At 37.2% G+C, this 72,089-nt stretch overlaps 1 long non-coding RNA gene and 1 pseudogene across 1 annotated transcript; one reads left to right on the top strand and one right to left on the bottom strand.

The window, feature by feature from the left end:
- Positions 1-14,463: 14,463 nt before the first annotated feature.
- On the bottom strand, positions 14,464-24,074 carry LOC125619436. The gene is made up of 3 exons (XR_007351002.1): positions 23,828-24,074; positions 16,512-16,628; positions 14,464-16,060 (listed from the first exon to the last, which is right to left on the bottom strand). It is a non-coding gene; the product is annotated as an uncharacterized LOC125619436 (long non-coding RNA).
- On the top strand, positions 17,810-18,773 carry LOC107136656 (annotated as a pseudogene).
- Positions 24,075-72,089: the final 48,015 nt, after the last annotated feature.

Below are 72,089 nucleotides of genomic sequence, written 5' to 3'. Positions count from 1 at the left end.
CATGTCTTGGCTAATTTTGTAGCCCTAGTAAGGTCTAGCAAAGTCCTTTCACATGAAGGAGGGAGGAGCCAAAAGAATTGGTTTGTTGCTGTTACCATGATAGAAATATACTAGCATATTGTTACTTCTGAGACATTTTTATAAACACAAACCTGTCCTTCTACAAAAGAAATATGAGTATTAAAAGTCAATAAAAGCTATGTTCCTGAGAATGCATGCCCAGGATGGACATGTGTCCTGTTTTGTCACCTAGGACAGTCCCAATTTATTTCTGCTATTTTGGTATAATTATTAATTCTGTCCTCTCTAATGTTTACAAGTGTTCCACATTGGATGATGAATTTTATAGTTTCTCTACTCATCCAAACCAAACTATTAGCTAACATTGTGTTCTGCTTGTGTGTTTATAGGAAAATCACATAGTAAGAATTTCCAGAAGAGGGTGTGCCTTGCACATATTTTTACCTGCCTGCTCTCACTGGTCTCCTTCCGGTATGCATATTTAAGTTGAAGTTTGTACTCCAGAGTGGTGCACACAATGATTCCACACCAGGGGCTTGAAAGATACTCTCTAGCAGGTAGACACTGCAAGACACAAGTCAGATTCTCTGTTCAGGGTCCAGGGTCTCCTCTTCCTTTTGTGTCAATGGCCAAATGCTGAAGCCATTCAAGGGGTCCTACTGTCTCTCATTACATTTAGTCAAAGTTAAATTATTACTGCTTGAAGGCAAACACAACACCTCAAAGACTTTTCAACAAAATGAACCAGATTGACATGGGCTGAGAAGGGTGGGAGACTTTGACTGCTGCTTCTCTCTTCTCAAGATTTAGACAGCTCATGCCAACCCAAAATATCTCAACCTTACTGAAATGATGAGGAGGCACCTATATTCTTTGATTGAATCACTGTTATGGTTTAGATCTGAGGTGTCCCCTGAAAACTCATGTGTGAGACAATGCAATAAAAATTTGAGGTGAAATGATTGAATTATGATAGCCTTAACCTAACCAGTGCATTAATCCCCTTTTAGGGATTAACTGGGTGGTTACTGTAGTCAGGTAGGGCATGGATGAAGGATGTGGGTCGCTGAGGGTGTGCCTTTGGGGTATACATTTTGTCCAGGGTGAGGGGAAGTCTCTCTCTTTCTCTCTCTGCTTCCTGTGGCAATGTCCTGAGCTGCGTTCCTCTGCCACACTCTTCCACCATGACATTCTGCCTCACCTCTGGCTCAAAACAATGGAGTTGGCCATCCATAGAATAAGACCTCTGAAACCATGAGCCCCCAAATAAACTCTTTCTCCTCTAATTGTTCTTGTCAGGTCTTTTGGTCACAGCAGCAAAAAAGCTGACTAAAACAATCACCAAGTAAGTAAATATAACAATAAATAGCTTCTGAATTTCTTTTTTAAAAAAATTTAATCCTCACAATGGCCTTATTGGATGCTATTAGATGTAATTACTGAACATATCATGTTTATAGTTAATGTTAGTAATAGCATCCACTTCTTAGTATTTACCATTTACCAGGCACTGTATAAGCAATTTAAAGGCATCAGCTCATTTCATCTCACCACACTAGCTGAGCACAGGCTTAGTTATTGTTTATTTCCTGCCATACCCACTAACATATAAGTTTTGTAAGGGAGGTATGTTCATAGCTGTATACCCTGTATTCATCATTCTGTCTGGCACAGACGGAATAAGTGCTCACTAAATACTTTTGAATGAATTAATAAAGAAGGAATACCCAGTACCAAAACAAAAATGGAAGAGTAAGCAAGCCAATAAGCCCATGAGAAAAGTGTTCTTATCTGTGCTTTGTGCATGAGAAAACCAAGGTTAGAAAAGAATATGGTATTTGCTAAGATTTTATAGATCACAAACTAGGGCTGTCAGGTCCCAAGGTCTTAAGCCTGACCATACACTCATTCCACACATTTTACTGGAAAGAAAACTTAGGCTCAGAAAGTTAAGTAACTGCTCAGTCCAGGTAAGTATTAAGTTACTAGAACTTAGATCCAGGAATTCAGATTCTAACCAGCACTATTTTCTCTTTGTTATGGCAGAGTCAGCTCCTATATGCTCAGCATGAGCAACCAGGACAGATTTGTCTGAGAAAGGAGAAGGGAGGAAAGCTCCCCAGGTAACACAAATCCCCCAGTCGAGTCATAGTCCTCTGGCTTGGCCCTGGGCATTAATATTTAGTCCAATGAGACTAAATAGGAACTAGCTTATTATCTATGTTAGGGTAAGGCTTGCTTCTCTGTCAACCCATAGAGTTTCAGTGGTTTAACCTAAAAAGTGTTTATTTTTAATCATGCAACAGTACAAGATAAGCATCATGGAGTAGATGGCTCTTCTCTGTGTGGAAATGTGGAGACCCACTCTCCTCATACCTTGCAGCCCTGGCTTCCTTAGCCTCCTTAAGGGTCCTCTGTTGACAAGGGCAAAAGGGGAAAGAGAGAACACGAAGAAGACTTCTTGGCCAAGAATTGACACACTCCACTGTCCCGGAACATTGATCAGAACTAGTCTAAGTTTTACTCAGATAGAAGTGGGGCTGGGAAATAAAGTCCCCCAGGCAGGCATTTCCCAGGGCACTGGAAGGGGGACACACATTTTTTAAAAATCAGCTAACACCACAACCATTATGAGAACCTCATGGGTCAGAGAAGAGACGGAGGATAGAAATCTGGCCTGCCATTCAGCGAAGGATATTAAAAAGAGGCAGGAAGGAGAGAGTAGCAAATGCCAGCTTTGGCAGCCCGAGGGGTTCTGTAGATTTTCTCTCTTCAGTAGTAACGGAAGTGCGGCAAGCATGTCTTTGGGGCCAACTTGGTGCACACTTGGAGAAGAGCTAGGAACCTCTCATCCTAGTTACCATCAGGTCTACACTCAGCAGTACTACCCAACAGGTTAGTAATTTCCACTCCTGCCCACCCCTACCTTCTCCATTTGAGTAGTAAATTATGAATCTTGCAGAATTGGACAATATCATAAAAGCCACAAGATGTATTATGTGCCATAGCCTTCAGTTATCTTAGTTCATTAAACAGAAAAATAGGTGTACTTTTTTTTCTTTATAGGAAAACAGTATCAGGTAATGTCACATAATATTTCAAAATAGAATTTGTCTTTGTCAACCAGGTAGCAAATAACAAGGAAACACTGAATGTTCTTTTTAAGAAGTGATTTGAAATTAATTTCAATCCATTCTGATGGTTCAGTAAAAAGAGAAATATAGGCTTCGGTAGGTTTCTTAATGTAGATTGCTATAGTAATTTAAAAACAACAAATAATAATAAAGTAATGATTCTATCATGCTGCCAGTGTGCTCGACAGCAAATAGTATATTTTAAAAAAATAAATTTGCCACTGCAATAGATGCCAATGACTAGACACTAGGTATTACCTTCAGATTAGAAAGATTCATAGGATCATATTCATGTGTTTTAGAAAGTTATTTAATGTGACAGAGATAGAAATATTAAATGTGTAATTATTCACAGCCTTTCCCCTCTCCTTCCTCCCCAGGAGGATCCTTCCACACTGAGAGCAATGGGCAGGATGTGATAACAAGGAAGAAGCAGACTTGGAGAAACCTAGGGTACCCACTTGATCTACATATATGTGCATATAAAGCTGCCTGGAGAAAACCAACAGGTCTGGGAAGAAGGTGATGGGATCCTGGCCAGAGAGGGAAGGACTGAGAACATTTTGGAACTCAGCAGTTAGTATGTGGGCGGGATTGTGGGGAGAGAGTTCTGGTGGCCAGGAGCATCCAGCACATTCACATTGTGCTCTGTACAGTCAGCTGTCATGAGGATCACTGCTGGAGAGGACCTTTCCTGACCTCCCTCCATACCAGGCCTTTGCTGTGGAGAATAGTGCCTACATAATAATTATAACAGCTAGTGCTGCCAACATAAACCCACTTCCTCTGCTCCCAAGAGCAAGCTAAGTGTGTGACTTACATCAACTCTTTTAACCCTCACAACTCCAGGAGATAGTGTTAACTATCTTTCATAGATGAGAAGATTGAGCTGCATAACTTTCTAAGGATACCCCAGCTAGGAAGAGGTATAGAGGAAATTCAGGTGCAGGCAATCTGGCTCCTGGTCTATGCGCTGGACCACTATGGATTCTCACCTCTCAGGCTGTAGAAAAGTCACTCTAGTCAACATCTATACTCTATGCCATAAGGGAAATTGAAGGTCTGGACTAAACCTTGAATCAGTATGTCCCCTTTCACCCAGGACTTTACAGGTGAACCGCCTGTCCCCTTTAAGAGACTAGCAGGTAGATGCCAAAATGTTGAGTTGTTCATGTGCTCACAATACTACTTGTTCATTATTTGATAAATGTTAGTTAATAAACCTAAGGAAATTAAGATATAAAAAGTGTGTGTGTGTGTGTGTGTGTGTGTGTTACTACTAAGGATTGACCCCAAGGGTGCTGTATCACCCTTTTTTGTCTTTGATACAGGGTCTCACTAAGTTGCTGAGGCCGACCTCAATGTTCTGATCCTCCTGTCCCAGCCTTCTGAGACCTTTGGGCTACAGGTGTCAGCCACTTTACCCCAATAGGATTCATTCTTTTAGTAAATTTCATTAGCTTCGGGCCTATTTCCTATATGCATTGGGTAATAACTGAGTAATATTGCAAAAGACTCCAGCAGCATTCAGACTATCTTTTCTCTTTAAGGCCTCTATTTTGACAGATCTTGAATTAATTCAGAGCAAATCAGTTCTTGGTCCCGTCAGGTCATTTTTCTAAAGGATACCTTGACCCACCATCCCTGCTGGGTGTCACATCAAGACAAATATCAGGGAAAAGGTTACTTCTATAGATGGTCTGGGATAGTTACTAAAGTTAAAACCACAGACTCTTGTACTCAATCTGGAAACTGATTAATTCTTAAAACCCAAGCCATCCTCCCATAATTCACAATGAAGTAAGATAACACAGAGCACATAAAATGAGGATTTGGGGAGCTAAATGAGTTGCTCCAATCAAAAGATAGATTGAGGTACTTTGGGAAATACTGATCTTACTGATGATTAACTCTGGGAGGATAAAATGACTTCAGCATCAGAGTCGTTCTCTGCTCTGTTCAGGGTTAAGCGCATGACTGTAGACCAGCCTGTATGCCTTGAATCTACTTTTTTCCTTTCCTGTTATAGCCAACAAGAAGTAAACTACAGTTTGTTAGCTAAATGCATCCACAAGTGGGTCATGGCCTTCGGGATGTCCTTTCCTGGGTTTTGATAGGGGTGAGGACTATCTCCTTCCAGAAGTGAGAAAAGAACAAAATTTTACCTTTTATATTTTGAGAGACAGCAGTGCTTTGGTAAAATTAAGATTTCAAAATTGGGTTTTATTGAGGGGATCCATTCAGTTATCTTCTCAGGGGTGCCAGTCAATGTTGTGAACCAAATCAGACTGTGAGTGAATTTACCAGGGAGATGCTGGTGTAAGAACTGATCTCTTTGTCATAAAGCAAAGAGGCCTGGATGTCCAATAGCAGCAAATGAAAAGAACTCAACCTGGACACTCTGCTCTGGAGTCAGGGATGCCATCTCTACCTTATGATAAATTACATTGATCATATAGGTTACCGAGCCCCTATCAGCACCAAAGAAAAGACATTATGTTTTGACATTGTCAATTTCTGAAAGTGTCACACAGCACCACAGGGAATGGCTCATTTAATTCAAGTTTATGAATTAAACAAAGCAGAAGACCAAGATGATAAATCCAAAATGCTCCAAAGAGTTAAACTTGAAATTTATCAGTTTTATAGAATTGGAGTCAAATTTTACAGCACTCAGACCTCACCAAAACCACCTTCAGAAAAGAAGGTGAAAGCATGGATTCAGAAACTTAGATACTACAATGACAAAGGCAGGATTTGGGCTCCTTTCTTTGGTAGGAATACAATTACAATTATAACAGGTGATTTTTCATCATTTTAGCTTATTTTATTCCACAGAAGCTTTAACTTCATTTTTAGCTCTTCATTTTCTTATGCAATTAATGTCTTCTTTTCGAAAAACCAGAAATAACTTAAACCCTCTGAGACAAACACATTCTTCGGGCCTCCTGGGTGGGAAGTTGGGAGGAGACCTTAGAAACACTGCTCTGGGCATCTTTTTGGCTATTTTTACTGGGAGCACGGCATGTCTGTGTGCACACGGCCTTGGGTTTCACCTCTGGGCTCTCCTCACAGCAGCTTCCTGGAGCTTCATTTATCTTAGGAGGGGAAGTGGTGGAGTGCAGCCTGTCTGATTCTGGACCTGTGATTCCGAAGTGGACAGAGTCCAAGATTGTTGTTCAGTCCATTAAGCAATCCCTTTTAGCTAAAGGGGTTCATCTATCAATCTCGCATTTCAGCCAGTAATCTGCTTATTTACGGGTTTAATTACTTTTCAGGTCACCTGAACACTTTTCCTAGATATTTAATGAGTCCTTATTTTATGTATCACACTTTCTTTTTTAACCTAGGCTACTCAATACTGGGAATATCTATTTATAAAAAGATAAGTGAGATTTCTACCTTCCAAGTGTCCAGAGTTAACACAGGAATTATTTGGGTCTCAGGCACTGGGACGACAGCAGATTGATCTGATACTACACAGAGCCGCCACCATTCCTGAAACAGAAAGTCAAATATTGATTTCCCAGTGCTTTTATGACCCATTTAACAACAGGCATTTTGGATTGGTTATTTCTTAGGGCTAGAGAGAATTTTCCAGGCAGCCTCCTTCTGAGCTCCCCTTAATTATCTTCTCTGAGAGATGGGTAAAAATTGATGTTCAGCCTTGGCCTTGAACACACCCAAGCAACACAAAGGAGACTGATCCAACTTGTGGTACCTAACAGCAAGTCAGCTTGGATGGAGGGTATTTTCCATGACATCTACCCAGTTGGGTGAGGGGGAGGTCCATTAGATATGGCTGCTAACAAATTCTCACTAATTGACATCAAGCCAGTTAATTTCTATGTAATAAGTGTTGAGTGATTCAAGGTCCAACCCGACCAGCCAGGGCTGGGTCTACTCAAAGACCTCTACCTGTTTGGCTCTCAGAAAGGAACATTTACTGTTTTGCCAAATTTTCAAAAATGCTGGGAGTGAGAACAGCGGTCTTAATCTTTAGCTCTTTGGGCTACTAATTATGTAGCGAAGGGTATAAAGAAGGCTTTACAAATCATTATTTCCATTAGGAAGGTGTTAGAGCCCATTCCACCCAGGGCGCCCCTCCTGTTAGCGCAGCTGCTGTTCCCAGGGGAGGCGGCCAGGGTGGCGCGCTTGGAGCGGGGCTTCTGTTCTGTTTCCCCAGCACTTGGAAGAGAAACAAAACAGGCCTAATGAAAAACACACACGGGAAATGCTTTATTATTTCATCATCCTCACCTACTGCGCTCTGGCACCGCTGCGTGATTAGGAAGGACTTTTCCCTCCGTTAAGCGGCCAAGTGGGGTGGTATGAGGCTGATACTCTGTCATTTCCTGTCAGATCGTTTTTTGGAGGAATTTGCTCTTATTTCCTCCTTGCCACATCCCCCTGACGCCCATCCCTCGCTCCCCTGCCTCAGCACTGGCCACACGCCACACCTTTACCTTCAAAACACAATGTTTTAAAAGCTGAGGGGTGGGAACCCTGGAAATGCTGGGGCATCCAGCACAATCAACCTCTAACCTCCTAATGCTGAGAGATGGATCAGAACCACCCAGTGGTTCCTGACCCCTGGGAGGTGCTGAGAAGGGCTGTGCACTGGGAAAACAGTGGGCTGTCTTGTTGATTTTGAAGGGGGGGAAGGTGCTGAAGCAAGTTAGAATATTCATTCAGACTGTAATCTTCCCATGTGCATTTTCTTGACTTTTCACCAGAAAGGAGAGTCAGATAGCAGACATTCCCCAAATCTCATTGGACCATTAGCCAGTGAATAACTCCTTTCATAAAAAATGTCTCCATTTCTTTCCTTCACACAGGGTGAAACCTGCACATAATAGACAATGCATTTATTCACATGGTACTCAGCAACCCCAAATACCAAGTAACCCAGGCATGGTCAAGCAGGTATGGCTACCCAGGAAATTGGAATGCTTTAGCCCAGACCTAATAGGGCAACCAATGCCTGTCTGGAATAATGCATAGGTATCAGCTTTTTTGTTTTTATAGGTTGGTAACTTGGAAATACTATCATGGCATCTACATAAAAGATGCTTAATAAATATTTAGTAGATGTTCAATAAATATCTGATTGAATTGGGTCTATTTATCAGAAGGCAGAAGGCAAAGCCACTATGCTGTACTACTATATATTATCATTTTCTTGGGACCAGCACCACATACCACCAGCACTAAACAGTAAGAATCCTTGAACATGACTCTATGGCTGCTCTTTCTTGATGAAATTTTTACCAGACTGTCTTGTAATGGGTAGCTATTTTCTAATATCTGTTGAACTATTGTCAATAGCATCAGTGATACAGTGCTATTACTTAAATGTTTAATTGAATGTGTAGCATTTTCTCAATGAAAACCTGTTGAATAGATCAATGCATAAATGTAATATTGGTACAAGTAGCAAAGTGTTAGGGAGAAGGCTTATGGTGAGAAGTGGTTTATATGTTAGATCCACCTCTATGTATGTTAGCCCTGACTCAGTTTAATTCCCAAAAGAAATGTTGAAGTAAATCATGTAAAGTAGCTCATCTAATGGAAAGATTTTAAGGTGAGAGCAAAATGACCCTCTAAAGCAGAAGTGTGTGAATATACCTGCCACCACAGATGCATTAAAATTATGTTTCCTGTGTCTGTCATTTTGAGGCATTGACAGATACTGTTAATTTCATCATAGTTGATAACTGCAAAAGCAAGAGAACCCTGAAGATACTGAGTGTATGATTATGATGGAAACAATAAATAATTTTTAATGTAAAAGGGCTATAAAAATGAAAGTGCTGAGATAAAAGAAACCTCACTCATCAATATACAACAAAACATCTGACAGTAAGAATAATTCAGAAGGATGAAAATTAGCTATACAATTTGTGGAAAGGAATGTACTTAAATAATAGACAGTTGTTGCCAAGAAACTGATGAAACAAGAGTTGTTTTGGTTATTTGGTTTTGGGTCTGAATTATTAAAGTAGTTTTCAACCTTTACTACACATTCCAATCAATCAAGGATCTTTTTAAAAAATTCTGATTCTAGAGCCAAATCCCAAACCAATTAGATTAGAATTTCTAGTGCTGAAACACAGACATCAACAGTTTTTAAAGCTTTCCAATTGATTACAAGTGTGCAGTCAAGTTTGGGCCATTGAAATGGTTCTTAGATTTTAGCATCAGAATCACCAGGAAGCCTTATAATACTATATTTTAGGGGGCCCCGACTTGCAGTGTTCACTGAAGGTGGTCAGGGGGTGAAGGCCAAAATTTGCATTTCTAAATAGAAGAGAGACCAATAAGCCAGAGGAAAGGGATCAGAGGGGAGGGAAGAGAGAAGAGTACATGGAGAAGTACTGGAAAACGGAACTTATCAAATTATTCTATGTCCATGTATGAATACCCCCCCCCNAAAGATACCACAATCACAATATAGGTTATGGAAAAAATCCTTCTTTTACTGAACAAGATTGACTTACTGCTCTTATAAGAGAAACCCTTGGAAATTCAAAATGGAGAATGATTTCATGTGGACATGCCACATTGTTGGATTCTCCAAGGTGATGGGGGATATTGCCATGTGCATGCACTTCTTTATTGTTTCAGAATTTCCTTTAGAAAAAAATCTAATATGCTGTATGAAATTTATAAGATAAATTATATGTATGATTATGTAGTTAATTAGTACATTATGAATATGTTTCACATTGGTAGCAAATGAAGGAAGGAGAAAACTTTTAATATTCTTTAAGTAGTATATTTATTACTTGAAGTAATCTCTCTCTCTCTCTCTCTCTCTCTCTCTCTCTCTATATATATATATATATATATATATATATATATATACACACACACATATATAATGCATTAGTTAAAATAATAAAAGAGAGATCAATAGAATAGAGATCATTAGAGAGAGATGGAGAGGGAAAGAGAATGTATTGGAGAATAAGATTGATCAAATTATATTATGTGCATGCATGAATATGGCATAATGAATCCCACTATTATGTACAATTATAATGCTTGAATAATTTTTAAAAATTTTCTAATGAGTTTCCAGTTGATGTTGCTGCTCTTATTTTCGGAGGCATACTTGAGAAACAATGGACTAGAAACTCAGCCTCAAGGTTTGACTCCCATAAATCTGACAGTAATTCAGGAGAAACCTAAGGGTTTGTTCTTGAATTCACGGTGGCAGCACACCTGATAGAAGGTTGTTTTAGCTCCTATGGCTCATTCTTTAGTCTCAAGGGCCACACGAAGCTACACATGATGAAGGTAAGTGTGGAGCAGAATGGGAGATAGGGCAGTTGCTAAATCATTTCCTAAGACATTTGGATGATCATTAAGGAATGAGACCTGCCACAACAGACTTTCAACATAGATAAACTTGGTCTGTTTTAGAAGATACCAGATAGAACATATATCAACAAGAAGAGAATGGCTCGTTATAAAGCAAAGCAGAAATTCATCTTGGGATTGCAAGTTCACAGCCTCCATGTGGGAGCATGGACAGCACCTGGAACCTTCACACCGGCAGGCTCCCTCCCACACCAGCTGTGGTGGGTGTGTCCACTATCTCTTCTCCCCTAATCCATTCCATTCATTCACAGTTCAATAGCGGTTCTAACTGCATATTTAGCAGTTCTCCAACAGAATTACACACTCTACCATTTCTAAACCTTTATGTTAAGAAATGCAATTATGTCTTCTATCCCCTCTTTAAGGAAAAAAAATTTAACAAATAGTGGAAATAGTCTGAGTGGAGACTGAACAGAGATTATAACCCCCTTTGTGATTTACTGAAGTCCACTGAGTATCTATAGGCAGTGTTTCTAGTGTCACATCCAAAACAACTCCATTCTCCCAATGTTCCCTTTAATCATGTGATGCTCATTTTATTATTTTCAATGACCAGGGTGGTACCTACAGTCTTTGAATTCATCTTGTATTTTAGAAATTTTTGGCTTTCATGGGGAAAACTATTCAAGTAAGCCACAAAGCATTAAAATTCCAGTTATAGATAAAATGATAGGGTTGTGGCTACTTCCTAAAGGGAGGATTAGACCATATGTGTGAGTGAGGAACTCAAAGGAAAAATGTGCATTTTGATGGTCAAATATTATAGAACATGCTTTTAAAATATGTAATTTTTTAAAATAAATTTGATTTGATTAAATAAATCAGAATGCTTGCAAATAAGGAACTCCAAATAATAGTCCAATTATGTATTGATCAGAAATTCTGAAAGTGAAAGGATAAATCCTTATTAAAGAATTTTAAAAGAGGATAAATGCTTGCATCCATCCAATTTCTCATCTTAGGAAATGAATTCATAAAATAAAATGTATCCCTGCAAAACTTGTGCTTTTAATCAAGGTTTACTAAATGTGGTATTCAATTTAGTAATTTATTTAGTTTGCTTTTTAGAGTCAGAGTAACCTAATAATTACCAAGTAATGACTTCAATTTGAGGGAACAGAACAAAAATAAAAAGAAAAGAGCCCACCTTAATTATATGTAAAAGGTGCACATATCCTCCTTATTGTTTAAACATGTTAGACATTCAGAATGTAGAAATATCCTGTCAGATTTTGTTTGAACACATTTTTCTTTTAAAAGTTTTTTTTTTTTCTTTCCAGTAAATCTGTGGGAGATTTTTCTTTTCTGGTATTTAAAGTAAGATAAAGTTTAGCTGATTTCTTTCCCTGACGATCCCCTTCCCCCTCCAAAGGCTTAATAACCTCAACTCTAAGATTTATGGTGAGTGAAAAAGAAAAATAAGTAAATTATCTGACTGAGGAACCATTCTTCCTCTCTCTGGCCATACAGACTATTTTAAATGCTGCTAGCAGCAGTCTAATTAAAATAATTTCTGTCAGAAGTCTGTGAAATATGCAGCCACAGCCCAGCTCAATGTTCTCGAGCAGGAATGACAAATCTCTGCTTAATTGGTACTTAATATGGTAGTGCAGGATTAGTAATTCTCCAGGATAAAAGGAGATAACAAATAGAAATCTCTTGCTTGGGGCAAGGAGCCTTGGAAGATGAACAGACCAAGTGGTGCTTACCCCCAAACTGTTCCTATCAAAGGCTGTTATTTTGGCCATCATTTATGAAATAACAGACAATTAATGCACACTTTATGGCTAGCTTGAGTCCTAATTAAATACAACTATGTACAAGGAATGTGAAGGGCCCGACTTCCAGAGACCAAAATAAATACTGGCAGAGTTATGGTGGCCGCTGCAGCCTTAGCTCATCTTGTTATCCTATCTAGGAGATAAGCACCTTGGCAAAGGCGTAAGTTCCTCCTGAGGTATTGCTGCTAAGCTGAAACTCATAGTGCATTTTAGGAAATTTGGAAAATATAGAAAGTTGGAAGAAGGAAAACCATCCACAGTTCCATCAAACTAGCATGGCCACTCCTAATAAGTGGCAGTGTTTCCTTCCTTTGTTTCTTTTCTAGCACATAGGCTTTTTGTTTTACTTATTTTACAAAACATCAGTTCATTTTGTGCTTTGCTTTTTTCATTTAATATCAAACAGAAATATTTATATATGCTTTTATGAATGTATAGTCAAATTTTACTTTTAATGTATACACGGTACTCTACCCATGTCAACAGTGCCTCATGTCTAATCTATGCTAATGATGTGCCAGGTGCCATTCTAAGCACTTTGTGTGTATTAACTAATTAATTTGCACTATAGTCCTAAATTAGGGACTTTCATCATCTACATTTTGTAGATGAGGATATAAATACACAGAAAGTTTGTGTCAATTTCAAAGCTACACAAAACGGTAAGTAGAGTCAGGATATAAACAAGGGCTATCTGACATATAAATATTCTATGCTTTGAGGACCACAGACAATTGCTATGCTGTCTTTTTCTTCCTTCTCTTTACATTTAAAAAATGTGACAATCATTCTTAACTTACCGACCATACAAAAATGGGCCATGGGGTATATTTGGTCCCTAAGCCATAATTTGCCAAGGTCCACTCTAGATTAAAAGAAAGTTAAATCTAAATGTGTGAGAAGCAATTAAGATGATAGCAAGTTATAAAGTTTTTACACTGGAAAAACCACATAATTTATTTGATTGAATTATTCTAATTTCAACTTATAATAATAGTATGAATATACTACGTATGTGTTCATGTGTATAAACTGTATATGTGTGTATATGTATATATATTAGCAATTGAATGAAAAAATATTTGCTTTCAGAAGAACTTTAAAATAATTGTGATATGAAATCAATTCAAGGTCACATGAATTTGTCTTTTGATAAAATCTCATAAAGTTGGTAGAAAGTCATAAATTCCAATTTACTTTTCAGTTTATGCCATTTGATGAGTCACCAGTCAAATTCTGGGGTGTTCTGCCTATTCCCTATGGTAGTTATTCTCAAAATTTAGTTTGAAACCAGTAACAGTGACATTATCTGGTATCATCTTATTTGAAATGTAAAGTTTTGGACTCTATCCCAGAATTACTGAATCAACACCTCTGAAGGTTAGTTATATTAAAGTCTAAGAATCACTGTTTTAGGAAAATAAAATTCCAAACAGATCAGTTTTGGAAATAAGGTTATACATTGGGTGTAGGGGGCATTTGTGTATACATGTACATACAAATAGGAGAAACATTTGTGAACTTAAAAAATCCACATTATAGTATTATATAATAATCTGTTGTGGAACCACTGTGTAAAAAGGTCATAAGAATCAGAAGATCAAATTTTAGAGTTGTATGCATGTCTTTGGCAGGTATCTGTATAACTATACAGTCATGCCTATGTTGTTTTATGATGTTTGTTCATTATTTAAGCATGACATTCCTTTTAACATCAAGGGATTTAGGACTTAAATCTGAAAACTTCCTTTTAAAACCTAAGTTATTATGGAACTATGCCTCAAAATTTATAAGAGAAGAAAGAGTATGTTGCTAAAAGAAAAAAGAGAGAAAAAGAAGAAGGAAAGAAAGAAAAGAAAAGAATAAGGGAAGTGGCATAAAGGTTTTCAAGTGTTGAAAGAAAAGAACTATCAACACAGAATTCTCTATCTAGGAAAAATATCCTTCAGGAATGATGGTGAAACATTCTTAGATGAAGGAAAACTAAGACAATTCATTGCTGAAGAAGTTTAACATCAAGAACAAAGGGAATGCAACAGAAATAGCAATGCATGGTATTATGTACTCTCTTATTCCAAAAGAAGATGTCAAAAAATTGAAGAGGAAAGCAATATAACATTGTCTGGTAGGGCTTTAATGAATGTACATAACAACTCTAACATCATAGGAGGAGAGTAGAAATGGATCAATATGGTGATATGTTTTCTACATTCACTCAAAATGGTAAAACATTGATTCTAAGTAGATTATAAAAACTTAGATATATTATACAATTTGTAGAGAAATGATTAAAAAAAACGCTTGACTATATAAAGAGACACAGTCAAAAATCACAATAAACCAAAATAGAATTCTAAAAAATTGTTCATATAATCCAAAAGAAGGCAAGAAAATGTATAAATATGACTAGAAAAGAAGGAACAAACATAAAAGAAAAACAGACCTAAATCTAAATATTTCAATAATTATGTTAGATATAAATTGTCTATACACATCATTCAAAGCAAAGATTAGCAGAAAGGATTTTTTATCATGACCCTACCTGCCTCCCCAACTATGTACTTTCATTAAGAAACTGGCTTCACATATAATGATATAAGTAAGTTACAAGTAAAAATATAGAAAAAGATAAACCACAAAATACAAGTTAAAATATCACTTCCATCTGCTTTTCCTGGGTAAATGCCTGTCATTTAAGAACCCTGATACCACAATATAAACTAAATGCATTTGATTACTTAAGTGAAATCCTTAACTTAGTGTTTTGAGAGCTCAGCTCTGCTCAGGGTATTTCTTATTTTCAACTGGGCTAAATACAAGTTTAATTGGGAACTACTTCATCTTTCTTCTGTCATTTCAAAGGGGGCCTTACACTTTCATGAATGTTTTTGTGCAGTGACAAACACTACTAAGTAGAAAGATTGATTTTTAATTCTAAGACAAAATCAACCTGGATATTCACATATAATCCTTTAAACGAGAGAAACACAGTCCCCAAGCTCACATGTGGCTCTAAGTGTTTATTAAACATCATAAATACATCAGATTTGTCCATGGGCTCACAGGTAGACATGCATACACAGGCAGGTCACAGCTCCTTGGAAAACCACCCATGTTCTCTTCCTCAGCTATACTATAACACATATGGTTCCTGTCAGTAGCACTCATTTAGAGAGATAAAAATCCAGTAACAGCTCAGTTCAGCCTCTCTCCAGTGGCCCTTTCCTTTGATTTCCAAAATATCAAGTGACTATTCACTACACCCTATAATTGCCAACCTTAGCCAGTCCTACCTTTAAAAGAAGAGGAAAGAAATGTCCAAGTTCAAAAATTATTTTTCAATACCTTGCATAATTAACTCATCTTAATTCTTTCCAGTAGTAGCTTTCTTGGTTAATTTTTTTTTAAGAAATAAAACACTGTGAGAGACAGAGATACATGTGTTGATTAACTGTGTGTAAAACTTTGAAAAATAACTTCAGGGCATATAGCGGATTTTCATAGCTAATACACGGTGTTAAATACACTTGGTAGCAATAATAGTAAGTGATAGTCATGGATATGGGGAATTTTCTTGAGAACTTTTAGGATATGAAGCAAGAATTGTTTTCTTCAAACCTGGCTTGAATTCAACTTGAAACATTGTTTTCTTTCTTTTTGTTCTTCCTGTCCTTAACTTCTCTTCTGCAATGTGAAAATACAAGGCAGATGTCTTCATCTCACTGGAATGCTTTTAACCTTAATGAAGGGTTATAATAAATCAGTACTTTTCAACCTGCTTTCTATCATCAACACATACATACTTTTTAAAGATATTAGTCTCTCCAGAGATTATTAGAAATAATTAGGACAAGCTAGAACTTATAGTTATTAGTATGTTAATGGACATATAGTTGCTATTTGTTAACTTTCTTTGATACTGTAGGAAGTTATCTTGTCCATATGCATAGAAACTGCACTTACTGGCCCTTTTTTACAAAAAGAATCAGAATTGATCATTATGCTGGAATATGTGTGTGCATATGAATATTTTTATATACACATACACATATATAAGATTATGAAAACATAATAGGGTGATTCTGAAAGTTACAAGAATAGGTTACATTTGTTTATAAATAAACTAGAAAATAAAGAACATTTTACATGTTAAATTTCTCCTGATTAATATTGTAAAATTAGAAGTTACCTTTTCATGGCTAAAGTATTTCAATATTTCATATTCTATACTTTTGTTTACTCAGGATTTCCAGATGCCAATTTCTTCAATAAACAAAATTCAGTACTCTGATCTCCTCTCAGGAATCTAGAGAGAAAAAAATAATCTGTAAAACTGAAGTCCAAAAGCAAAAGGAGGTATAAATAACCTCATAAAATGTGACATCTCGGTGACCTGTTTTTCATGGATGAAATCTGGTGAGAGCAAAGCAAATCGCTACTTTCCAAGATCACATGAATTAAGATGCAGCAAGGATTAATGTGGAATCTCTCAACTAACAATGACTGAATCTGAAGATGTGATGGGTTTGAATAAGCTTTGCACTCTACTAAGGTAAGATAAATTTTTCTAATGGTGACATCCATAAGAAAATTTTACAAGGCAGACTAACTACCTACCCTGATTCCCAAATGTTTAAAAAGCTGTTTCTGACTTCCAGTGAATCAAATCTACTCATCCACCTTTCAAGAGGCAGTAAAGTTTCATGCATGAAACTCTGGATCGGAAATTATGAGACTTAGGTTATGGGGCTCCTTTTCAGGGAATGAGAACTGGGCCAAACCAACTCTGTGGAATCCTGTCACTTTGTCTTTCCCTATCTCCTCCCTATATATTTGAGTCCATGGGGTGATGGAGTCTCAAGACTCAGTTTCCAATCAGCTCTGCCTTTCGGTGGCATTCTGAAAATTATTTAACTTGCAGAACCTTAGTCTTGTCATTTATGAAGTGGCCTGAATGAGGTATTCTGAGGATGTATATGAAATTGCTAGTGAAGAGCAAAGTGATAAACAACTTTTAGGTCAATTGTGCTGGGTAATGTAGATGCTACTGGTAGCTCACTTTTTACTGACCTGTCTGACCTTCAGTATTCAAAACTTGCTACTTCCCTTTAAAATTCCTTCCAACACAGTATATTTTCCTGGTCATAACTCCTTGCAGAGGTGGATGAGATCTCAAAACTTATCTAGTTTAAACTCTTCATGCACAGTTTGAGAAACAAAAGCTCAGGAAAAAACAAAAAACAAAAAAACATACAAACCCAAATCCTGTGAAGAAATCAGGATTCGAATCTATATTTTAAACCAGTGGGCTAACAGTCATCTCTGTCTCTCCCATTCACTTATTCACTTGTTTCATGATTATTAAGCACCAAGTAGATTCTAGGCCCAGGACTTCTCTCATCTTGTTTTCTAAGAATAGAATATAGGGACTTTAAGCTCTCACCAGAGCTGGGCCTCTTCCTAAACCAGCACTTCGCAGAGAAGGCCATGTTCAGCTTGAGCACCAAGATTGTGAAGCCCAAAGATGAGAGATTGGATGAGTTCAAATGTGGCATCTCCCAGGCATTTCTGGAGTTGAACTTGGAGCTCAGGGCTCAGCCATGAAAGGTGAACATCACAAAAGCCAGGTAGATTGAAGTTGGTGGTGGTCCTAAGTTCCTCAGCTGTAATCTTTCCCAAATACCCAAGTCCAGCTAATACATGATTTGGGGAAAATTTCAGTGGGAAGCATGTGATCTTTATTGCTCAGAGAATCCTGCCTAAGCAAACTCAAAAAGTCATATAAAAAGAAAGTTTAAAAGGGTCCCAGGAGTGGCACTCTGACAGCCATTCACAATGTAATCCTTGAGGACTTGGTCTTCCCCAGGGAAATTGTGGGTAGAAGAAGCCACATGAAACAGGATGACGATTTGGCATGAAAGTTCATTTGGACACAGCACAGTGGTGCAATATGGGACTCAAGGTTGAAACTTTTTCTGGTGTCTCTATAGAAATTTATGGGCAAGAAAGCTAATTTTGAATTCCTAAAGTTTCAACTGTAAACAAAAATGACTCAGTGAAGTACCATTCACATTTTTTAAAAATAAAGAAATAAAAATAATCTGTAATAGAATTGGAACATCTTTCAATACCTAATATCTATGATTGAGTTAACATTCTCGTCAAATTTTAATCATTATTAGAACACATTTTTACCGTTATACTGGGATTTTTCTATTATTGCTAGCACTATGGTTATTGTTAAGAAGGTCTTCTTTTAAGTGAGCACTTAGAGGTTCAAGGCAAGGCTCTGATAAAAGCAAGGCTACTCTGGGTGTAGGAGGGGACTCTCCAACCCCCAGCACCTCCTGTAGCACCTCAACCAAACTCCAAACCCTTTAAGGGTATCAGAGTTTGAGAATCATTGTATTGCATGAATCTCTGTATTGGGCTTTTACACTTCTAGATAGAGTTCAGAAATGTTTTCCATCATTCCAGACATTCAGAGAAACTTTGTTTAGCCAAAACGAAACAAACAAACAAAAAACAAAAACAAAAACATTAAACTGCTTTTCTATCATTATATCTATCTCCAAGACTGGTAGAAGGAGGGCTTCACATTTCCTTATTGGAAAGCTGCTTCCTTTGTATCTCAATGTGTTGGCTGGCTGGCTGCCATCCTCAAAAACACAGGCCTGCTGAGAGAGGTTGTTTGTTGGCCTAGTCATGGTCTGAAGGTAACATACTAGTGATGTTATCGAATTCATGTTAGAGTGTTTTGCAGCTCCCAAGTCTTTTCTCCCAGAAGAGTGGATGGTGGCTTTGATGTCTTGATAAAGCTCTGCCACTGCTGAACTATGACATCCGTAAAGGCTCTTGTGTTGAGAACACACTGGGATGATGAGTCAGCAAGTTAAAATAAAGATACACTGATTATACATATTACTAAAGCTTGCCATGGAATCTGGGAGTTATATTGGTCTGGTTAAAAAGAGGTATATGACCTGCAATAAACTATTCTGAATTGAGGGATTTGGGAAAAGGTTGCATTTAGAATACAGTATAATTCAGCATCCCAATTTATTTTATAAAGAAATGATATAATACAAGCATTCCTTTGAATAATTCAGTTTGAAATGATGTTGAGCCAATCCACTTTTTGCACATTTACACTCAATCCACAGGCTAACTGGCCTCTAGTTGTCCTTAAGATTAATGCATGACAACTCTGGTACCTTGAACTAAGCCCATTTCTGTCAACTACTTTGGAGGAATATAGCCAATACTTGGGTTCATCTTTGGGTTATAAAATGTACTTTTTCTTTAACTACACTGTTTGCTAAGATGTTTTATTATCAGAGCTCAACTGTCTTCCTTGTAGTCAATGAAGCAAGGCAGCTCAACTGGTCTAATCCCCAGGACATTCCATACTAAATTACTTATTGTACTTGTTCACAAGAAGAAATGGAAACAGTATTTCTGTTCCATGCGACTCCACAAGTAAATTATGTAGAATTAAAGCAGTCTGGCCTGTAGTGTCATGATGTAGACACAATTGGATAATGAAGGGTTGGTACTATAAAATAACACTATGCTTATCCAAAACAGACTCCTCTTATTTGAATGAACACGGTATTTCTTCATTTTCTTATATTTGAGATTGCTCTTTCAGAGTCCACTTTTCCCTATTTTCTGAGTACATGATAAACAAGGGGTTGGGGAAATGTGATTGACCATTCCAAGTGTTTTCTGAAAAGGAAAAAATCAAGACTTCATTTTTTCCCCCAAAATCATCCTTTAAGAGGTAAGAGCAGATAGCCGCCCTCCAGGAGACCAGCTCCATTCCTAAATACAGTGACCAGAGTCACTCCCTTCCTTCAGCAAGCCACTCTTGACCACTGATGAGAACAGAATCTTGCAGAGGGGGATCTCCAGCTACCATGCAAAGGATGCGCTGAGCACCATAACCACCCAACAGGATCTGTTTGTTTCCTTTCATGCATCACAATCTAGTGTTCCAAATGCCGGCTACTACAGAAAATGAAAGGAAATAAGGAGCAGCTGTTTTCCCCTGCCACAAGGAAAGCACCAACCCCACAAGTCTGGTGTAGAACAATGTGTTCACTGGGCTCCTGCTCTGCTCCCCTACCATTTCTGTCTTTTACGCTAACCTTACCAAAATTCAACAGAGCAAGGCTTGCAGCAGAGATAGAGATGGCAATGAAAGGAAAGGGGACTGAAACTGTCTCGGTTTATTCAGGGTCCAATTGAACAGATAAAGAGGGGCCCTGCTTTACCGGTAGCGAAATCCAGCTCACCCAAAATCCTCAAAAGAAAGATCAAAAATGTCATGTCCTGTGAGTGTAAATTGACGTCATTCTGGAGGAGCCATTGGGCAGTGTATTTTTCAAACCCTGGGTGTCATCATTCCAGTTCTAAAAATTTATCCCAAGAAAAATAATCATGACTATATCATGTGATTTAGTTACAAAAGAATGTTCATTGCAGCATTGCTTGTAACAATGTAAAAGTTGGAAACAACCTCGATTTCCACCATACTAGTTTAAGATATGATAAAATCACACACAGAATACTGAACAATCATTAAAAGCAAGGCTGTCAAAGACTAATAATATGAAATGATTCTGTGATAAATTGATAAGTGAAAAGAATAGATTATATTAAAAAGTGTGTTGAGGGAGTTCTACTCAGCCATGAAACAGAATGAAATTGTGCTGTTAAATGGATGGAACTGGAGAACCTCATGCTAAGTGAAATAAGCAAAGTTTTATGTGGGGGAGGGGGGATTAAAATTTAAAAACCTCTTGCAGAAATAGTGGGGAGAGTAGAGGAAGGGTCCAAGGTAGAAGGGAGGGAAAAGGAAAGTACAAGGGAGCAAAAGTGACCAAATTATACTGTGTGCAGGTATGAATATATCATAATGAATCCCACATTTATGTATTATAATACATAATTATAATATACCAATATAAAAATTAAATGAAAGGGAGACCAGTAGAGGAAGGGAATCAGAGAAAGGGAGGAAAGGAAGGAAAAGAGAACTACTAGAACTAATGAAATGGAGCAAATTATGCTATATGCATATATAAATATGTCACAATAAACCTCACCATTCTTTGCAATTTTTATGCACTAATAAAACCACAATAATTAATTTAAAAGTTTGTGTGTAAAAGAAATATTGGAAATATATATACTAAAATGTTAATGGTATTTCTGTATCATGATATTTAGGGTTATTCATGTAATTCTTGATGTTCTTCATATACACATATGTGTATATGAGTGTGTGTGTGTGAGTGTGTGTGTGTGTGTGTGTGTGTGTGATGAAGAAATTGAAAGAGCTCTGAAAGAGATGAAATGTCTTTGAAAAAACTGACTGAAGGATTGTTTAGAAACCTGTTATACCTTCACATTTGAAGTGCAATTCAAAATAAAACAAGATTTCTTTATAGAAAGGTTTAATTGTTTCTTTAGGAAAACTGTCTTCACCCTGGCAATTTGCAGCCTATCCTGTCACATGTTTTACTTTTATTCTTTTTCCTCCCTCCAAACAAAGTTCAGATTTACAGCACCTGCCGTTGCTTTTAATGTAGTAGTTGCACCTAATTTCTACGGTGCAGTACAATTCCAGCACTCTCCATTTCACATTTTGCCTTTAGCAACAAGCAGTCTGGGAGACATAAAACCAAGATATTTTCTAAGGGCAGGTAGCAGACACTTTTACTAAATATGAAATACCAAAGCTACCCCAAGCCAGAAGGGCATTTACTAAAAAGGTTGTAAGTAAGCACCAGATAATTTCAAGCTACTCAGATGGGGCAACTTTCGAAGTTGGATATGAGTGCCTTAAGTCAAAGAGATCTTTGAAAAGAATCATGAGCCATCTTCCAGAAGGAACCACAAAATGTCTGTCTGGAAGAGATGTGAATCTGACCTTTGAATAAACAGCATGAGATAAAAAAGAATGATACAGAATTTCCTTTTCTTTTGTTAAAGTCTGAGAGGCATTGTAGAAAGATGGCTAAAGGTATAGGCTATGGAGTCTGACTACAAATACTGACTATGGGAGCTTAGACAAGTTTTTGATCTCTCCTTGCCTCAGTTTCCCTAGATGTTAAAAAGGTATTAAAATGTGTTAGTCTCAAAGTGTTAAAAAATTAACAAATAATGTTTGTACTTTGTATATGTTTGACAAATGAACAGAATTCTATGATGCTACTGTTTTATTATTTTTAATTATTTTATTTTACTATTTTCATTTCGTTGAATCCCATAACCAATAAAGGGACTCATCTTGCTATGAACTCCAAGAAATAAAAGAAAGTCTTTGGAACATCTCTATGGAATATAGAGATACATTCTGAAATCCACTTCAAGATTCATAAATATGAACTGAGCTAAATTTTAGCTACAATCCATAACTTATATTCACAATTGCAATTCATGACTTCTCAACTGTTCTTTGCTTCAGATCAAGTTCCTACATAGCTCTTTGCCATGGAATGCATATGTATGATAGGAACAACCTCTTTAGAGTGGCATAGTGTAGGGTAATCATAAGTAGTGCTTTGAAAAACTGCCATTTAAAACAGGAATGGGCTTGTGCATTCCTTATTTTTTGAAACTGGTCTATTAGCAAAGATTTCTCCATTTCCTGCTAATATCACCATGGCTACAGGGATGAACATATCATTAACAATTCTGAATAGCTTCTTTTGTAACAGAGAAATTCCACTTAATTTTGATCACTACACCACCTTCCCAATTCTTCAACAAAGCATCATTACTTAAAATAATAATTAACACTTTAGGATATTCTTACTTCTGCTTACCAATTTAGGTCTGAAACTAAACCACAAGCTTATTTATTAACCATCCTTGCTGAGAGTCAAAAACCTAGCTGTGAGCTTTATATTCATCATTCGCATATGAACATATAGGTCCCTACTGTGACATATTAAGTCTAAATATACTACTATTAGCATTTTCTACAATAGCAAAGAGAAACATCACTGGGTTGAATGGCAAAACAAATAAATTATATTTTGGAACATGAAAAAAGTAAAAGACAATTTACCAAGAACAAAACTAGCCTCTGTAAAACATTAATGAACCTATAAATCCATTAACTGATTGTTCAAATTCCACAGACATTAGGGCATATACGGTAAATTGAAATAATTCCAATTTTATTCATTCAAAAAAAGTTAATTACTATTACACACTTTATTAAGAAGATTCATCTTCTACGACAGCTCTAAAGAGAGAAATGATATCAGATTCTAAAAAATAATCAATATATATTTTAGCTACATTTTGAGGGTGAGACATGTATATAGCCTAAATATAATATAGCCTAAAACAAATAATGCTAAAACTAAAACCCATTCTGACCATAGGCATGCAGAGAGCTACCTGCTCCTATTGTCAAAAACCTTATGGTGGGAACTAAGGCAAAGAAGGAAAGGTCCAAGAGGCTCAAAGAAAAAAAAAAGACCTTACAGTTGAGCTCCATGATGGCAGGGTTGGTGGTCTTTGCTGTATCCCATAGTGGTACATAGCTGACATCAATAGTTGTTGAGTAGTTGGAGAAATAAAAAATTTGAAGATAGTACCAGAAAATTCAAAATGGGACTACCATGTGATCCTGCAATCCCATTTCTGGGTAGATGTTCAAAGGAAACAAATTGATGTGTCAAAGAAACATCTGCTCTCCCATGTTTATTTCAGCATTGTTCATAATAGCCAAGATGGGGATTGAACCTAGATGTCTATCAATGAACAAAAAAATGTGCTATATATACACATGGCATTTAAAAGAAGGAAATCCTGTCATTTGTGACAACATGGAAGAATCCAGAAGACATTATTTTAAGCAAAATAAGCCAGGCACATAAAAATAAAGTGATCTCACTTATACGTGGACTCAAAAAAAAAAAGTGCAACTCATGAAAACAGAAAGTAGAATAGTGGTTATTGGGGCCTGAGGGTGACAGAAAGGGACTGGGGAAATGTTAGCCAAAGGATATAGAATTTTAGTAAGGNTTTTTTTTTTTTTTTTTTTTTTTTTTTTTTTTTTTTTTTTTTTGAGTCTGGGGATTGAACCCAGGGACACTTCACCACTAAGCTATATTCCCAGCCCTTTTTTTGAAATTTCATTTTAAGACAGGCTCTTGCTAAGTTGCCCAGGCTGGCCTCAAATGTGTGTTCCTCCTTCCTCAGCCTCCCAAACAGCTGGGATTATGGGTGTGCACCTCCATGCCGGGCAAAGAATTCTACATTCTTAACTCTACCTGAGAAAGATCTTTTGTGACATGGATGCCAGGGAATCCTAAGACCAAAAAGAGAAGCTAAAATACAGTTTTAGCATAAAAGCCCAAGACTTAAGAATTCTTTCTTAAAAGCTTTTGACAAAGCAATCTCTATTTTCTAATGTGTGTGTATTTCTAATCTAACTATATATAAAATCAATACCATGAATGTAAATATTGTATTTTTATTAGTGAATTTTAATTCTACAAAAATAATGGGTTTTATTGTGGAAATGTATGTCTTGATGGCTCTGTTACTTGAAGATAATTTTCATAGTTTCTTCTTGGCTTTGGGTCCTTATCTGACACATAAATTCAAAGCAGGATTTTGGTCTTGATGCTACATTGCACGTACTCCAAGAAAACTGAAAGGAAACACCCGGTTTTCAGAATTAGGATCATAGTGAAAATCACAACTCCACTCCAGACAAGGATTTTTATTTTATTTTTTTTTTTGCTTCTTGTTTGTTTGTGAGGAGGGTGGGAGACAATTGTGCTCTTTGCTCTGTAAAATATACCTTAAAATATGATATTATAGAATATCACCATTGAAGTGGTTCACCAGCCATCATTCGGGTCAATGTTTAATATTTTGAAATTGCTCTCTTTTCATTCTTTTTTTTACAATGACTTTCAAACATTTGCTCCATGCCCCATTGCTATACTAGATTCTGTTAAAGATACAAAAGAAATCCTGTATGCAGTCCTTGCCTGCTGAGAGCTTACATCATATAAAATAATTGAAGGATATTATAAGACCAAAAGAATAGGTGCTAAAATGTGTGCTTGGAGCTATGCATGCAATGGAAAATCTGGCAGATGTGGGCTGAGTAGAGGACAATATGGTTCATGAGGGAGGGAGCTGGAGTTGAGAGCAGATTTAACAGAGGATATGACAGAAAGAGGAGGGCATTCCATTCAGTGAACTGTATACAAGGAAGTATAAGTAGAAACCCACAAAAAGATAGAGTATAATTTTCTTTTTTAAAATTCCAAAATGGAAAGCTGATTTATGTCAGATAATTTAAACGAAAAAAAAAAAAAAACACCCTAAGTGAGGTCATATTTTTATTCCCCACTTTCCAGATGAGGAACCTGACATTTGGAGTGCAAGAAAGTCAGCTACACAGAGCTGGTAAGTAGAGAAAGGAGATGTGAACACAGTCAATGCAGGTCCCAAGCCACATTTTGTCCCTTGTCCTGGTTCCTGGAGTTCTAGGTGCCTTATACACAGGTTGACCCTAAAGGGGCTGCACTGTGGGGAAATCAGAGATTGAGAACAGAATCCATGACTGGGCCCTATTTTGGGTCCCATAGAGAATCATTATCTGGACTCCCCATTCTGCAAAATGTGCACGTGCTCACAAACGATGCAGCAACAATCACCCTTTGATCATAAAACCTACCGATGTCATGGAGTTCAAGGAAGGCATCCAGATTCTACACAAGAAGTTGGCCAGAGAAGCCAAGCCCAGGCAAATCACTTAACCTTCCTTGATCTCGGTTTCCTCATCTTAAATGAAGAGGAAGGAGTTGGTGATCTCTAGGACCCATTTTGAAATTTAGCAAGCATTTTATAAACGCCACTAACAATTTCAGAAAATCCTTAGAATTCCAGAACGGAAATGTCAACTGAATAATGAGTAGCAGATGCATGTGGAAGTTCTTTCATGATAATTCTTGAAAAATAAGATTCCTTGTTTCATTGGTGACACAGGGCAGCAAGTACCCTACGAAGATCTCTTTTAAAAATTTACTTGAAAGTCTTCGGCATGAGACAAATGCAAAAAGACCGAAGTGTTTCATAGGAAAAATGGGAAATGTATACTTAATATCATTTTTTTTGTCATTAAAAACACCATAGTTTCTTACCTTAATTAATCTAAATATTCAAGAAGATGAAATATATTTTTGAAATAAGTATGGTGAAGGACAACAGTATCATTAACTAATTGATCTCGTTTAGACAAGTAATGAATCAACTGAAAATTTCTACTTCCTGTCTGTTTATATATAAATAACACCCTCTTCTAAGGAAAAATTGTAAATGAAGCATTTCCTAATTTAAGAGGAACATTCTGAAAATAAACCTATGAAGAATTCTCAGTGAATTCCTAAGAATATCCGGTAATGATTTCAGTTACCTGAATCCCAGCATTTTCATGTCTTGTGATAAAAGTGAGAAGAGGTGAAAGATTCATATTTTTTCATTTATCCATTTTCATTTACTCTTTAGAATATCTACATGATCTTTTCTTTGTCTGCTCATGATTGCTCATATAAAATGAATTTTCTCCATGTATTTTTTTCACATAGCTTTTTAAGCTTGTATTTATTGAGCTATAATTTACAAACAGTAAAATGCACAAATCTTAAGAGTACAGCCCAATGAATTTTTTACATATGTATAGACCATGTTAACCACTGCCCAGATTAGGATATAAAACATTTTCATCGCCCACAGTTCCCTTGTGTACCTTTCTAGTCAATAACCCTCTGTCCCATGGAAGTAGCTAGTATTCTGATTTGTTTTCATGGATTAGTTTTACCTGTCCTTGAAATTCATATAAATGGATTCCCACAGTATAGACTCTTTTGTGTCTGACTTCTTTCACTTAATGTAACATTTTTTAAGATTCATCTATGTTATGTGGGCATCAGTAGTTGATTTATCTTGCTGAATGCATAGATATATGACAGTTTATCAATTTGCCTGTTGATGGACAGCTGGGTTGTCTCCAGGATTGGGCTGTCATGAATAAAACCGTGATGAATGTCCTTGTACAAGTGCACTTGTAGACATATGCACTTGCTCCTTTTGGGTATATTTCCAAAAGTGGAAATTTTTGGCCATAGGGTGAATGTTTAATTTTCTATTCATCATTATTAACACTGTCCAATAACTGCCATATTAAATATCTATTGTCTTTTCTAGACATATATTGTGGAGATATATAAGCAGGAAAAAAAAGGTGGGATTTCTGGACATTCTTCTAGTAATCTTGCAAATCCAGTACTGAGGCAGTTAATAAATAGAAGAGCCAGCAATTTTTTCAGCAGTTTCATGAGCACATGTAGAGGGTGGGTACATTCTCCACAGATGCTGGAAAATCCTGCTCCCCTACTGTCAGGCAGGTTTGTTCTCCAGAGGCCCATTGATGTTTCAAAAATTCATATTTCCTAGTAGGAAATGCATCAAAATGCAAAGTGCTTGGCAAGGCCAAACTGACATCTCATTTGCTCACTTAAGGTGGCACAGAATTTGATAACGCATCAGTACAAACTGCCCTGTGTCCAGAATCAAGCAGTAGACTTTAGCCTTGACAATCCTCAGTCATTTTAAAACCCATCTCCCTCTGTTCAGATAATCCTCTTTGCCCTGATTGGCAGTGTCCGGCCGGCAAGTATTTAAAAAGTGCTCTTCATTTAGCCAGATAACAATAACCCTGGAAACCATATTTCCACTACTCTATCACCCTTCCCCCATCACCCACCACCACAGCCAGTCAGCTCCTTACTCCCTCCAGCTGTGAATCTGTAACGTGCCCTGGGTCATATTTGTGCCATTGAAAGCAAACCTTTATAATTCTACCCCCAAAATGGAAAGAGAGAAATACCCAGAGGGATCAAGGAGAGTGTCTCCTTACACAAATCTTTCTTTCTGATAAGAGGTGACCCATTGCCAGCACTGGAGATTTATATATGCATTTTGACATAAATCTGCATCTGTAATTATGAGTCATAATGATCTTTATAGGCTGCACTAAATTGGTGAAGAAGAGTTACTGTTATTGACAAAGCATTGACCTGAACATTAGTGGAGAAAGAGCTAATTATTTTTTTTTTCCTGAGGAGTGGGACTCCTTTTCTAGTTATGAATCACTTTGAACCCAGGCCTCTGTGAAATATCTTTTCTTGTCTGAAAACCAACATAACAGAGTCTCCCAAACACATCCTATATCTTCACATAATTGTAGATGTATAAAAATTTCAAAGCACATTCTAGAGGCTTTTTTGGATCATTTCAAAGATAGTGATCCGGGTTTGCAAGGTGCCTGAAGAGGCCAATCTATATTCTGTGAAAGCAGGTTGTCTGTGAGACACCCTCCCATGTCTGAAAGACCAAGGCCTATTTTTAGCTGGCCATTCTCAGATTCCAAGCCAAGCTGCCATTAGCCTTAATAGAGCTCTGTGCACTGACTACTATGTGCGGGCGGCCCAGAAAATGTGCTCTTTAGAGCTGTGGAAGGCTAACGGGAGCTTTAAATCACAGCCTTATCATACTTGCATGTTATTGGCAAGTCTGCCTAAAAATAGAATCTCATTACTTTAATTCTACAGTATTCTTAGGTTAGCCAAACTTTATTATTAATAACAGCATTGCACATTTATATAGCACTGTCTGCTCAAGAGAACTTCACAAATTATACACATAAAACTTCTCTACCTTAATGTAACAAGCCATGGGTTAAGAGGGCAGGAGGTAAGATGGTAGGCAGTAGCTCCCGCTTTCTATCCAGGGACTGAGAAAATGTCACCAGGTGGCTCTAAACAAAGCCACTCTTTGAACTTGATCCATTTGCCTAACAAGCATTTTAATTCTGTAAAAGTATGTTGCATTTTTCATTGATGATTTGTATGGCTCTGGGAATAGCCACAGCCATCCCCAAAATAATAGGCTGCATCTTTAATCTATTTTGGGTTTATCTCTTCAGGTCTTTACTGAGTTTGGGAACCAACTACAATAAAATCATATCCTTTTACCTACTTGCCAATCAACCGGGTGGTTCTAAGGAACCTCTCAGTGGGTTTATGTGCCCAAATTTAGCTACTTAGGATTCAAGGAGGATAGAACATTATTGGTTATTTTTGAGTTTATGCCAATTGCTTACCAAGGTTATGTTAGAAGTCATGCTTTCTGGATTAATGCAGAGTGGATGTGTAAAGAATACTTCTGAGGCTTGGGGTTGTAGCTCAGTGGTAGAGCACTTGCCTTGCACGTGTGAGGCACTGGGTTTGATCCTCAGCACCACATAAAAATAAATAAGTAAAATAAAGGTATTGTGTCCATGTACAACTAAAAACATTTTTTTTTTTAAAAAAAAAAAGAATACTTCTGAGCATAAGTAGTATTATAGGCAAGATTTTAGTTCAAAAATGTAGCTGAATAACCAAGTGTTTGTGTGTGTGTGTGTGTGTGTGTGTGTGAGAGAGAGAGAGAGAGAGAGAGAGAGCATACACTTAAAGAGAGAGGAGACAGAGAGACAGCACAAGTAGCAGGGTGGCACTGGTATTCAGGCAGCCTGCAATTTAGTGAAACAAATATATGGGATACTAATCTCTGTACATTTAGTGCATTCATTGTTAGTGCATTACATCTAAGGAAGCAGCCAGGGTCAGGACTTCCACAATAACAAACATTTATGAAGGACCTTCTCTGCGTCAAGCACTATTCTAAGAACTAGAGATGGAAAATGGAGTAGGACGCAGCCCTTACTCTCTAGCCAGCTTGTGCCTAGAGAGGAAACTAGTAAGGGAAAGAGAATTTCAATCCATGGGAGAAGTATTTTGATAAGAAAATGTACAAAGGCATTCAAAGGGGACCATAAAAGAGGAACATGACTGGGTATTTTGTGGTAGAGAATGTGTCCTGGAAGAGGTGGCATATTAGGAGCCAACCCAGGGTTGAAAAAGGAGAAAGTCCCTAAAAGCAGAGGAGTCCTCAGGTACAGAGCCCTCAAAGCAAGAGTTAAATAATCCTAGAGTGAAAATGGATCAGTAAGACCCAGTGTATTTAAGGAGGGTCAGGTAGTGCCCACCCAAGGAAGAGCAGAATTCTGAAGGCTTTGCACACAAATAAGAAGCTTGGGCTTTATCCTGAGAGCTTCAGGGACTTCCCAATAGAGTCTTTTAATAGGATAGCGCTAAGGTTCCATTTTGCAATACAGAGACTAAGAGCTCTGCTTACTCTACCTCATAGTTATACTCCTGAAACTGGCTTTCACTCTTTCCCCCTTAATTTCCCTTTTCTTCCCTTCTTCATACAGTCTCAGGATAACACCTCACCACTGAGTCAAAATAAGCACCCCAGCTCTTCCCAGGATCCCCAAAGGAAAATCAGTGGGAAGACTTCCAAGACGCTTGTTGTACTAAGACACATTTAATATTCCCAACTGCTGTTGTGACACCAGAGTCTCAAAGGTAAATCCTCTTATCATAACCATTCCTTCCCCTTGGAAAATTTGTTTTCATATGCACACGTCCAGATGCTGGTAAGTTTTCTCAGCTGTAAAATGAAAGCTTAGTAAACATTGATAAAAAAACAATCCAAGCACAGAACAAGCTACTACAGGAAGACCCCAGTAAGAAGTTCTTGTTTTCTTGTGGTTCCTATGGTTTGATATATATATATATATATATATTTCTTCACTCCAATCTATAGGTCCTGTGTCCAACATGGTAATTTTTTCTTGTCTATCAGCATCTAAGGATGGTTGGGATTTGGGGGACATATTTCATTATTTTATTTTCCAATAGATATTTACATCATTCAATGTAGTGCTATCTTTTAGCAAATATTTTGAGTTAAAGATTTTCTGTAAGAAAAAAAGAATTCATTCTTGGGCTAAAGTTTGATGAAACTGTGTTCATACAATGCATTGTAAATTGAAAAACAATCTGGCAATATATGATCAAGACCCATAAAAATACATTTTTCCAACTCAGTCATCTATCTCATTTCTGGAAATTGTCCTGAGGAAAACATTCAGAATGTAGGAAAAAGTGAATATAAATATATTAACCACAATACTATTTTAAGATACCCCAAAATTGGCAATATAAACATCTACCCATAGAGCTGTGGTTAGTTGGTATAGATATAGCCAATCAATGGAATATTAATAACTTAATACTGAGGATCTACTGAGAACTTTCTGAAGCATTCCACAGTAATTTTAAAAGGAAGAAAGATTTGAAAGAACAAACAAATGCAATAGCCTTTCTAATACAGCCTCCTTACAAAAGAGGATACATGCAAAATAACAAGTCAATTTGGCTTAGCCATGGGAAAAACAAATAAATGGCACTTTGACTATAGTATGCTACCAGGTAGCACAGGAAGGACAACCTCACACTTTCTGATAAATGAGTAGAATAAGCACTGTTTATTGAAGGCTGTTTGTTAATTTACATATATAATTTCATTTTATCCTCATAAGAAAGCCAAGAGGGATGATCACTTTGTTTTATAAGGAAACTAACTTCCAAAGCAATGCAACTGATCTGTTTGACTTCAAAACTGTCATAAGATTGTCCTGAGGATTAGATGATATCATGCGTGAAACCGTCATAACCTCCCAATATAACAATTTCTGCAGGTGTTATTTTTACAAACCACCATGCAACATTACCTCTAGCAATCTAAATAATCCATTTTTTTTAAAGTAAATTTTGGCCTGAAACAGAAACTATTGCTGCCATGAAGATAAGTTGCAGAAAAGTAATAAGACCAACACCTTTAGCCAGCATAGAGCATTTTAGTAACTAAGACCACTATTGTGTCACTTGGGTGCAGCAGTTCCTTGCTGAGCCAGAGATAAGGGCAAATAATGCTTCTGGTATAATGCTTCACCATTCCTCACAGGAAAGGCTTCTACAGTGACGGGCAATAAGAACAGCTTATCCTTGGAGAATCTTATAACACTGTTGAAAAGGGAAGCCTGAGAAAGAGAAGCTTTGAGAAAATGGAAGAACATGGGTAAATTTGCTATGAGAAAATACTCTTAACAAATGGACTCATTAGCACAGATATATGGACTGTCATTTGATGAAATTCAATGAAGCAAATATTTTATGCTGTTAGGTCATAGCAATCCAATTAAATAATCTGTTTCCTTAGAGTAAGAGCATTGCTTTTAAAAATGGAGTCGTCTCACATGATGTATGAAACTCTCCTTGAATGAACATAATGTTCACCTTTTATTAAATTCAAACTTATTTTTAAACAGCATGTTGAACCAATTCCCCCTTTTCTGTTTTACATCCAATTATTGTCCCATGTACCTTTCAAACAGGACCACCTGATGGGCCTGGATTCCCCCATGAGACATTCAAACAGCCCACTTCTTGTGTCAGAGTCTAGAGAGAGGAGAGAGGCTGGGCTGCCCCATGTTCTAGAAACAGCTTGGCTCACACAGTCTGTAGTAGCCAGCAAGCCAACACTCATTTTAGGAGGAAACCAAGTATAAGAAAGCCCTGGTTTTGTTTCTGACAATCATCAGCCTTTCCTCTATTAAATGGAGGTGTGTACTTAGGCCTTTAATGCCTTTCTGCACTATTTTTTCTGTTTGAAAAAGCTCCAGAACAGACACTCCTTTTTCGAATTTGAAATAAGCTTTATTTTGCCTCTTTTCTCCATTTCTGCTACTTTGGGTTTGTTTTACTGAAATGAGAATAATGATAAATAAGGATGCCATTTAACCTTTATTTTTTTTTAAATGCTAACTTATTGAAAAGAAGTGAAAAAAAATCTTTACAAACAGGTAAAGTTCAGTTCCTGGCCTCACTGGCTTAGAATGTGAAAATGTGGAAGAAGGTGTACAGTCCAACCAATGGCTGAGAAAAACTGCATCTCCACCTGTTTGCAAGAAAAGTCATTGGAGTGAGAGGCCCAAAATAATTGCATAACATCTCAGATACCTTGCTCTCAGCTGCTTGATAAGCTATTTGCATCTCTTCATGAATTTTTTTTTCTTAAGAAAAATGGGATGAGACACTTTTTATTTCCCCCTCTTTTGGAATCTTGGAGGGTTTTTAATCTCCAGTGAACTCAATTCACATTTTCCTGGCAGCATTAGCTATCAGCGCAAACCATTTTAGTCATTGCATCACACTGCCAGTCAGCAAGCAGGGACCTAATTAGCTCTTTGCTTTAATGGCAATAGTTAAATTTACATTATTAATTTAAATATTACAGACTCTGTGGACTTGGGCACATAGCTGACATAAAGATGTAAAATGAATAATAAGGTGCTGAGAAACACCAGAGTCATTATTCCCATCATGTTCAAACTTTTAGCTGTAATGATATCAATTAAAATTCTAATCCTAGCAAAAAAGCTTTGCTGGTTCTCTTTTGTTGTTAAAAGCTGCAGTTATACTTAAATGCAGGGCTGGGGTATTCAGGTTATACTTTGTAAAATACAGTGGTCATGCAGATCAAAGGACATAATTACATTTTTAATTATAGGTCTGCTTTTTAAAAATACCCACATGGTAAAAATGTAGCCAGTTATTTGGCATCCTGTCCTGTCTCTCTAGTTCCTCCCTGGGTCCTGAAGTGCTGCAATCATTCTGCAGTGTCAAAAGCTGTTTGGGTTGTAAGACAGATGGGACTTTCAAAATGAAATGTACCTATGCCTGTTTGCTACTATATATATAAAATGTCTCATTTAGTCTCATCTGTGATTTTCCAAGAGGAAAATGTTTCCAGGAGCAATTTATCTCAGTCCTACAGGTTTGTATCACTGAATGACCATCTGAGAAACAGGCCTGAAATCTTTTCTTAAAGGGAAACTGCTAAGTGCATTACTTGGAGCTGTTTTCAGTGCAGTCGTTGAAGAACGTGGAATGGCTTTAAAATGTAATGCTAAAGTGTAATGCTAAATATGAAAAATTTGAAAATAGGAATTTCAAATGTTTTCATTTAGTATGAAATTTTTAGAGTGAAATTTTTCATTTGAGTTCATGAAGTATTTCATAATGTATCCATGAAAACAAAACAACTGGTAGAAAAGTTAAAGTAGACAACAATGTTTTGTTTTATTACATTATATTTTAATGCCTCCCCAATAACCAGAAGAGTAAACCAGTTTTACATTTATTTGATATGATTTCTCTTCCTGCTAAGATAGTCACCTCCTTTGATAGAAGCTGCAAGTTACATAGACTCCCTCAATCTCCAAAATGCCAATCCTTCCTTCAGAGCCATTGTTATCATTATTAATATTATATTTATTTATTTAGCCTTTGGTTAATGCTAATTTCCCCTTTCAAATAAGTTTCTTGGGGTCAGGTACTGTGTTCTATTTGTTTTTGCCTCCTTGACAATGCTTAGCACTTGGGAGACCATCAGTGATGTTGACCAAATGAACTAAAAATGCTTAAATTGCAGAAAATGCATTTTCCCATTTTTAAAAGACTAATGATAATTTCATTATTTATTTGGACCAAAAGACCTGAATTCAAGCTATACATGATCCTGCCCATCAGTGGAGTGACACAATACAAGGCCCAACTTCCTTAGCAGGACATTGAGGATAGAAGTGACCTCCCTGCCTGGATTACACACTGAGAACCCTGCAATTCTTTCAGTAAAGCAAGATATCTAAATTTTATATATATACCACCTCTCTATAAATTAGAAACTGGTAATGAAAATTCAAAGACTTATGATGGCTAATAAATGTGGTTGCAAGAGTTTAATCAATACAGTAATGATGACAAAGAATAAGGTTAACAGTATGTAAGTTTCTCAAAAAACTAAAAATAGAAATTTCATATGATCCAACTATACCGATCCTCAGTGTTTATCTGAAAGAATTGAGGCCAGCATACTTTAGACATACACATGTGCCCATGTACAATTCACAATAGCCAAGTTCCAGAATTAGCTTAGGCATCTGTCAACAAATGAGTGGGCAAAGAAAATGTGGTGCATGTACACAATGGAATATTATTCTGCTATAGAGAAGAATGAAATTATATCATTTTTAGGAAAATGGTTAAAACTGAAGAGCATAATATTAAGCAAAATAAACCAAACTTGGAAAAACAAGTATCAGATATTTTCTCTCACATGTAGAAGCTAGAGAGAGAACAAAAAGAAGAATGTTGTCATGAAAAGTCAAAGGGAAACCATTAATATAGAGGAAGAGGAGGTTTTAGAAAGTGAAATTAATCATATTATTTTATATACATGTACAATGAAATCCACTATTCTGTATAACTAATATGCCCCATTTTTAAAAAAATTTTAAGAATCAAGTCTTCAAAGAGGACAGACTATACTGGAGAAGCAGAGCAGCTGGTATTTTTAAAACATGAGCTAGCAAACAACTTTATCTTAGTATGATACTTTAGGATAGTAGTGTAGGTACAGACCGTGAAGTTAGATTCCCATCCAAAATTTAGAATAATAACATCTGCCTTTTAGGATCTTTGTGCAGATTAAATGAGAGAATTTTTGCAACACTCTTAGCATAGTACCTGGCCTGTGCCAAGTCCCCAATAAGTGTAAGATGTTATCTAACAATCAAATTATAATCAATTCATTAACAGCTTATCTGTATGTACTAAGAAGAATTGTTTTAAGAAGAATTCCCTGTGTTTTCACCTTTCTAAAAGATAAGGACTGACTCTCCCTTCTGTTCTTCAAGGGCCTGGCACAGGAGCTGCCCACAAAGAGAGTACCTTAACTTGGTACTCTCTGAATGTATGGAAGAATGAGTCCAAGTTAGTATACAGAACAAGATTCAAAATTAATAGGCTGAATGTGTCAGCAGGATTCAACAAAACTGACTGAAGTTCACTGTCACGTAGTTGAACTTATATTTATTGGACTCTCCCAGACCACTTACACACCATTTCTAGCCAAGCAGAAACTTTGTTTCACACATGTGAAGAGTCCCATTCAGCCATGAAATCAAACACTTGGTGAGGGTTTACATGTGCTAGGAGCTAGGATATGCATCAACCTTTTGATCTTACCAAAACCCTCAGATGACCTACTCTTCTTATTCCCATTTTACAGAGTATGCCACAGAGGCTCGGAGAGGTGAAATTAGTTTGACCAGAGTCAAACTGAACAATAGCTATCTTATGGCTTGAAGCTAGATCATTGGGCTCTCACTTATCTAAACCTGAAATTATATAATATTGTGGAAATGCTTAGGAGTAAGAAAGTTAAGGTTTTGGAACTGTGAGAACACGATAAATCAACTAAAATTTTGAGATGATGTTTGGATCTGAATGTAAGTCTCAATTAAATGATTCTTCTAAGTTGTTAACTCTGGGCTACTCTTTTGAGCCAAAGTCAACCCCAAATCTTGTAAAACCACAAGCCTCCAGAGGACTAAGTGGAACAAAAGACCCTCCTTTTCCCCTAGTGTTTGTCCTCTACCACCTGTCATATATTCATTGTGTACACTTAGCAAATTAATAGAAGAAAAATAAACTGACTTTCTCAGCTCATAAAAGGTTAATCCAATTTCTTCAGAACTTCCCTAGCCAAGATCCTGAAAAGAATGGGATTTATACTACAACTTTCTTCCCAGATGGGAAAGTGCTTTACAAATAATGGAACTGATGCAATTCATTTGTGGTGAGTAAATTTGTCACCGTGGATGTTGTATTAACTCTCTGAGGCCAATTCAATTGGGGATTCGATAAATAAGCTCTTCCAGTGTGCTGTATGATACCTCACTGGTTAGAAAGAGTCCTAGATGAAAAGCAATTTGATCCTTTGCCACCTTGAATTCTTTAATCCTTGAGACATGCTTTTGAGCAATTCGGAAAGGATTAATTCTTCCGTATTGTTAACACAAGTTGAGGATCACATGCGATAAGAAATGAATCAGGCCATCTCCGTTCTTGTTCAATTCTATACCCATTTCAGCTTCTCATTTCATGAATATCTTATTCATGGATCATGATCAGCAAAATCGTGCTTGAAGTTTTCCCTGACTTACCATTGCTGCTGTCACTTTAGGTGAATCTGAAACTACCCTCTTTTCGTATCCTAATCTCAGGAGCTTCCCTTTCATTCTTGCCTGTAGCCATTCTGAGGAGTCTCATTCTTGGACGGGCACCACTCTGTGCATTATGTACTAAATGCTTCCTTCATACTAAGCTGAAGGTTATTGTTTATTGAGCCAAAGTTGGCACTGAGAATGGAAACAAATGGGAAAAGGATGTGTATTTGAATTCACATATTGTTATTTATGCCCATGGGTCCATGGCATGAAGCACGTATAAGGATTTCTTTCTTTCTTTTTTTTCTTGAAGTGAACTCAAGAAGTTCTTAAAGAAATGAGTAAATGAATGAAGAAGCAATGGAACTTTGAAAAATAAAGAAGCTTGTAATAAAGAGCCATGCATGTCACTTGGTGCAATGTAATTCTCTGAGCAGGATCCTTCAGTAAAGAAAAGACAACACATCAAGCCTCACTAAACTGTTGGAATAAGTTAAATACTGACTCCCGCAAGGACAAGGGACCAACTCTAGACAAGAGGAAATATATTTTCTATAATGCAATGGATAATAATTCTGTAGTTGTGCCATCCTAAAAGTCCATGTAATGCTCTTTAATTCTGGTATATCTTATGTAGGATTTAAATTGTCTAGAGGGATTTACTAGAAGTGTTGTTTTATTTTGTTTTAAATAAGGAAGATAGCTCAGAATTGATAGGTCTTTTTACCTTTGGCCTTAAACAGAAAGGTCTGTTTGTAATATGACCATTAACCTAGCAAGTGCATTTCCTTTATTAGTTATTAGTAGTCATATTTATATTATGCATTGCATATTTTACCCTTGTGATGCCATGGTATGTAGCTCAATATTTCTGTGCTTCTTTCCTGTGAGTAATTTGCCTTCTTTGGATGTCTGATGGATGACATTGTATGAAAGAAATATTAAAATATTCCAATGAACAATATACACATCTATTGTGAGTTCTGCATTAAAGGAGTCTAGAAGCTTGTTAAGAATACAGAGGTTTGGTTCATTTGTTTTCTCCAACTTGCCTTTCTCAGTATCACAACACTTGCTGAATGTACTGTTTGTTTTGATGTAGACTATGTTATTTATGAAAAGTCTGCACGGAGGAAGAAAACATAGGCAGTATTGTTCAAAGAATCATTAGGGAGGTATTATTTCAGATAATAATGTAATTAGACGCCTGCAGAAAGAAATGTAAGTATTCATATTTTTAGCTTTTCTATAGGAATGTAGCTGAGGCTAATTAAGGGAAATGTCAGCTAACCTATAACATTTAAATTTAGTGTTAAACCTGATAATATATCTGAAATTACAAAACCTAAACCAACTCTAGTTCTGGCTCAAAAGTACTTCTTTAATTCAGGGTCAGATAAATAGTGTTTATAGTAATTTACCAAGATTCCAATTTTGTGGAGCCTTCTAGATATTAAAAGGAGTCAAAGGCAAAAGAAAATTCCCCACAAATCTGCCACGTTCAAAGTATCCCCTTCAAAAGAGAACCTTTCCTTTTTTATAATCTCCAATTTATCCTGACAAAAATTCTCTTGGGCTTTTATTTCAAAAAATGGAAAATGAGCCTTGGCAGTCAATGGTGTATGGTGACTATTTATCTGTTTACACCTATCCATGTGATTGCTTAGAAAAACCAGATTAGACTTTGAATGTGATGTGAAGAATGTATGCTATTCACAAGCTCATGTGCCTTGGAGGAGACATGGGTTAAAAACTCAAAATGAAGTTTTAGAAACCATCCATTTTACTTTGTGTGAACCATAATTCCAGGCTTTTAAAAAAATTTAGATTAAAATATATACATCCAAATTTTAAATAAACCTTTTGTACAGCAAAACAACTTGCAGTTACAGTTTTTTCCCGACTAAAAAAAGGTCACAAAGCTAATAATTTAAGAGTGTCCATGTTTAAATTTATATAACAGGTGTCTGTCTGAAAAACACCTATGCATCTAATTTTAATTAATCGATGAATATCACAAATGCACTGAAGAAGTCTTTTATTTATAGAATTCTATGGCAAATACCTTTACAAAGCAAAGAGCTGCTATAAAATTAATAATAGCCTGGAATCATTCTCATTTTGTAGTTCCCGATTTCATAGATCAGCTTTCCTTTAAGTAGGTGTGCACCTGTAGGAAATTTTATATGGCAGCCGCTCTACCATAATCAGAAAGCAAATTCATTTTCGGAGGAAAGTAGGAAATACACAATGGCATTCATGCCTTTTTTACGGCCACATCTGCACAGCTCAGGGAAACGTTTGCAGGTATGTCTGCTGATCACATTACAAGACTGTTATGAGAGAATAAAGTTGCACCTTTGATGGGCTATTGCAGCTGAGTCCCCGGTCATTAGAAGTTTTGCATGTCACTGAGTGGAGCAGATCGGAGACCCAGAAATACTTTATGCAACTAGTTGAATTTTTGACATTTCCATTAAATATGGGTAGAACCATTAAATAAAGATGGAACACATTCACACACACAAACACACACACATAAACACATGCTCGCGCAGGCGCCAGTGATAAAGAGGAGTTTAGGTTATTTCTGACTTTGCAAGTCCACTGTGCTCATACAATACCTTCAGGACAGCGTGGAGAACAAAGCTGCTTTCAGAAGCAATAAGTGATTTCATTCTATTAACGTCCAGGTGATATGTGAAGCCCATTATCACATCACTAATGTGGCGGCAGACATTTCCTGGCCAACCCAAGGTAGCTCAATTGTTTGTGAGACGTGTGACTGGAAAAGGCAATCCTTAGAAACCCTGTTAATTTTCTACTAGTGTCACTGCATGCTAAAAACAACCAAAACTGATCTTTTAAATTTCCAAAGAATATGAAATTTGAATGCCACCAAAAGAATCACAGGAAATATGTTAACAGAGTTTGGGTGAATTGTTTGTGTTCCAGATGCCATGTGTCCCATGTCAGAGAAAACCAGGCATACGAGGGTAAAAAACTAATAATGTCACAAAGAAAATGGGTAATTCCAGCTCACTGTCACAACCCACTGGATGATCAGGAATCACCCCTGACTGTTCTCTCCTGTTCACTTGCTCTCTCTGGGAGGACATCTCATAACATATTGGGGCCACCTCTGAGGTCCCCAGTTGGGTAATGTGCCCTGAGAAATAAACATAAGGTCTGAGCAGGAGAATAAGCTCCTGCACACATCAAGTATATTAAAGAACAAAGATAAATAGGCCAAAACCAGAATCTGCAATATGATTAAAAATAGCCACTGCTACCGTATTTCAAGAAATTAATGTAAAATGATGCACACATTCTTGTTTAACATCTTGCCAACAATTTCAAACCTAAAGAACCCATATCACCCACAACTATAATTTCTCTTCTGAATAAAGAACCCAAATCAAATAAACGGAAATTAATCATTTTCTAGAAGGCAATTAAGATTTACCTAATTAGCCTGATATTTTTAATGAGATATGTTGCCTTAAAAACAGTTAAGATTTGAGTTCTAGGTAAAAAGTTTTTAATCTAAAATGAATACAGTAAAATCAATATTGATTATTAGGAGTAAAGGTGCTAATTGAGCCTGTAAAACCTTTTAAGAACTAAGATGAGAAAATTTCCAGTAAAATGACAATAAATTAAACTTAAATAACCAGAATATTTGTGTGGGATTTAATGTCAGTGCATCAGCTTCCCTTTAATTTAAAAAAAAATAGTATATTACTGATTCAGTCAGTAAGATGATTCCAGTAATATTGTAAGAACACTGTCACTTTGGAGAGTTACCTTTCAACTTATATTTCATTATGTTCTAAAGAAATCCACTTTTTAGGTTACTTACGCTTTTAAGAATTCATGTTTAATCACCACTTGTTTTAGCTCCGACGTCTTCTTTCAAAAGCCTGACATATACTCCTCTCACACTAAAGTGAAAGTAAAGCCATTTGACACAAGTTTCTGATAGCAAATATCTTGGAACCAAGTTTAAAAGAATAAAAAAAAAAAAACCTATTCTTTCTTGCATTAAATTATAAGAGCTGACCCAAATTTTTAGTACATTGCCTTGATCTTGAGTGGGCAAATTCTGGCAAGGTCAATCTCCTAGGAAAGCTTGCTTTAATCAGTATAGAAGCCAGTGCTGATTTGGGGTTGAAGACTCCCAAAATTAACTCTGTATGTTCGCATTCAGACCCTCCATTTATGAACTTTTCATTCCAGAACCCGACAAGAGTTGGACCCCACTGTCTGGAGCAATGTTTAGTGCTTCTCTGTCTTTCTCCCTCTCAAGGTCCTAATGTTACCACCTAATCTATCTACTTCTTAAGCTTCTACTCCTATAACTAAATTCAAATTTCTGGTCATGTTTGTGGGCTTTTTCCACCCACTCAGAAAATGGGCAACACTCTGTCTTTATAATCTTTATTGACCAAGTTAGCTCCCCCCATCTTGTGGTGACATGGAGTGACCATGTTGTTCAGGGTTCCTGAAGGTACCTGGAAATATTGTAAGAAGGGCCATGAGCTGACATGACATGGATCTCATTTTCCTGGTCTGCCCTCACTGGTGCTCAAAGAACCCACCAAAACTAGATTGTGCAAAGTTATACCCAGAATCTTCTTAAAGAATATCCAATTCAACCTAGTCATTTAGCTATAAGAAAGCTTAGGCCCAGAAGTATTAAGAGTTAACAGATGATTGGCACTGAAGCTCCATCCCCTGATTTCTATCCCAGAGGTCTCTTTCCGATAGGCAGGCTGACCCACAATTTTTACAGTATCTGCAGTTTTGCTGGTTGGTTACTTCTGAGGAGTCTTCGGGTGGAAAGTATTTTAGTGGCCCTAAGAGTTTAGGCATTATGGGCAGTCTGTGGTCACCCAGACCTCCCAAGCAGTGCCTGAGCAGGCATGGCTGCAAACCCCATAAATATAAGGCAGATGCTTTAGACTTAATAGGATCTGCAGTTGTATTGTCAGCACATTACAACTGAAATAATTGTAAAATTTCCTACAATGAGTAATTACTTTTATAATAAAAATACCAAGTATTATAAAAAATATTACCACTGGCAATAATGCCTACTTTGACATCCCTTCATAGCTTAAAAAGACTTTGCCCGCAGTCATTTTATCATATCCTTATAAAAATTGTGATGGAGTATTTTTTTTTTCGTGATGGAGTATTAGTATCCATATTTACACACAAGGTAACTGAAGCTGAGGGATTAAGTGATTTGCCTAAAGATACTTAGTTTCTAGGTAACAGAACAGGAATCCAAACCCTGAGTCCGCTGAATCCAAATGTTTCTTCTATGAAATCACAGTCCTCCATGATGTGAAATTTAAAATGTCTCTCTTTACCATTTTCATGATCATACTGATAAAGTTTTCTGGAAAATCCACATGGCTTTCTTTCCTCCAAATTCTAGATTCCTTTTTAATTTTTGTACCTTTAATTTTGAAACAATTCAAAAGAATTCCTAAAGAGCCTGATTGTGGCCTGGAGACAATTCAGGACTGTGAGCTAGAATCCTACACTCAGGGATTCCAGGACAGAATTTGAAACGTACATGTGCACTGACAGGAGCATACCTTTCAGGGATTTATGCATTATACATACACATTTTTTTAACCTCCCTGTGAATGCATTATAACTCCACTTTAGTGTGAGTACATTTAATTAAAAAAAAATCTATCCAAGAAGACAAATAAACAAGAACAATACCAGCAACAACAAAATTAAGGATTTCAGTAATTTACCACCAACCTAACATTCAACAAGTCTCATGTAACACCTATCAGCCTAGGGTGGCAGAAATGTTCTTTTCCATAAGACACCTTAGAATCCATTATAACTGATGATCAGGGATGATATCTGAGCTCTTGGAACAAAATTGAGAGCTGGGTATCTGGGAAGTTGTTATGAGTTGCCTTGTGTGTGTCTTATCTTTTATTTTTTCAAGGAAAACTTGCTGTCATCAACAGTTTAGCAAGGCATGGCAGGTCCAGTTTGGTGGTCTTTAGATAGATTATTTGGGAGAATTGCTACCACTACTTTCACTGACATTCAGCTGAGCCAAAGCCATGGCTTCCATCAGGGAAAAGACAAAAGACTACTGTCCAGCTGGGTGGTTGGCTGCCATCTTGGTTACTTGTCCTGAAGCTCTGATGTAACTCTCCAGATGTTTTGGCTACATTTCTGAGAAGAACAGAAATACTACAATATATGTGCCTCTGTGCACAACACATACACATAGGACAATAAACATTAATCAGAGGTGGAATTCTGCTTTAAGGGTGTCAACTCTGCCGCAGATTGTATAAAAATAATTATAGCATAATGTTTTAAACCATTATTTTGATCCTTCATTTATTTATTTATTTAGGTACTGGGGATTAAATCTAGGGGCACTTAACCACTGAGCCACATCCCCAGCCCTTTTTAATATTTTATTTAGAGACAGGGTTTTGCTGAGTTACATAGGGCCTTGCTAAGTTGCTGAGGCTGGCTTTGAACTTGCAATCCTCTTGCCTCAGTCTCCCAAGCAACTGGGATTATAGTTGTGTGCCTGGCTCTAATTTATTTTTACTTTAATCATAAAGATTTTTGTATGTATTTTATTTTTTCTGTTTTTCTAGTTATTCACACTTCCTAGCATATTTCTATTACAGTTTTCACTTTAGTTCAAGGACATAGATGGTGGTTTCATAGTTTTAAAGTAGGATCCAACATGCTAAGGTTAACTTCTTGAGTGTTACTGTGAGGATAAATGTGAACTCCCTTTACAAATTATAAAACAATATAAAACTCAAGATATAATCATTAATTTAATTCATTAATTGAACTCATATTAACTCATTAACCAAATATTTATTCAGTGTTCATCATCTAGCAGCACAATGTCAAGAATTTGATAATGTCAAAGGTGCCTGAAGACCCCTCTGATTTTGGCTTGGAATTGTGAGCAGGAATTTATCCAGTGAGCAACAGGCCTTTGAAATGGGCCTTAAATCAAAAAGATAACATACAAAGCCTTTCAATTTTAAATTCACAAACAATTGAACTTAACTGAGTAGGGCTTTGAATACATACCATTCTATTTAAAGCAAACAGATTGTAATTTCTTAGCCTCATCAACTGCAAGAATTCTTACCCAGTAATCAAAGACTGGGTCTATACAATACAAAATAAGGTAGCTATTTGGTAAATGTTTGCTTAGTTTCTTTAAAAAAAAAAAATATATATATATATATGTATATATATATATTATATACGTATATGTGTATATATACATATATGTATTTATATAGAGATAAATAGATAAAGGGGGTGGTGGGATTTCTGTTTTTAAATTATTTTTATTGTATTTATTTATTTTTATGCCATGATAAGGGTTGAACCCAGTGCCTCACACATGCTAGGCAAGTGCTCTGCCATTGAACAACAGCCCTAGCCTTGCTTAGTTTATTTATTGCTGGAAATAAATTAGAACAATCTATGTCCCTAATAAAGTTTTTCTTCTTTATTCCTTTCTTTTTTAATTGTTTGTGTTTCTATTAATATTTGGGGTATTTTAAATGACAAACATAAGGGCTGAACAAACTGTTTTGATGAACTGGGCTGGAGGTGCTGTAAATGTTTTTTGTTGTTGTTGTTTTGTTTGGGGGGAATTTTGATGCCCCTAAATCACTTTAGATTCTGCTATTTAAATTCATTGTCAGAATTTTATATAGTTCAATAATTTCTACCTTATCTTTATTTTATGGGGTTTAGTTGAACAGTACAAAGAGAAGAGAGAGACAGAAATGTTCTCCAATAAGTTTATATTCAGAATTTATTTTACTACTAACTTTATAATTTCTGCTTGTATTTTATAAACTCTGATGGCACAGAAAAGGGGATACTGTTTTTTGTATGTTTGTTTTAATTTTTCTTTTTTAAAAAGCAAACTCTTGAACAAGTAGCTATTTGAGAGTCACAAATTTCTCTCTCTAGCACATGAGCTGAGTCTACTTATGTTGGTTAAATAAGCAAATGAATAATAAAAGAATTGTGGTTATAGCAGCAGCATCCACCAAAACTACAGAACAAAGGTCCAGCCAGTACTAAGTGACATTCAACCAGAATTTTAAGAACATCAAGCCTGAGCTGACTGGCAACGGTCCTGAGCAGAGGGAGCTTTGTGATATTTCTTACCTTGGTCAAGTGATTTCCCAAAGGTAAAATTTCTACCAGTCTAGAGCAAAAGGAGAGGTTTTTTTGTTGTTGTTGTTTTGTTTGGGGGGAATTTTGATGCCCCTAAATCACTTTAGATTCTGCTATTTAAATTCATTGTCAGAATTTTATATAGTTCAATAATTTCTACCTTATCTTTATTTTATGGGGTTTAGTTGAACAGTACAAAGAGAAGAGAGAGACAGAAATGTTCTCCAATAAGTTTATATTCAGAATTTATTTTACTACTAACTTTATAATTTCTGCTTGTATTTTATAAACTCTGATGGCANGTTGGGGCTTGCCTGGCATGTGTGAGTCACTGGGTTCGATTCTCAGCACCACATATAAATAAATTAAATAAAGGTCTATCAACAACTAAAAAATATTTAAAATAAAATAAAATAAAAGAGAAGATAATGTAGGGGCTCTTTCCTAAAATTAAATGTATTGTATTTGAAGGACTTCATTCTTATATTATGGTCTTTTCATATTTTCAGTATGAAAACTCCCCTTCTTATAAGAAACTGGGCAAAAAAAGATCTGGGCGTGTTCACTGTACTTTGCTGGACTAAGGGCGGGAGGGAGTTGGCGATTCTGTCAGTTCTTAAATGATTCTTGGAAATGTTGCTAGTTTATGAAATGCCAAGGTCAGGTAACTAATCAGGCACAGAACTCAGCCTCACAGCCTGCTCTGGTGACTGTAAGTGGGACCTGGGAACGTGAGTCTCAGGGAGCTCCTATCTCTCATGACTGCCTGCAATAAGGGCAGTGACCCAGACCTCCTCTCCTCCTTCGTGTCTTTGACTTTCAGAGTGTATTACTGACCACAGGTGGGGTTTCATAGTCTGTCTCTAATTCATTTCTACACTGTTATGGTTGAACTGTTAACCAAGTTTTTGATACTCAATGATTCATTGGGTTCTCCTTTCTCAGAAAGACTTTGGAATCACTTGGTCCCCAAACTCAAACAGCATTCCAAGGTACTGGAGTTAGGGAAGCAAAAGCGTGTTTTAGATGACAGCAAAGGTCCCAGCCAACCTCCCGGTACACAGTCCTACTGCTCTTGATGGGGTGCTAATTTTCACTCAGAAAATCTATTTATTCCAAATATGGGAAATTCCCCAAGTGACACAGGGCTGGTTAAGATCACCCAGTCTACTCTGATCATACACATATGTTGTGTCGACATTGTTAAAGAAATCGCTCCGATGCTGGTGCACCAGCTGTCTGAGAGTTCAAAAGCTGATGTTGTCATGTGCTTTTTGCTATTACTGGTGCTGAGAAGATCTTTCATCTTTTTTCTTTTTTAAGTTGGTCAGAGAAAGTGAGATGGTGCTTTTCCTTAAAATAACTTGAACGAGAATTAGAAATGAGATAGCATCTGTCACAAATGAAAACTCTACATTGTCCTCATTCACTGAAAATTCTCCCAGCAGTGTCTAAAACTCAGTCAAACCCAGTAGGTGGCTTCCCTAACTGGGAAAATACCATGAGGCTGGACAAATGATGAGACTGAGTTTTGAACAAATAATTCAACATAAGACGTGGTAGAATAACAAATTCAATGAGATCTTTGGTTTAGCAGAGAAATTATGTGACATCAGAGAGCCCCAGACTTGCTTAGCTACATGTCTGAGAATGCTGAAAACAGTCCTTCCTCACTCGCTGATACACATGTACAGTTCACTGACCTGGTTTTCCCTATTTGGATCAGTAGTGAATGATGAAGATGTATTTCCCAAACCTTCCACCATGAGTAGTTTTTTAACACATGGAATTCAGAGGGGGGAAAACCCCCACATGTTCCAAAGAATGTATACTTTCTGGATGTTATAAATTAGTTTCTAGGGTCAGAGTATATCTATGGCATTATAAACTGCTACCAATCCATGAATGCACAAGAAAGAACATTGGGCTGGCACACCAGACCTTTAACAAGGATCTATTCATTCATTCATTCAGATTAATAAGCCTAAGGAGAGCAGACCTTTGAAGTCAGATCATAAAGGAGAGCATTTACACTGGTACTAAAATCTCAGAACACCCTGAAAAGATGTTTTAGACCCAGAATTCTGCTTCAAATTTTATCAACTACTAGTGTGTTTTAGGCAAGAGATTTTGCTCTCTGAGTTTTGTTTGGTTTCATTATCTGTAAAACATGGATAAGACTAGTTTACCTCCAAGCTCTTGATCATCTGTAATATTGTCCAACTCAAGTTATTGGTAAAATAGCAAAAGAAGATTGTTAGGGATTAGCAAAATTTCCAAGACAATTTTTTTAAAATTTATATATGACAGCAGAATGCATTACATATAGAGAGCACAATTTTTCCTATCTCTGGTTGTATACATAATATATTCACACCAATTCGTGTCTTCATACCTGTACTTTGGATAATAATGATCATCATATTTCCACCATCATTAGTTACCCCATGCCTCCTCCCTTCCTCTCCAACCCCTCTGCCCTATCTAGAATGCTTATCTTGTAATAGACAAACTCCAAGACAAATTTTTATCAGCCTTCTCAATGCATATTGAGCATCTTCTACAACAGAACACTGCCTTAGATGTGGGGGAAGTGGGTAAAAATGTCTAAATCCAGTCTGTGACTCAGAAAGGTCTGACACTCTTTGAGGAGATAGGATACATGCATGAAACTGCAATTCAGAGTAACCAAAGCTAGGTTTCAAAAACACAGCACAGAACTGAAAGAAAGCAAGCAGAAGGAATCACTCTTTTGGAGAAGGTAGAGCTTTAGCCTAATCATCTCTGAAGACAAGAAGCTAAATCAGAGAACTTTACAGAATCCTTGCAAATCTAAGATTATCCCGCAACAATAATTAATGTGAATGGTTAATAAAGGCTGCACCAATAGGTATACATATGGTTATTAATACTGCAAAAATTAGTTCAATTTATATAGGACTTGTTTTTCCAGTGCAGATTTTTCCATGATAATTAATTACAAATTCCCTTTGAGTAATCATATCATATGAGCCAACAACTTTACATGCGACATAATAACTAATTCTGGTTTAAATAATAGTTTCAAAATAAATTGAAGATGACTACTGAGAAGTATTACTGACAAACCACTATGATTCCTCCCCTGAGCTTCCAATAAGGATCTCATCATTGGAACTCAGGAAGAAAATAGGATGATAGAAATAATTAAAACAGCTATTTGGCAATTATGAAGAATTCTGCTCTTAAGTATCACTGATCTTTTCAGTTTTGAGTTGATGGACAGTTAAGAGAGCAGATTTATCAATTATGTCATTAGGAAATGGCTTTACTGTCTTGGGCAAGTTCACTCAAAACTGAACAAGGTTCAATAAGAACACAAACAAAAAGGGTTCATGGGACACATCTCTCTTTTTGTGTCCCCACAAGTTTTACAGTACCCATGAAAGAAGAGAACTTGAACTGGTAACATTTAGGAGGAAACTTAGATCAAACTCAGAAATACAAGCAAAAGGCTAATCAAGCCTTCCTGTGTTTGCAGCTCTGATAATGTTGAAAGGGGAAAGATATTTTAAAAAAAAATAAATAAAATTTAAAGGCAGAAATAAAATGGGGCACAGGGGTTGTAGCTCAGTGGCAGAGTGCTCACCTAACATGTGTGAGTCACTGGGTTGGATCCTTAGCACCACATAAAAATAGATAAACAAAATAAAGGTATTGTGTTCATTTACAACTAAAAAATATTTTTTTAAAAAAAGAAGTAAACTGGGAGAATACTTATTTAAAATTAATATCACACATCATTTTCAATTAGTCTCTTCTGAACCCTGCCTTGGTCTCACCCCCTTGCTTGTATATGCTTAAACATGTAGCCAAACATGAAATCTGTTTACATAAAAACACTAATTAACATATACCGCTTGAGGATAACAAACCAATCTTTTCATCTATTTTTAAATTCTTATTGTGAATCCTTAAAATATACTTCATTTTAAAGCATCACTGATTCAATTTTAAAACATTGCCAGAACCCTCTCTGCTAATCTGCAAACTCGATAATTCTCCCCCAAACCTCAGCACACTCAGCAACAATTTAATAGCAAATATCTCTAGTGGGACCTCATATTACTAAGATTCTATTACTTTTTATATTACCAAAAAAAGTGCTAGTACACTCTAAAGTATTATAAATAGTTCAGACCAGGCAATGCTTTTCAAAATATGTGAAAGTTTATTTTTTGCACTCAGTAACCTGGGATTTTTATCTTGGGTATTTATAACCTATAATATGCCCTCTCACAATTAGTACAAAATGTAGATTACTAATCAACTTCCTGAAGTTTCTGGCCATTTTATTTATATTAATAGGATTACTAGGGGTGCTAAGTTGTATGCTTAATAACCCAATCTTTCTACTAAATGCAAATTCTAAACATATCTTAAAATAATTGCATGTATGCCTAGAATGGGCTTCTTTAATTATATTCTTCTTAGATTGCTAAGCAGCCCTTTTTCTGATTGAAGGTATTTGTGTTTATGCTTCTTGAAGATTTTTAGTTTGAGGTTTAAGAAACAGATGTAAATCTGCATACTTAATAGTTGTAATACACTTGAAATGAACTTTAAGAAATATATATCCCCCTTACCCGGTTAACTACAGTGCTTTGTATCTTGACAGAGGTCTCTGTGAAATTACTCAACTTTTGAAATGTTCAAGGTTTTCCCATCATTAATACTATTCCAGCAAGAAGTATGTAAAAATATGTCGACTTATAAATACAGAGATATTTCCACATAGAAGAGACCTTCTAGTGCTCATTCAAGGAATCTCTTCAGTCATTTCATGCTAGCTCCAGTTTTAAATGGGTTCTTACTCATAGTTTGTGGCCACTATGCTGTTTGTTTATTTGCAATTAATATTATTCACAAAACAAGTCAGTTTTTAATAAATTATTCATATTCTTTATTTAAAATGGTGCCGCAGTCCGGCTGCAGCAGAATAATCAGGGGGGGTGACGAATAACTTGTGAACGTTGATACAGCAGGAGTAGGAGCCGTTTATTGCAGGACAGGAGCAGTATTTATACATTCCACACAGCTTATCTAATTAGCATAAACTAGATACATCAGTCAACCAATAAGGAATCTCCACACTTAATGGCTTGCTTTTGTTACTTCTCAAACCACTCCCTCTGACATTTTGCCAGGCACCATCCAGACTTGTTTACGAACTTTAACATTCCCCTGGCAAAATGCCAGGTGTTATTTTGACTTGTTTACAGACTCTAACAAAATGGATTGCAAAATGCCATCTTGATAAAGCAAATCCACTGCTGACATTTGCTCCAAGTATATATTGTCATGTCAGCGATACAGACATATCAATAACCTCCAACCTATATTCCCATGTCCTACAAAAGTCATCTAAGGGTCACAGATGATGCCCAATTCTCTATCCCTTTTCTACTCTTTACTGCTTCTCTTATACATGCTATCCCTTTAAATTCCCTCTCCACATTAATGCTGTCAAATTCTTCTTTTTAAAAAATTTATAAGGAGCTATAATTGTCACAGAAACCAAAATACTTCAATTTTTTCTCTCTCTGTAGACGGATCTAACCAGCAAGCTAAATAATAAGAAGGGGGCTCCTCTGTGTGCTCTAAGTCAAACAAAGGAAGATAATTGGAAATCTCACATTTAACACATAAAATGAGTCCTAAGCATTGGGATGGTCTTGCTCACCAAGATGGAATTTTCCACCTCCAGAAGAGGGAAGCATAAAATCTCTCTGGGTTCCCTTTGGAAAAAAAAAATGCAGTCCCACTCCCCTACAACTTCTGTGGTCTGTTCTGAACTGTGTCCAGAGTAGGACGGATTTCCTGGCCAAGCTGGGAGGGCATGCTTAGTCTCTGATGCACTAATCAGGTGCCTGGAAGTGACAAAGATCAACAGTCTTTCGTTGACATGCTGAAGTTGTCTTGTCAACCAATTTCCCATTCGATTTTTGACAAACTCAGCACCCACTACTGTTCCAAAACTGCATTTGTGCCACAGGTGTGGTGGTCAATAAGCTTAATGCCCAGTTGCTTAGAATCTTAGAAATATCAAGCTCTTTTACAGACACAGAAAACAAGACCCAGAGAGGCTATACAATTTCCCAAAAACCAGACAGCTGGCTGGAACACTCCCGTTTTTCTTTACAGAATTTTTTGTTTTCCATGAGATAGCGCTCAGGACAACCTTTACTGGGTTTATAGTTATTAGGGAACCTAGACCGCAAGTGGTGTTTGCAGGCCATGTGAACAAGCCAGCCTGGGCTGAGTGCAGAGCAGCGACATCCAACTTTGGTTTGCAATGTCCTTGGCTCAGTGCCTTTCTGTTCCTGTTAATGTAATAACTGCTCAACTTAAAGCTAGTCTCCTTCTAATGAGAGTCTCTGAAAGGACAATTCAGATTCCAAAAACAAGGAAAGGGCATGCAGATGTAGACTGTGACTCACGAGCAGCAGGGAAGAGGTCTGAGTGTGAAAGCAAATCCCTGCCGCTCCTCTCATTTGACATTGCCCCAGGCTCCCCCTAAGACAGTCTCCCCAAGTTCTCTCTTCTCCCTCTAAAACTCAGGCTGAATGTCTATCTGAACTCCCAAGTGGTTCTTCTCTTCTCCTTAATCCTCCTCACTCATTTCTTATCTAAAATAAGTAGTTCCTACCTGAGCTTCTCAAATTAGCATCTCTGCTTGTACTTGTGTGTGTATGTGTGTCCTATTTATAACATACAATATGGATGAATCACATAGAATATGTGTGTGTAAGATATGTGCACATGTGTAGATATAGGTATAGATATCCCTGCTAACTGTTCAGAGTTTGAGCAATAGCTGTGATATGTTTTCCAGCTTCTATAACTGGAGCTGACATCAATTATGAAAATAACTAGAATGAGTGGGATGGCTATGTCATAGACAAATTTGAGACACAAATAGAGAGTAATCTTTTGCTGTTCTGGTCCTCAGTGCCTATCTTATCACATCTCTGCCTTGACTGCTAAAAAGAGGGTTTATTCAAGTCATTTCCACATACAAGTGATATCAGGAGTTATGGTAGTAGAAGGTCATGCAACTCCTGGAATAAAAGACTAGAAAATACTCTATACATCGGAGAGTATTTATGAGCTTAGAGTCCTACCAATTAATTATACCACATATACAAATTGACATGAATGAACCAAGTTGTCCAAAACCCTAACTGACAACGTAACCAGACAGATGTTCATCTCTAGTGCCTCTTCTTTATCCTCCCCAACTCTCTTGTTCCCCATTCCCAAAGTCTTAGATTCCTGGTGTTTAAATGGGTCAAGCATTAAATCAAGACCAGCATGAGAAAAAGTTGCTGAGGATGGAAGAGTAGATGTTAGAAGCAGGAAAAAAAAAAGACATTTTTGTTGTAAAAAAGTACTTGGCATTTTCTGTTGGCCAGTTTGCTGATCCATTAGTGGCCTTTGGTCCTTCTTTGCTTCCCTTCCTGTTGATTTTCTGCTTTTTCAGAAATTATATAATTTCTGATAAAAGATATCCAAAAGCCAATGGTCTGAATCCTCTGTCAGGCACTGAGGCAGTTCCTGTTGATAAGTGACTCAGGCCCACCATGCTTTCCTGCACTACCCTGCCAAGGAGAGACCTAGTGCCTTCCACCTACACTACTTACAGTAGCAGGCAAAGGAAAGATTGTGGTAAAGTATCTAAATCTCAGCTCTTCAGAAAACCCAAATTGCAGAACTCCAAGTCCTTGGGTTTTTGAAAGAATCTTAGTAGTCTCTCTAGGGCTTGATTTTTCTTTCTTTCTTTCTTCTTTTTTAATCTGCAAATTAAAAGCTTAAAAGTTTTTAAAAAATCCCTTAATGTATCTTTATAGCTCTGAAATCCTTTATCCCTGGGGTGACTGTATGTGGGTCCAACCACTGCAACCAGCAAAGAGTAGAAGGCAAAAAATTTTAAGCATGTTGGAATAACTGCTGAACAAATGAGGACTTCAGCTCCTGTGTATTCCATATAGCCACTTTGTCAATGGGGTTGAGGAGTAGAGAAAAGAGTGTCTTCTTCCAGGAAAAATCCAGAGAAGTGTCATATTTAAGACTTCAAGAGTGGACAGAGGTGATGGGCAGATTGAGAACTGCATTGATATGACACAAGCACACACCTCAAGTGTGTAAATAGAAAGATCTGGTGAATAATGTGTCTCTGTCACCTATGACCAGCAGGTTTTGCAATTTTCAAATTTATTTTAGCTCTGGAACCTTCCTGAAGTGGACACTATTGGTTAAAGAATCAATAGTCATCCCCCCTGTCCCACTCCCCCCATCTGGCTCTCCTGCACCAAACCTCAAGCAACCATGAACACAAGGTAGACAGGGTTCTCCTTCTCACCCAAAGTTCACAGTTGAAAATCTGATGTGGTGTTAGTACAAAATGCCTGAACAAAGCCTGCATATTCAAGCTAGTGTCTTAACTAAACGTGCCACTGCTACCCTGATTTAGGTGCCAGGTTGCCAATTCTCCATCACCACGTTTCTTATAATTGCTTCAATATGTGTCAGAGAATGGGAACATGGGAGCCCGCTGCGGTGAGGAGAGAAGATGGAGATGCAGTTGATCTGTGTTCCTCCCCCATTCTTGAGAAGATGAGTCTCGAAGAGCAGATTCCTGCCAACAGGAAACCCAGCTGGACCTTGCAGTCAGGATGAGGTAGCACCAAAATTGTTTATGTGTTTTTGTTCGCTTGGTTACTTTTTAATGAGAAAAAGGGATTGTTTGTCTTGTGCTTTCTGTTTCTGATGTTTTTCAGCATTAAAAACTTATTACATTTTGTTACAAATATAAACCATAAATATTTTAATAATGGTGCAACTAAAAATTTGATAACTTTACTCCCAAGGATATATGAATTTCTTTTAAAACATGATATATAAAGAGATATGTAAATGTGTGAATATATATTTTAAAGGTACCAGCAGTTAGCATAGTACTTGAGAGATAAAAAATATTGATTTCCTGCCCCCCCCATGAGATATTGTGTGAGAATCACAGCCAAGGTAGGACTGTTTAATTTAGTCTATTCTATCATTAACCTTTCTCCACAGTGAAGTCATAGACTTCTAATTATAGAACATGTTTGCTGCATCTCTAAATATACCTCAAGTCTGGTACAAATCCTTATTTTGAAAATAAAATTGTTCTAACTATTTCTAAAGTACTTCAAAAGTTTTGGGGACCAGATGTTCCTAAGTCACACAGGTCATGAAGTCTTCCTGGGTCTTAAAAACAGACTCTTCCCTGTGTAATCTAAATCCATTTTCTTCTGCGTGATCCACTGAGATGGAGGAAGCCGGCCAGTGTTCTCCAAGTTTCCATCGCACTTCCCAGAGGTTAACTTTGTCTCCCTTCAGCCTTCTCTTCTCCAGGATAAATAACCCGCCCCCTTCCCTTGTGTAGATAGACTCCAACCCCTGTCATCATTTTCCTCTGCCTACCATGAATTCTGGGCAATTTTCACACACATGTTTTCAGTTATAGACCCAAAGTATAATATTCAAATAAGAACCCAACCGATGATAAGTTCTGCACATTTTCCCAACTGAAAATGATAATTGTCTTAACACAGCCAGGATCATCCTAATGCCAACATGAAGTTGAAGACTCGTAGACATTTAAATTCCAGATCTTCCCCAGCCAAATCTATGTCAAATTGTAACCTCTATCTAGCCTCTTCCCCTACCACCCACGACCCTCCACAGGATGTCTCTGCTAACAAATTTATATTTTAGTTCTTCCAGTGGTTTCTACTTTCACTCAAAATAAACAAAATGTCTGCACTGCTCTCTTGATTTTTCAACCTTAGCAGTTGGTGGCTATTGCCTTCCCTCCATGAAAGATGATAAATTTTACTCACTTATATGTCCTGCCTTCTCACCCCACCTCTTCCACCTATGGTTTGGGTTAACCCACAGATTCCTAGTTTTTAAGTTGGATAACTGTATACATTTAAGAGATTTAATTACACCTCCATTCTGGGACCTAGCAGTTTTCAAAATTGTTATTGCTCTTACTACTCTTAAGAAGAAAGTTAACACACCTCACCACCTCTGGACTTCTGTCTTTAGATAGCTTTTATGTCAATGTTTATAACATTTACTTTCTGTTTTACAAATATTATGACTTCTGATTATTAGAGAGATGTTATATATTGCAGATACAAGATGAAATTCTGTGCTAGCAAAGTCATGCTATTTAAAATAGAATATTCTGAGCATCGCCATCAGATAAATTATATATTCGTAAATTCCACTAGACCCTCAAAATCATGCCACAATGTAATTTACTTCTTATTTGAATCCTGAATTTTTAGGAAATGCTATAAATACTATAATTAGTTTTAAGCAATTGAAACTGATTAAGAAATTTCTTGCAAGGATATAGGTCAAGGTAATACAGGCAATTGGTAACATTAGGTAATGCAAGTAATATTCAAATAAGAGCACAAACTATGATATATTTTGTACAAGGATTATTTCCCAGCTACAAATAATAATTATCTTAACACAGCCAGGATTATTTTATATCTACCTATCTATCTATATATCTCCTATGTTTTTATACAGGATATAGGTAATTAAAAGAAAAAAAGAAAGAATCAATCAACAACAGAATTTCAAAATATTTAGTCTATGAAACCACAAGGAGAAAGGTCATATTGATTCCTGGAAAGGAGTGCTTTATTGGCCTTGATCACAAATTAGGGGTAGGGCACCTTGACTGATAGCACCATCAAGGTTTTACACAATGGTCAAAGGTGATTCTCAAAGACAAAAATCAAAAAGCTGTCACTAGAAGAAAGAATAGAAACATGGTAGACAAAACGATAGCTTTTATCACTTACAATAGCATTTGTCACATTTTAATGAATAATTTGAGTAATTATTCATTTGTTATAATCCTTTCCTACAATATTTTATGTTCTTCAAGGAGAGGTTTTATGCAATATATGTTCTTTTAATCCAAATGCCTAGGATAGTGTCTGGCACATTATAAGCACTTACCAAATGTTGTTGAATAAATAAAATGATAACGGTTTCTGGGATAGACCACATATACTATTTATATCAGTTTATTTTTTATAATAAGTGTTTTCAGATTGCTGAATTACATACCAAAGGAGGACTGCTTTTTCCAAGGCATGTCCCCATAGGGGACATACAGCCCAAGATATCTACTACAAATGTTGTGTTTAAAAGAAGGGCATCTCTCCAGACTTCTGGATCATGATAGGATCCCATGATCTTATCTACAGGCTGCCCAAACAATTATCTGACCCAAAGTACAGTACGGCCAGCAGTTTGAATTTTCATTATCCACTCAAGATGTCACAACTAAAAGTCTGGGACCTCTGCAACAGCAGTTATGTGCTCATACTAATATATAATACTAAATCTAACATCTCCCCGACAGAATCCATCCTTCTCACCCCTTTCCCTACCACTATGCCCACTTCTTAACAAACTGAAGTAGAGTCTTTGGTTGATGTATCTGCCTTTCCAATTAAACTATAGGCCCTATGACAGAAGAAAGTCTGTCTGATTCATCTTTGTATCCCTGGTGCCTGTCATGGGGCTAGGAAAAGGGGAAGGATTCATGAATGTTTATTGGACCTAAATAACCATCAGGAAAACAGGTCTTTGACAAAGAAATGTATATAAATATAACAAGTTTATAGAACATCAGTCCAGACTTTAAACTATTCTGGATAATAGATTTTTCATCTAGAATAACAACACCCCCACAAAAGAAAATGAAGGAAGGAGGGAAGGAAGAAAAGAGTTTAGTTCTCTAAGATGTAAAGAAATTTTAGGTTCTTTCTCAAATGAACCCTCTAATGAGCTAGTCAGCAGGATACAATCCTTCTAAATCAAGTTATGATAAAAGAAACACTAAAGAATGTGAAAATTATCCTCTTCAAGGGTCTCTTCCTTTTTATCAACCAAGAAGAATGTGAATGGGGTGATTCCACAGGAGTCACCAATTCCTCGCCCTTGTCAGAACTTCAGTTTCAATTTTCGAAGGCTGTTTGTGGCCTGTGCTCCTGAAATTTGGAATTCCTCTTTAGACAATAACTAATTATTACTGATTACTAAGAAAAAAGTCAACAAAGATATTTTCCTGTTTACATTCTTATCAGACTGTATCAGAACCATCTGTTTTCAAATTTGTTGTTGCTGGGTTGTTTTTTTTTCCCCCCCAATCCCAAGGGATAAATTCTCCACATTGCATGCAAAACTGCCTCTATACGCACATTTGCAGTTTTCACTGAAACCTTTGGACATGGAGGAAAAAACTACCGATTCTATGCAAAGAAGAAAAAAATTAGGTATCTCATGGAATTTACTCTCTTCAAACAAGATACATTAGGATCTGTCCCATCTATAATTGCTCTCTCTTCATCTGCATGGGTGACTACTGATTTTGCTAAGAGAATATATGTGGAGCTTTATGATACTAAAGTAATTACAACCTAGAAAATAGAGCGGAAGATTCTACTAACATAAAGAAGATTCTATAATTTTAAAACGAACAATATGTGGAATCTCTGCTCTCTTGTTCATCAACACCAATCTCCTGTGATACAAGCAATAAATAACTTCCCTTCTTGGAAAAGAGGAATAATTGTTGCATTGCCAAGGAAGCAAGCGTATGAGATTTAAATGGTGGTACTCACCAAGTTGCTACATGGCTTTGGGCAAGCAATTAACCTTTGGTGTCTCAGTTACTTCATCTGTAAAATAGGGATAAGGGTTTTGCACAGGTGTGATGCCTGGATTAATTAGTATAATTATCATTATTGATGGGAAAATAATGTTGGTCACTGATATCATATCTCGTGTTAGCACTGGGAATCATTTATATCTCTTCTACATTGGATCAGTTTTAGAGTAATCTGCAAAAACAAAAAAAGACAAAAGCCACAAACAGAGGTTGGGTCAACATCCATATGTGGTCCAGATCCACATAGGTTCATTTCTTTAATGGATTTTTTTAAATCATTTACATTTATCCCTTAGATTTTTTTTTCTAAACTTAGACTAACTATGTAAGCCACAAAAACACAGGGAAAATATTTCAAGGCCCGAAATGAACTGGTAAACTGTGCTGCTATATAATGCTTTCCCATTCATTAATAGGTGACATCATGATGTACTAGTAGAAGTGTAGGTCTGAGTCACTTAATTTAGGGTAATCAAAGTCAAATCAAAGTATACACTGAAGACACTGCTCAGAAAACATCCAACACCATCTAACTCGTGGGTGCATCTGCCCCACAAGAACACCAGCTTAAATAGGTAGAGACCATAATAGATGACTAAGGCACATGAGATGTCAATGTTGCAAAAATGAGAGGGTTCAAGCTGGGGACTGCAGGGAGTGCTTACATCAGAGCATAGGTCATGAATCACAAGTCAGTGAAAAAGGCAAATTGAGGAAAAAATAAATGGTATTTGTCTTGGTTCTCATCTCCCAGGTGTTGTTACTATGATATCTAAGTCAGGAACACCTGCTTTGAAAAAACCAAATCAAAATAAAACAAAAACTACCTTCACATGTTGACAAAAGTAATAGTGAGCCACAGAGGGAAATGTAAAAGACACTCAAAAGATCTGTGCTCTACATCATAACCCCAGCATCCGTTGGTGTAGAATGTTGTTTCCAGGTGGAAAACTTCTGTTTGCTTATGATAGTTAGAGAGTTCCTTTCAGCAAGAATTCTCTTTCGTTGACCTGAGAGGACATCAAGCCTCAAATTTCCAAGGTCTCTTTAGAAACAATCCTAAATACCCTCTGGTAAATCAGTCACCCTAACCCTTTAAAAGAGGAAAAGAGGTTAGTGTTCCTAACCCCTATCCCCCTATTTACCTCACAATTATAGGCAGCAACTTCCAAACAGAAACACAGAAGCTGCTACCATTGTCAAAGACCCTTACCTACCTCACACAACGTGACAATTAGCATTTTTAGCAGGATTGAAACTGCTAACACAACTTCTCTATGTCCTACACCATTAAACTTGATTAAAAATCCCTTTGTGATTAACATTCATCTCTCTGTATCGGGCTTGAAGGTTAATAATATCCGCCAGCTCCTGAGGGAGGGGGAGGGGAGCATATTTATGAAATGCAGAGCTGAGTGCATTTGGCATCCTGGAGAGGACACTTCCCCCTCAGTCCACTAGAGGGTGGCTTGCCTGAGCCAGGGAGGACACCAGGTGGGGAGGCACTCCTCCTCCACTCAGGCAGCACTTGAGTTGATATCCATGGCTCTCTATAGGTTCTCATTTCCAGTAAAGCCACTTAGCAAATACCCAAACTCAGTGTTGACTGGGCCATGGCATGGTGCTGGTGGGGTATGGAGGGAGAGGGAATCAACCTATTAGGTTGTCTAAAATAACATCCAGTCAAATTCTTCCAAATCAACACTGTGTGAAATAAACACATAACACGATCCTGAGTTTAAAACCTGTTCTGTAGCAGTATGTGCATGCTGCAGACATGGATACAGAATGAACGGTGTATATACGTACCAGGGAAACTGCCTGCATTGTATATAATGCGTAAAGAAATGTACCTAGCCCTTAGCACACCAGCTGTTTCTGCTTATAAGCCTGAGTTATCCAGGAAATGCAGTAGGACATTTTGTAGTACATATCATCCCACTTGATTGACGTTTTTTTAGGACTAACCACTTATGCTGATTTATATAATTTTGGAGGAAATGTAAATTTTAACAATGAAAAGCAAACCTTAACACATTTTCTTCTTCCTTATATGTTGTGTTCTTAAGGAAGAAGAGGTAGGGAATGAGCCTGTTCTGGTGAACTCTATATAGGTGGTAAAGTGAAATATAATCCGTTTTTCCTATCTGTAATATTGTTCAGTGTAGCAAACCCTTTTGCTTGTTACAGTACAGTAAATGGGGTGTTTAATTTGGGATTCAATGTAGTCTAGAGTCAAGGTGCAGCAGTTTTATTACAGAAATACAATTTTATTGGAGGCTGAAGATTTAATTTCCACCTTACGTAGAGAGCCATAAACGGCATGCCTATTTTACATTTTGCATAGCATTTGATATATGTAATTCCTGCCCTAATTTTAGAGTTTGAAAAGGTGGAAGAGACAATACATAGATTCAAATTCTTTAACATTTCAGTCACAGATGACATTTTAAAAATGAACAGATTTTTGTTTCTTAGTCAATAGATTCAAATCTATTCTCCCCTTCCCTGACTGAGCCCTGCCCCACATCCTTTCCACATCTTCCTGAGTAGGTGAACACAAAGCCATTCTGAAAATACCCTTGTGTTGGAGCAAATGCTGTCTTTGTTTAAATTTGCCTGCTAGATGGCATTCTTACGAAGACCAGATGATATGTGGAGTTTGCCTTCTATTGTTCTTAATATCTGTCAGGGTCATATGTTAATTCCTGCTCAGATATAAGTATTTGGAATAAAATAATGTGTAAATGCATTGAAAGAAATGAATTTGAAATAAATAATTAAATGACTCGAGCTGGAAAGCTATAACATTGGAATCCAAATTTGGGGAATGGTGTCATTCTCCATCCTTCAAACATATTCATTGCAAGACACAAATACACACACACACACACACACACACACACACACACACACACACGCTGCCCTTCCATCTGTTTGCCTTTGAAGCCTTAGTTCTCATCCACACTTCATACCTTCTTTTGACCACCAGGTGGAGCCCTTTGTTTATGGACATCTGTCCATTCGTTTTTTCAAAGATGCTACAGGATAAATAGCTCCCGAGCTAAAATACTGTTGCAAACACGAAAATTTAACACACACAGATAAAAAAAAGTAAGGCTTTTCAGGCATTGGTATAATAAACCTTGCTTTAAGAGTCCTATTGCTACTAGATTTAATAGCTTACACATTTCCCTATTTACAACTTGTGCACACCAAACAGCAGAAAATAATATTGTCGTGTGTGCCATAAACAGTGTTGCTGCAGGCCTATTTTATGTAGCACTTTCGTTTTTATAATCTCAAATGTTTGGCAACTGCAGTCAAAAAGAAAACAAAAAACCAAATAGTATATTCCATGAACCTCTTTTTTTTATCTTAAAAATATGTACCTCATTGAGAAGAAAATGTTTTTCTTTAGACAAAAGAGAGTGATAATTCATCTATAGGCAGTAGAAGTCAATGCCAAATTCTTCCCTTATTCCAATTCATCTTTCTTCATTTTGAGATCTAGTTAAATGTAAGTCAAAACATGTCTAGCTTTTGCTCTGTTTAAGAGCTAATCAAAACTGAACTCTATTAGCAAAGGTACGATGTTCAATTATTTTAATATTCTTATTTTAAGAAATTAACCAAAGCTCTTCTCATAAACAAAAGGCAGTAATTTTTTTAAAAAAAATTAAAACCCTGATTTGCATGTGCAAATAACTGTGGAATGAGCTCACCTACACTAGCTTGCCAATGACCTCAACCTTGATCTGGAAAGATCGTTTATTCACAAGTAAAATATTCACATTCTCTATGCTAACTCTGTCTTGGATCTTTTCTTCAGGTAGATTACTAACTGTGACGGTGGAAGGTCTATTAATAACACATGCATTTACCAACCCCATGGAGTTACATATTTAACTGAAATATCATCTCTGTTGCATTTTTAATTTTAACTAGGATTTGCTCTCTTTGTGCTTATACAATCTAAAATTTTGCTTAAGCATCTGAAAAGCAGTGAGTGGAAGATTTGTGTGTGTGCTTTATTTAATCAGCTCCCGAGCCTGAGAAATCTGGCTTTTCTATTGGTATAGAAACTGGTTTTGTGACAGGAGGCTGAACATGAAGGAGCCCCTCATGCAACAAAAACGCTGCCACCACCATCTTGCTGGCCGCGCGCACACAATGAAATGGTGGCACAGAACACAGTTAGCACGTCGTGCCCACAGGAGTTGTCCTTGAGAGCATTCTATTCTCTGATCCTAATATCAAGCTTTAAAAATACTGTTGCCGAATGGCTGGAGGTATTTGTTTTCTTTAAATAAATATATATATATGTATACATTGTGTGTGTGTGTGTGTAAAATGCTGAAAGAATCCGCCGTGTACACTAGGCAAAAGGCTAGAAAGGACGAGTCAAAAATTAACACTCTGGCCGAGAGTGAAAGCAAACTAAGTAAAAGGCACAGTTCCTGAAACAGCTTCTAACAGTTCACAAAGCTGTACAATGCATTTGGCCTTGATGGTTCCTTTCATTTTAGCATTCACTGCTTGCAACGTTGAGTTGGAAAATTTAAGACAGTCTGTATTGTTTTCTTTTTCTTTTTCCCTAATGTTCTGTGAAAATTAAAAGCAAGCCCACATTTGACTCTCACCCCACAACGTACGTACCCCACACTGTCATTTTTTACAGGGAGGAAGAAAATACGACCACTCTTTCCCTCCTTGTCCACTTCTCTTATTTTCAATCATTACAAATGCTGCCTTAGCTCTTTTTAAGTGTGGAAATTCTCATTTTTTCTGCAGTATTTCAGACTCACATATTCCTTGGGGATATACTGAAAAGCTAACCAACTGCACATGGGAAATGAGAATGTTTGTGGCTAGAAAAACTGCAGTCTTCGGTAATTTTCCACTTGGAGTAGAAGTCATGAGCGACTTTTGGTTTTGTTTTGTTTTGTTTTAAACATGATGACTTGAGGTTGGTATAGAGTGGTAGGCTCACATCTGAACGTGCAAACACACTAAAGCGTCTTATAAAATTTAAATTGACTTCTTTCTACAAACATTTTTGCTATTTTTTGAGTGCATAATAAATAGGCTAAGACAGGACACCTTTCCTCCACTTCCAGACAGAATTGCAAAAGGCTACTGTCTATAAATGAGAAATAGCCCTGGAGGACCCACCAGCAGGTTATGTAATATGTGACATAGACCACCAGGGGCTGAACTGAAACCGCTAATACTTTTTTCATAGGATCATTAGCTAGAGCTAAACAAGGTGTCAAAGTGAAAAGATGGGAAGGTTGACCTGGCTCATTATATTCACGTGCCTTCATTTTAATTATTCTTTGCATTAAAATTAAATGTTAATATTTAATTTTATAATTTAAATGTTACCCCAATACATTACCTTTCATCTTTTTAAACGATCCATGTATTATTTTGTGACTACTAACAAAACTTGATTTTCCATGAATATTAAAACTGTCCTGAGAAAATGCAATTAAAAGTTAAGGCTAACAAGAGGTTATTTGTAAAAATTTTCCCTATTGCACATTTTGAGATAAAATTAATTGATTTGTTTTGAAATTTCATTCTTAAATCAAAGTCAGTCTCCAGTCCAGATGAGTGGGCCTGGGGCTCATGAGTGAGTGTGCATGTGTTCTTGGCCTGGTGCTGACAGTCATCCGGTAAAAATATGTTCCTTTATAATAGCTGCTTTACAATTTTGAGACATTACTAGGCTTTTACGTGCACTAATATTAGTTGCCCTGTGTACCTTAAATAAAGCCAACCCAATAAATTTAGGATTGTGGCTGAGAAATAAATGTCATGTCAGAAGCCCTCAACCAGATACCAGAAGAAGGATTACGTGACTGTTTAGTCCAAAAATTAAGTTTCATGTTTTTAATTAGTGTGATATCCTGTCCTTAGTCGATAGTGCTTAAATCAAAGGCAACCACAATAACCTGGAAGGGGACATAATAACAACTCCTTTCATCCCCTGGCTCAAATGTTTTTATGCTCAACCCTAATTTTTGTTAAAACACTTTCAGGCAAAGACAACAGGAAACAGTAAACATGGCAACGCCATGAAAATAATTTTCGGATGCACTATTTCTCTCTGTGTTCAAAGAGTTGAGTTGTGCAGGCGGCAGAGGAAAGTGCTGTATCATTAAACCTAACGCAGACGAAAACAGCCACCATTCCAACAAAATGGATACCCCCCTCCATTTCATAAATCTTGTGTCCAGCTAGACCAAAGCGCCCGGAATCGACTCAGTCCCTCACAGCAATGGCCTCAGGCCAAGCTGCATCACAGTAGCACCTTCAAAGGGAACCAGGAGTATCCTAGAACAACTTTGGGAGCAGGGATGCAATTGTAACTGACAGCCAGATGTCCAGCCTGGGCTGCTATAACTACCCAGTGAGACTGCAGATGGTCCTGAGACCTTTGCATCTAAACAGCCAAGTGAATGATACACAGATAAACAACAATACCATGAATCATCAACAGGAACTGAAAAAGTTGCTAAGTGGCTGTGACTGATAAAGATTTCAAATGTCAAGAGTTGGTCAACTCAATCCCTTTTCCCCCTTCCCTCCCCTTTCCTCTCCCCCTTTCCTCCCAAACAAAAACCTGTTAGTGGCTAAAGAACCAGCAGGAAATGTTTTGACACCCAGTGCCAAATGCTGATCTGCTAATCTGTCCCTGAAGCCTTTAATATATTTAAATGTTTAGATTATGGAAGCAAACAGGACTCCAGTAGAAACTACCTTACTGTGGAATAGGAGACTTAATAATTTGGCTAACTCCATGTTACCTTATTATACTTCCTCCTTAATTAAAGATTACCTCAGAGGAGTATATTAAAATTCAAAGATAAAAGAAATTTGTTTTAATGATCATTAAAGCAATAACCATCTTGAAGCTTTTTGTTCCTTAAATATGTGATCTGGAAAACAATGTGTAAGTTCTTCTAGTAGGTTATATAACATTTCTTATTCTATCTAGATATATTTCTTCATTTTTCTCATTTTCAAAGATTCCATATTGTCTTGAAGTACTTTTCTCTTGCATAACCAGATTTGACGTGCATTTGTGATAAATAAGCTAAAACAAATATCAAGCCATTCTAATCAAAATATCAATGAAGAATTTCAGGAAAACATGGTAAAAATGTTGTATTTTGTAAAACATTTGAAATTTTAATTTTATGGTATTAAATAATTACAAAATAATAGCACCACCTTCAACATATTTGTTCTTTCAGTGAGTATTGGTCAAATTGAACTATTTTGCAATTTTCATACCGTCTCTGAGAGTAACTGAATATTATGCCCTTTCAGGTGAACTCCTTTTTATGGAGTTTCCACAAAGATGCTTAGACTTAATATTTCAAATTCATTCCTTCTGGTGACATTCTTCTCTGGGGCTCTAGTGTCCCATAGACATCAATTCCAAACCCACTTCGAGGTCTCAGCTTTTTCCAAACAATGTCCAAGCATTTTCTCAGAACAGTTTTAATATTCACGGAAACTAGGAGCCTCTCAAAGAAACTGCTGTGAACACTGAGCCCTTTCTGCACAGCTGGTCTGACAGTCTGGTCTCTTCAGTTGCCACCAAGACTTTGCTTCTGCAGACACACATAGCAACTCGCCAAACAGAAGCATCTGATGCCCTTTCCCGGACACAATTCCAGAAAATATGCTGACCAGGAAGAAACAGCAGGGGTGAGAGAAGCGGCCAGCGTGCTCAAAACATCTTAACAAGCACTAATTGAATGTTGTGCTTGAAAAATATGGCTTAAGAAAGCCAGATACAATAACTTCTTACAGATGGTTTTAAGAACTAACAAGACCTGTAGGAAACAGCGCATTAAGATCGGTGTCCCCAAAGTCTCTTAGAACCATTAGCGGCTGGAGGTGGTGAGCACTTCAGGAAGAAATTATCAGAATCGGTCTGATGAGAAGCTGGGGAGTTTTTTTGTTTATGTTTTTTTTCCTTGTTTCTTTCAGAAGTGGGCATCTGTTTTAGTGCATGTCACTGTCAATTACTGAAACAGCCTGTCAATTGAATATAAAAAGGACATTAACAGCCTTGAAATCTAATTTTTTTTTCTAATGGGTACAGAACCATCCTGGAAAACAGCTATGAACATCAAGGCTGCTAGAGCTGTGCTCTGTCTTTTCAATGTCCCCTGTTCCCATGCACAGTAGGCATTTCATAAATGTTCATTCATTTATTGAATGAATTCCTTCAATGGTTACTCTATGCCAGGCCTGGATAAAGTTTTCCAAATCAAGTAGTTAGGAAGACAGGTAGGATACCCACCTTTCAGAATGTGCAACCTGTGTGAGGGTATTTGTTGAAGTGATGTGTATATGGATGGAAGGATGGAGGGACGGAAAATGTGTACTGGGGAAAAAAGGTGTTTCTCAGACATAGATCTGGTGGTCTAGTCTGATAGTCATTTGGGATTAGCCCATTTGGCTGATCTGAAGTATAGAACCTGATTCTGAGAAGAGATGTTTGGGACAAACTTGGTGGTGATAACCAGATTCAACATGGGCCTGAAAATAGGTGCTGGCCTGGTGATCTGAACCTCAGATAAAGAAGCTCTGATGCTAAGTGACATTTTCCAGGATGTGGGTCTGTTCAAAATTACTGTTAATACCAGTACTTGGCAGAATCTGAAAGATGATTCTCTGTAATAAAGGAAAACATAGGTCTAAAATGTTAAAAAAAAAAACCCTATATTATACTAAACTTCAAACTATACTAAAAGATTAAAGGCAATGTATATAAATATATATAATTCAACATATATATATTTTCCCCCCTAAAGAAGAGATCATATTTCCAGTTTTTTATAGAATGCCTCTTGGGAAGATATCTTGCTGGCCCAAACTGTCTTTCCCTCTGACAGGCTGCTTGACCTCCTTGCTGTTTGTTTGCTTTAATTCTAGTCCCATTTGGCATTAATTCAGCTACTTAATATCAATGTTCTACAGCTTCTCAATACCCATGATGCAAAACAGTGAAACAACTGTTAGAACCAGTCAAAATGAATGGAGTAGGGACAAGAGATTGTCAATCTGCTCTCTCCAGAGCAGCTGGCAGAGTCTTTGGGGGACAAAAAGGGGTATTTGAGCAGGGACTCTGTTATCAAAATTCTGCCAGGTAGAGCTGGTCAGTTGGGAATGAGTTAAATCTAGCCAGGCTACTGAGAAGGCGAGGGGAGGGATTAAGTGAAAAACTCCTGCCAAACTAGATGTTTTCATAAAAGAAGTGGTTAACTAGATTTTCCTTCTCCAGCATGTGGCTTTGCAGTATAATGAAAAAAAATTTCCAAATATAATCAATGATGGGATAGTAGTCTCTAACCCCACAGAACCACTGTGCCATGTCCCTCCTACTTACCACACCACATGCCAACCCACATGGAACAAGGACTCTTCCCTGGAATCAGTGGAGGGAGACATACTCTGGATGTAGTGGAAGTTCACTTAAAAACATTTCCAGAAATCCTTCTGTGTCATTCTCTGAATAGCTTTATATGTACTCATTGATAGGGGAAAAAGTTGGCCAGTTGGGCAGGGTGTATGTGTGGGGGGGTGTCTGTTGATAGAATTGTTATGGGAGAAAAAAACAATTATTTTTGAAGTTGAAGCATTATTAATATAAGCTTCAGCCTTGGGGAAGTCCAATAGTTAAAGAAAGCAAGCTGTTCTTACTGTCACAAAATAGGACAGAGTAGTTCAGGTATGCTGGTAGCCACCATTCACACGTGAGAGCTCAAGGATGCTTAGAACTGACTCAATGCCTTACATTCAATTGTCTATTTAATTGTTACAACAAACCTGTTAAAGGACTCATCCTCATTTGGCAGATGAGGAAACTGAGGATCAAAGAGGTTAAGTAATGCCTAGTACTAGTTACATCTAATAAGTGGTGGAATATGGATTTCATTTTTACAGCCATCTGCCTCCAAAGCCCACAGCATTATACTGGCTCTGAGGTCATTTAATATTAAAGTCAAAAATTTAAAGTGATTATTTTATTCACATACATGAGAGTCGGGTGAGTGTGTTTGAAACCAGGTCTGGAAGACCATTCGGGTAGCTTTTAAATACATATTTAAATGCAACATTTCCATGTATTATCCAAATCTTTGTAATATTTTATGGGCCACCAATCTCATTCTTTGTGTTCTCCTTCCATACTAGAGTTTTTCAAAGAAGAGCCACAGATGTTTCAGATCCAGAAGGTGCTGCCTTTCCTCTCCTAATAGGAAGCAGTGCCCCAAAGCTGGCCCTAGAGGAGCTGGGGAAGCCAAGGAGCCTGCACACACATGCTTAGCAGGAATGACACTCAGAAGTCTGAGACACTGACAGGGGAAAAGAAAGAATGAAGAGCACAGTAAGCAAGGGAGAAGAAGGGAAGACTTCTTTCTCGTCTTCCTTGTCCATCCCCACAGACAGCACTGTGGTCACCTCAGAGACATAAGCTGTGGCTTCCCAGATGCCCTCCCCAATCAAAGGCTGGAAGTGTCTCAAGTCCCTCTAGAGGGTTGCTCCCAGGAAGGAGAAAATGAGGTTTGTGGAAGCAGACAACCTGGAAGTCTTGGCTTGTCACCTGAAACATGTGAACTCAGGCAAGCCATGAACCTCTTTGGGTCTCAGTTTCCTCATCTGTAAAAATGAAATAATGACAAGGTCCATTTCACCAAATATTGAACATCTAATGGGATCATGTATTTTCAACAGTTTTATGGAGTTATAATTGACACATAATAAACTGCACCTATTAAGAGATGACGCATTTGAAAGAGCATTTGTCAACCATAAAACTTTAATCTCTCCCAGGCAGAAATCTTGCGGTAGCTCCCTCATTTTTAAAGCCATTTTCTGTTTGGTTTTTGAAAGTCTCTATCACTGGGCTATACCTTGCCTGGCCCATCTCATTTCTCACCATTTTCTGATATAGACACTCTGATGTGATGAGGCCAGGCTTCACTTCACTTTTTTAAATGGCAACAAGGGCTACCCCAACCCCTGACAATCATCTCCCAGCTCCTTCCAACCCCTTCATTCCTCCAGCCCTTGCACACAGAGCATGTATTCTTAGCCAGGCACTATCCTAAGTGCTGGGAGGCTTTGCAAGCAAGAAAGTTGAGTTCACTTCTCCAGGGCCCTCTGAGAAAGTCCCCTCAGCAGAGGTGCTATTCCCCTGCCAGTCACCCTTTCCCAGGTGAATCCAACATCTCCAGCATCCTCTTCCCTAGGAAATCTCTTCTTATTGCCTTAGCTAATTATCTTATTCCCTTTTTTTTTTTTAAAAAAAGTCTCCTATAGCCTTTGTAGCCTCTTTCATATAATTTAGTGTGTGATTTTATTTTGTAACATTTTTACAAGTGTAAGCACCATACAGGAAGCTATTTTTCCATATTCTCATAACTCAGAGTAGACATATCAAATGCTTATTGATTTCCAAAGAATACATCTTAAGAAATGTTTCCAAAGGAATAGGACCCAGCATCGTCCCCCCGGTGGCACTGTACTATGGGCTGCTGGCCCCTGCTTAGAAGACTGCACTAACGAGGACAGTCTGATTCATGGCTTGTCCAAAGCCAACCACAGGGGAAGCCACGCTCAAGGACATCTTCCTGCTGCCAGGGAAAGACAACTGTCTCCTAGCAACCAGATTCCAGTGGCTTCCTGTCCTGGGAGCCAGCCTGGGCTTATGCTTTGTTGGCTAGGTTTTGCATTTTGGCCTTGCTCATCATTGAATTTATTCTAGATTCTGAAACTTTTAGGAATAAGGTCCGATCTGCAGGCTGGCTTCCTAGATTAGAATCGAGGTACCATTTCATTCATAATGTCCTTTCAGCAATCATATGCATGACTTTCATGGAAAAGAATGTTTCATCTTAGCCTAAAAAGGGTGAATATATTTTTTAAAGATCTTATTTATATCAGAGCAGGTCGGTTTGAAAGATGTGTAAAAAGGAAAAAGCATGCATTATTTCTATCAAATAATCAAAAAGTACTCAGACCTTTTCCAAAGGGATGCACTATCATTCAAAACCTGTTATGGCAATAAACTTTAACTTGGCAAATTCACAGATGCAGAAAGAAAGGCAAGTCAAATTTGAAGAAAGTGGCTCAAGATCCTTAAAAGTTTTCAGTGGCTCTTAAAATAATATCTGCTGCAATACTGGTTCAGCATCCATTGCCTCAACATTCTTTCTAGAGATTTCTAACCTCAGTTTTAGTATATATAGCACTGCCGTTTTATTTTGGTGGGATTGAATTTAGCAGCTGATGTTGCATTTTTAGTTTTCTCTTATTCTTTTCAATTATTCATAAAGACCATAAGTTGCTCATTGTTTTAAAAAATTATTCAGACTTCATAGTGAAGAACTCAAAACTAATAGTAAATATATCCCTAATTCCTCGACCCCATAAGTGTGAGTTAAAGATCTGGTTACTTTTTTCTCTCAAAAAGGAAAATGCAGATGAGACAGGTTGAATTCAGTGCCTACAGGCACATGTGTCAGAGAACTGGTAAACCTGCCTTCTTTCCCAGCAAGGCTACCAAGCCTGGTATTGACCTGGGTTCCTGCCTTAGAATCTGCTGCTCCAGATTAATATAGTGAGACTGGGCTCTGTGGAATCAAGAATTCTTGAGAAGGAGCCTTCATTTCCTCCTGTTTTCCTTCCTCTCTCCCAGCACTAACAATCCCAAAGCCATGAGTCAAAGCTTAATTCTGCTTTGACCGTGGCGGAGTCTCACTCCACCTAGACAGAGCCCTTCTTCCCTGGAAGAAAACACAATTTGCCAGAAATCCATCCTTACCTCATCCTTTCATCGTCCATTTAATTTACCTCTGGATGGATTTTTTAGTAAGGGGGTATTGAACATTCTGTAGGAAAGCTCATTGGCTCCTTGGTTTCTTCTTTGGTGGATCTGTGTACATTTAGGTCCCAGGTGCAGGATGAGCTATGTAGTTCGAGTGGAGCACTCCGCTGTACTCAGCTTACTCACTACACAGCCTCCCAGGAGCATCAAAACCTTCCTTTTTGTCCCTCACTGCTTTCCGTACCCTGAAATGGTCAGAAGACCCGTTAAGTATCTTGGGAGAATGACTGTCTTTAAAGTTCCCAAGGAACTTTTGGTTAAAATTTTGAAAACTGCTCTGCTACTCACTATCTGAGTTCTGATTTTCTAGTCTTTAGTGGTCATCTAGCTCTGTTCACTGGGCGGCGTAAAACTAATGGAAGTAAAACTACTGGAAGTAAATTTCCAAAGTGGGGTGGCAGGGGTAGGGGGTACCTCTGACTTCTCCTCTGGCCCTTTCCAAACATCAATTTGCAGTGGAATGAGCTGAGGACAAGCGAGGACCTGTGAGGCAGGCCTGTGTCTCATCTCCCTAAGTCCAAGATTCCAATCACTGCTCAAGATTCGAGATAATTCAGGGATAATAGACCTGGGTCCCAGCCTTCATCTTGTCCATTTTCATCATGGTTTACAGAATAACTATGAATGGCCAAATTGATTAGGGGCTCTAGAAAGCCAAACACAGTGGGAGTGGTGTTAACTGCATAGATTTTACATTTCCATAGACCTGGCTTAAACTCCCAATCTATTATATACTAGCTGAGTGACCTTGTAAAAGTCATTTGACTTCTCA

Source organism: Marmota marmota, unplaced genomic scaffold (genome assembly GCF_001458135.2).
Source record: "Marmota marmota marmota unplaced genomic scaffold, marMar, whole genome shotgun sequence".
In the NCBI taxonomy this organism is placed as follows: Eukaryota; Metazoa; Chordata; class Mammalia; order Rodentia; family Sciuridae; genus Marmota; species Marmota marmota.
Note: the sequence above shows the minus strand (reverse complement) of the source record. Positions and strands in the feature narration are given on the sequence as shown.